The sequence below is a fragment of the Somniosus microcephalus genome, unplaced genomic scaffold, assembly GCF_052327205.1.
Source record: "Somniosus microcephalus isolate GS21.2 unplaced genomic scaffold, FLI_Smic_1.0 unresolved_chr5, whole genome shotgun sequence".
Taxonomy (NCBI): domain Eukaryota; kingdom Metazoa; phylum Chordata; class Chondrichthyes; order Squaliformes; family Somniosidae; genus Somniosus; species Somniosus microcephalus.
In genome coordinates, this window is record NW_028225183.1 from 15997310 (window position 1) to 16069398 (window position 72089).

Sequence of the window (72089 nt, forward strand, 5' to 3'; positions counted from 1 at the left end):
CTCATACCTAATAGCATCCTGGAAGCCTTCTCTGTACCCTCGCAAAGAACTTGAAATTGTTCCTAAAGTGTGGTGCTTACACTTGTACACAATACTGCAGCTGTGGCCTAAGCAGTGATTTGTAAATGTTTAGCATTACTTCCTTGCTCTTGTATTCAATGCCTCCTTTTTCAAAGCCAGTTCTGCCATACACGTTCTTTACTGCATTATCAACTTGCCCTGCCACATTCTATGATTTGTGAGCTGCTACCCCAGGTTCTGCCTTCTCTTTCCCCCTTGAAAATAGTGTCATTTACATTATACTTCCTCTCCATGGTTTATCTCCCAAAGTGCTTCACTGAACAGTTAACCGCAATAAATTGCATCTGGCTTATGTTTGCCCAATTCAGCACTCTGACTATATCCCCCTGAAGTCTGCTGCTATCCTGCTCACTATTTACAACCTTGCCAAATTTAGCTTCAAAAGGAATATTCGAAATGCTATCCCTTATACAAAGGTCCAGCTCATTTACATATAACAGGAAAATCAATGGTTTTGCCATCGATCCCTGGGGAATACCAGTGCATAATTCGACATGGTCAGAACATCGGTTCACCACTACTCGCTGGCTCTTATCCCTAAGCCAATTAGAACACAATTCATCGCCGTTCCTTTAATACCACGTGCTTCTACATTTCTACTGCGTCTGTTATGTGATACGTTATTGAATTTCCTGATACACAACATCTACTGCACTACCTTCATCAACCCTCTTTGGTACTTCATCAAAATAGTCAATCAGTTCAGTCAAACACGATGTTACTTGAACAATTACAAGTTGTCTCTCCCTTATTAAACCATGCTTCTCTAAATAAGAAATAATGTTGTTAATGACTGTGATTTTCAGTAGTTTTCCCACTACCGAAGGTGGAGTGATTTGCATGTATTTACCAGTTTTATCGCTGTCCCCTTTTTTGAACAGTCATGTGATATTTACAATCCTTCAGTCCTCTGGCAACACTCCCATTTCCAAGGAGGATGAGAAGATTGTGGTCAGAACATCTGCCGTCTTAACCATATCTTCCCTCAGCAACGTAGCATGCATCCCTTTTGATCGGGTGACTTGTTATCTGTGAGCGTTTCCAACCTATTTAGCACCTCCTTTCTATTTATTTTATCTTATGCAAATTATATGTTTACTCTGCATTTTCTACTGCAACTTCATCCTCTTCATTTGTGTAGATAGAGGCAAAATACTCATTCAGTACCTTAATCATACCATCAGCCTCTTACAAGAATGTTTCCTTTTTGACCCTAATCGGCCCCACCATTCCTTTAACTGTTCTTTCAATTTTTATATATAAAAATGTGTTGTATTCCTGTTAATGCTATCTGCTAATCTGTTTCCATAAACTCTCTTTGTCATTCGTATATAGTTTTTCAGTTTGGCACCTGCAATCTCCGGATTTTACGTGGTACTCTGCTGTATTCTGCACTTGACATTTGTCATAAGCCTTCTCTTTCTGTTTAGTTTAACCACTATTCCCTTTCTTATCCAGGCACTCTTGCTTCTGAAGCCCATCTTTCCACCTTATGGGCTCTAGTTTGGATTGTACCAATGAGAACAACTGCAGCTTCTCCAGTCTCTCCATATAACTGAAGTCCAGCATCCCTGGAACCAGCATGGAAAATCTCCCTTATACCTCTCTACAATAAGGGAACAACCACAGCTTCTCTAGTTATTCTACATAATTCCCCCATTCATGTAACCATTCTGCTAAATTTCCTCGGCACTCTTTACACATTTGTGACATCCTACCTAAACTTTCATGCCCAGAATGGGACCCAATGCTCCAGCTGAGGCTGGAACGGTTTAACAAACTCGTTCATTTTGTACTTTATGCTTCTAGGTTTAATGCCACAGATCTTAAAGTTTTTTTTAACATATTGGCCACGTACTCTTGCTTATGTGCACTCTGTTCCTGAATGCCCTGTAATATATTGTAATTTCTTTAATATTGTCGTTTCCCATCAGTCTTCCTAAAGTTAATCACTTCACAGTTCTCTGCTTTAAATCTACCTGCCACGTGTCTGCACATTTCACCAGCCTGTCTGAAGCCTATAGAAGTCGGCTACTATCCTGCTAACTGCTTACTCCGATTTCAAGTTTACTACATTTCCAACCGTGCTCTAAACAGACTTGCTTTTTCAATAAAATAAATATAAAACACATATGTTTCATTTCCTGCAAAGAGGCTTTAAAGCTTCTAGTTTCAATGACCTTTATACGTTTTATTTTTTTGTACTCTGAAGCAAACTACGTTCATTTAAAGGCACAGTTAGATTTGCAGCACAATACAGGGCTAAGAGGCTGTTTGTGTGCTCCTTTTCTCCCATTGAGTGAGTGAACACGCCCCTAATTTATAGTTTAGGAGATCAAGGTGGAATCCGATCACTCATGTATTTTAAGAGACATGAGTTCAATTATTATATTAATAAACGAATGTCTGATTATCAATCTGTTACTGCACCTCTAAATGTAAATGTTAAAAAGGAATTGGTTAAATGCTTCAACAGAAAAACCTGCAGGGCTATGTGGAAAAAGCCGATGAAAGGTGATAAAAGGATTGGCCTTGCAAAGAGCCGCTACAGGCAGGGTGGACCCAGGGGTCTCCTTCTCTGCTCGAAGGTTCTATAATTTTATGATTCTAATTGTTGTGATATTCAAATAATTAATTATTTGTATGGCTTAACACTTACCAGAGAGACTTCCACAATGTATTTCCATTCAATATGTTTATCCTCAGTCCTGGTTCTGAGGCCCTGCTCTTACTGTCAGGGGTTAAATTCCTCATTGTCTGAGGTAAAGCGATTCTGAGCTGAAACCATAGGTTTCTGTTGTCAGCATTTTCTGTCTATGGTAACTTCAGCCTGAAATATTTTCACATTCTTTGCTTATCGCTGTTTAAATTATTTTCTTTGTTCCATGCAGATTGCACCCGAACAGTGCCAGCCTCTCTCATCTCCTCTCATAACTGAAGTCCCTATCCCCGGTATATTACTGGTAAATCTCCAGTTAACTTTCTCTGCTCCAAGGAGAACAATCTCAGCTTCCCCAGTCTCACCCCTAACTGATGTCACTCATTCCCGGTATATTAAAGGTAACTCACCCCGTAACCTTTTCTGATCTAAGGAGAAAAACATTCCTGCTTCTCTAGATTCCCACATATCTGACGTTGTTCAGCCCTGGTACCATTTTGGCGATCTCTGCTTACATTTCTTTGCACTAAGGAGTACAATCCCAGCTTTTCTATTCTCTCCACATAACCGAAGTCACGTAGATTAAGATCATCTGTTCAGATGCCTCTGCTACATCCCAGAATTCCCCTGGTCACATCATTCAAACACCTCTGATGCTCCGCCCTCTCCGAGCTCTGATTTTGAGTCTTTCCCCAATATCTCTCCTATCCCCACACATGCACTTCTCATGTTTAGTTTGCCTAAGAAGCCCACTGCCTTGTCCTTGACTTTATTATTAATGTACAGCTGACCATCGAATAAATGAAAGTACGGAGATTCAGTCTGCTACTGCACCACACATGGTGCTGGTTTATCCAATAATAAATTAATTAAACGGTTAAAAGTTTAGAGGAAAGCTTGTCACAATGTATTTCTTCCAATGTGTGTAAACACATTCTTGGTTCTGATGCACTATTCTAACTATCAGGGTTAAATTACCCTCTGTCAGAGGTGATGTTTTTCTGAGCAGAATCCACAGTCTCCGGTTTACAGCATTTGCTGTTACTGTGAACTTCAGCCTGAATTTCAACATATAATTTACAGAACACAAACAGGCCATTCGCCCCAGCATGCCTATGCCGTTGTGTATACACCAGACCAGCCTTCTCCCAATCTAATTCATCTGACACTATCAGCATATCCTCCTACTCCTTTCTCCCCCATGTTACCAACTAGTTTCACCTTAAATGCTTCTATGTTATAAGCCTCAATTACTCCACGTGTTCCCATGTTCCATTTCCAGACCACTCTCTTGGTGAAGAAGTACCTCCTCAATTCCTGATTGGATAAGTTGAACGTAATGATTGTGTCTCAAATTTAAAACGCCAAGATAAATCTGTTACTGGACTGGATTTGGAGAATAATGTATTTTATCAGAAGAATAGTGGAGCATATTAGTCACCCAATAGCTCAGTTAGTGCCTGCATTGCAGAGCTAAGAAGTACATAAAAGTAAGAGCCAATGAACAACATCCGCTTATTGCTGAGTTCCCTGATCTCCATCAAGGGGAGGCACTGATGCTACCATTCAGCTCAGTGCTCCGAGGCCTCTGAAGGAAGCCTCGGTCAAATGTCGTGATATAGCTCTTTGATATCGGTTGAATGCTGGGAAGTGAGAATGCGTTATAGCAGGGCGAATTTCAGCCGGGCTCACCACCCAGTCATTTCAGTTGTACTGATTGGATGGGGTGCAATAGAAGCCTGCACAATTGCCATGGGGAAAAGAAAGGAAATAATTCGGGGCTAGACACTTGCATTAACTCGAATAGCCTGCGGCAGGGCAACAAAACTCAAGTCAAGCAACCCACTCAGTGTCTGCACTCAAACATGAACAGCTAATGTGTGGGATACTGGAGGGCGGCATTTGCAAATCAGCATCTTCAGGAGATTTGGAGAGTGAAACTGGACGAGAACAGCTTTGGAACAGTCCATGTACATTCAAGTCAACATTTTTTAGCTATTCCGTTGGTTCTCTGAAACGTCTTTCTATTAGCAGCTTCGTTCCTCTTTCTTTCAACTGAACCTCCTTTGAACTGAAACGGCTCGCTTCCTCTGTAACAGCGAACTGCTGTTACTGTTCTCTTCAATACTGACCATTTTCAGTTTATGTCCGGAATGTTCTTTCTCTGTACCAGCTTGCATTTCAATTTCAGGCGCTTTGAGTAATTTGTGAGCCTATGTGTACTGTCTGTACCACTAAGCATTTCTCCTGAATAATTCAGGCAGCTTTCAGATTTGGGAATATTTTTAAGCCCACTATCTCATTTAGTATACTAGAGCTGAGCATCTCACTGAGATATAGATCTGCACAGTGGGCGGAGACTAATGTCCTCCTACAAACAGAGTGCTGCAGCTACCTTTTGTGCTCAAAATTTATCTCTTAAGCTCCCACGTTAATGCCTCCATTAATTAAATAACTAAGCTCTGCTGCTTGCGTTGCCAATCCGTTCCGTGCTGTGTTATCATGTGGAGATCTGTAAAGATGTTCAATTTTTGCACACAACCTCTATCATGATTATTTCCTTTATCTTTCAGTGATGGGTTCAGTCAGTCACAAAATGGCCCTTTTTTGTTTCAGAGTATCATTTAACGCTGGTTTGTGTCATTAGGCCCAAGGTACATTTTATAACTTGCGATGGATTATTCGAGAAAACAACAGAACATGCTGGAAATACTCAGCAGGCATGGCAGCATCCGTGGAGAGAGAAACAGAGTTAACTTTTCAGGTCTGGGACCCTTCACCAGAACTGGAAAAAGCTGGAAATGTAACAGCTATTAAGCAGATGCAGAGACGGGGGGAGGTGTGGGGTTAGGAGGGGAGGAAGGAATTGAAAGAACATACTCTGAAAATGATGCAAATTGGAATGGCAAAATCATACTGCATGAAAAATGGGGGCAAGGTATATTATCTGAAATTGTTGTGCACAATATTGAGTCGGGAAGGCTATAAAGTGCCTAATCGAAAGATGAGGTGCTTTTCCTCGAGCTTACGTTGAGCTTCATTGGAACAATGTAATCGGTTGAGGACAGAGAGGTCAGAGTGGGAGTGAACATAAGAACATAAGAAATAGGAGCAGGAGTAGGCCAATCGGCCCCTCGAACCTGCTCCGCCATTCAATAAGATCTTGGCTGATCTGATCCTAACCGCCAATCCACTATCACAGAACCATCTCCTGAATCTAACAGAATTAGACACACGAAATAGGAGCAGGATCAGGCTACACGGCCCCTGGGCCCGCTCCGCTACCCACAGGGCCATGACCGATCCGAATCTAGACTCATGTCCAAATTCCTGCCCGCTCCCCGTAACCCTTAAATCCCTTTACTTCTAGGAAACTGTCTATTTCTGTTTTAAATTTATGTAATGATGTAGCTTCTACAGCTTTTTAAGGCAGCATACTCCATGGACCTACCACCCTCTGAGTGAAGTAGTTCCTCCTCATCTCAGTTTTGAAAGAGCAGCCCCTTATTCTAAGACTATGCCCCCTAGTTCTAGTTTCTCCCATCATCGGGAACATCTTCCCCGCATCCACCCGATCCAACCCCTTCACAATCTTATATGTTTCAATAAGACCGCCTTTCATTCTTCTGAACTCCAATGAGTAGAGTCCCAATCTACTCAACCTCTCCTCATATGTCCATCCCCTCATCCCCGGGGTTAACCGAGTGAACCTTCCTTGTGCTGACTCGAGAGCAAGTATGTCCTTGCTTAAGTATGGACACCAAAGCTGTACGCAGTATTCCAGGTGCGGTCTCAACAATACTTTGTGCAACTGAAGCAATACCTCCCTATTTTTATATTCTATCCCCCTAGCAATGAAAGCCAACATTCCATTGGCCTTCTTAATCACTTGCTGCACCTGAATACTAACCTTTTGTGTTTCGTGCAACAGGACCCCCAGATCCCTTTGTACGTCAGTACTTTCCAGTTTCTTGCCGTTAAGTTAATAACTTGCTCTACGATTTTTCCTGCCAAAGTGCAGGTGTTTGCCTCCTGATAAGGGTGGTGCTGTTGTTGTTTGGTGAACAGACCAGGAAATGGTCCACTCCTCATTCACCTCCAAAAGCCATTCTCCTTCTTCTGGCACCTTCCCGTGCAAGCACAGGAGATGCAACAGATGCACTTTTACCTCCTTCCTTCCCACTGTCCTGGGCCCCAAACACCCCTTCCAGGTGAATCAGCGGTTTACTTGTATTTCTTGCAAATTAATATACTGTATTCGCTGCTCACGATGTGGTCCCCTCTACACTGGGGAGACCAAGCACAGATTGGGCGACCATTTGGTGGAACACCTCCTTTCAGTCCATAAGGATGATTCTGAGCTTCTGGTCGCCTGTCACTTTAATTCTCTGCTTCGCTCCAACTCTGATCTCTCTGTCCTCGGCTTATTACATTGTTCCAATGAAGCTCAACGTAAGGTCGAAGAACAGCACCTCGTCTTTCGATTAGGCACTTTACAGCATTCCGGACTCAATATCGAGTTCAACAATTTCAGATAATAATGCCTGCCCCCATTTTTCATGCATTATGAAATTGCCATTCACATTTGCAACATTTTCACAATATGTTCTTTCAATTCCTTCCTCCCCTCCAAAACCACCCCCCCAGTCTCTGCACCTGCATAATATCTGTTATATTTTCAGCTTTTTCCAGTTATGATGAAGGGTCCCAGACCTGAAACGTTAACTCTGTTTCTCTCTCCACGGATGCTGCCTGGCCTGCTGAGTATTTTCAGCATTTTCTGTTGTTATTTCAGATTTCCAGCATCTGCAGTATATTGCTATTACAGATGGATTATTGGAATTGTTTATAAACGGCCAGCTCAATAGACCCTATTTAATTAGAATCATGGAATTCTGAAGTGCAGAAGGAGGCCACTCGGCCCCGCGTGGCTCTGTCGGCTCTTTGAAAGAGCGTTCCAATTTAGCCCCAGTCTCGAGCTTTTAACCCATAACCATGCAAATTGCTGCGCTTCAAGTATATGTCCAATGGCCTTATGAAAGCTCCGATGGAATCTGATTGCAACAGCCTTTCAGGTGGTGTGTTCCAGATCTTAACAACCCTCTGTTTCAAATTATTTCACCGCATCTACCCTCTGCCAATTTGAAATCTTAGTGCTTTGGTTGCCGAGCAACATGCAAGAGAAAACAGCTTATCGCCAGTTGCTGTATCACAACCCCACATTAATGGGGATACCTCGATTTGGTCTGCGATTAGCATGTTATGTTGTAAGAAGCCCAGTTGCTGCTTCTGCAATTGATGTCCCTCATCCCAATAACATCCTGGACATGTCTCTGTACCCGCCCAAAGGACTTGACAACGTTCCTAAGGTGTGGTGATTAAAATTGTACACAATACTCCAGCTGAGGTCAAATCAGCGATTTTAAAATATTTAGAATGATTTCCTTGGTCAAGTATTTAGTGCCTCTTTTTTCGATGCCAATCATGCAATGCACATTTTTACTGCAGTAACAACTTGCGCTATCACCTTCAATGATTTGACAGTAGGTACACCATGTTCCATCTGCTCTTTTGCTCCCTGAAAATCGTCTCATTTAAATTATAGTGCCTCTCCATGGTGTTTCTCCCAATTTACTGCACAGTTAACCACAGTAAATTGCATCTGGCACAGGTCTGCCCATTCCACCACACTGAATATGTCCGCCTGAAGTCGTTGCTATCCTGCTCACTATTTACAACCTTGCCATATTCAGCATCAAACGCAATATTCGAAATTTTACCCCTAATACACAAGTCGAGGTCATTTATACATAACAGGAAGATTAATGGTCTTACCACCGACTACAGGGGTACACCACTGCGTAGTTCCACATGGTCAGAACAACATCTGTTCACCGCTACTCTCTGCCTCCTATCCCTTAGGCATTCAAGAACACAATTCCACACTGTGCCTTTAATACGACGTGTTTCTGCTTTTCTAGTGAGTCTGTTAGGTGATACATTATTGAATTTCCAGGTATAGAACATCTACTGCACTACCTTCTTCTACTCTCATTGCGACTTCATGAAATAACTCAATCAGGTCAGGGAACCACGATTATACTTGAATAACATACTTCAATAAGGGACAGCTGCCTATCCCTTATTAAATCATCTTCTTCTAAATGAGAAATAATTTTGTCAATGATTGTGTTCTCCAAAAGTTTTCCCACTACCGAACGTAGATTGATTAGCCTGGAGTTACCAGGTTTATCGCTCTCCCCGTCATTGAACAGAATTTTTATATTTGCAATCATTCATTCCTCTGGCAACACTCCCATTCCCAAGGAGGATGGCAAGATTATGGTCATGCCTTCTGCTATCTTCACCATAGCTTCCCTCAGCAATGTAGGATGCTTCCCATAAGGGCCGGATGACTTGTTATCTTTGTGTGTTTGCACAATATTTAGCACCTCCTTTCTATCTATTTTTATACTATTCTATATATAAACACCCGCTCCTCAACTGCAACAATGGCCCAGTAATTCAGGTCCGGACGGGGTACTCACGCGTGGGCCCGACGGAAGTGCCGGTTTTCAGCATGCACAGCGCATGCATGGAAAACCGGCATTTTCTTTCCTCTGAACCAAGTGGTTCAGAGGTCGAACATGTGCACACAGGAGTCTGCGCGTGAGCGCTGAAATTCCTTCTTTTTTAAAGCCTTGCCTGTGCGTGAAGGCCTCCGGTTTTTAAGCGGGAAAAAAGATGTAAGGACTTAGTTTTAAAAGGTAAGTGGTCTATTAATTAAAGTTAGAAATGTTTCTCCACAGTTTTATTATTTTTAAAGAATTTCCAGTAAGTTAAGTGTATTTTTAGACCCGATTTGTTAAAAAATTAATTTTTTCAAAAATTTGAATAATTGGTTAAAATAGTTTTTTACACTTATTAATAGTTCATTTAATTAGTGGCATGTTTTTTAACTATTATTTGAAGTTTAAGTACTGTTTTGGGCGCCCGGAGTTTTCATGAGTTTGACAATTCTTACCATCAAACTCATGAATGAACTTTTGCGACCTCCGATTGGTTGCCCAGTGCTCACGTGATCCCAGCCGGCCCATCGAACTAACTACGCCACTTGATCACGCAAGCACAGCGCACCGGGAGCTGAACCGGGCCACTGACAGGAATTCCACGCAGGGCCAGGCTTCAACTGTCGGCGCACTAAGTAAGTGTAGGTCGGGGCCTTGCACCCGCGGGAAGCCCCCGGCACCAATTTCTGTGCAATTAACTTCATCCTCTTCTTCTGTGAAGACAGATGCAAAATATTCATCCAGTACCTCAGTAATGCTCTCTGTCTCCACAAAAAAGATTTTTGCATTAACTATCCTTTCAGTTTCTATTTGTAAAAGATCGTTGTATTCCCTGTCATGTGACCGACTAATCTGTTTTCAGGAACTCTCGTTGCCCTCATTATATACTTTTCAATTTGGGCCTGCAATCTGCGGATTCTTCCATGTGTTCTGCTGTGTTCTGCACTTGATATTTGTCATAAGTCTCCTGTTTCTGTTTAGTTTAACATCTATTCCCTTTCTCAGCCAGGCACTCTAGCTGCTGAAGCCCCATTTTTCATCCTTATCGGCACATGTTTTGTTTCTACCAAAGAAAACAAACCCAGCTTCTCCAGTCGCTCCACATAACTGAGGTTCACCATCTCTGGAATCAATATGGTAAATCTTACACTTCTCTGCCATAAGGGAACTATCACAGCATCTCTAGTCTTTCTACATACCTGGATTCCCTCATCACTTGTACCATTCTGGTAAATTTCCTTGGCACTCTTTACAAGGCCCTGACATCCTTCCTAAAGTGTGGTGCCCAGAATGGGACACAATGTTCCAGCTGAGGCTAGAAAGATATAGCAAAGCTCTTTCCTTTTGTACTTTCTGCTTCTACTTTAAATGCCACAGATCTTAAAGTATGTTTAAACCTAATGACCAAGGTATCTTGCTTATGTGCACTCTGTTCCTGAATGACCTGTAATATTTTATAATTTTTTAATATTTTCTCTTCTCATTCGTCTTCCCAAAGATCATCACTTTACAGTTTTCTGCTTTATATGTCACCAGACATGTGTCTGCCCATTTCACCAGCCTGGCTCAGACCTCCTGAAGTCGGCTACTATCCTCGTCACTGATTACTACAATTTCAAGTTTACTACATTTCCAACCGTGCTCTAAGCAGACTTGCTGTTCAGATAAAAGAAATTTAAAACACATGGGTTTCATTTTCCAGCAAAGGGGCATTAAAGTTATAGTTTCAATGACGTTTACACAATTTATTTTTATATCTCTGAAACAAACGGCTTTGATTTCAAGGCACAGTTACATTTGTAGCACAATCCTAGGCTAAGTGGTTTTTTGTATGCTCCTTTTCTCACATTGCGTGTGTGAGCACGCCCCTAATTTATAGCTAAGGAGATGCTAGGTGGAATCTAGTATATTAGTATCTCATGTATTTTAAGGCATTGAATCCAATTATATATTAATAAATGAATGTCTGAGAATCAATCTGATATTGCAGCTCTAATTCTAACTGTCTAAAGGAAATTGGGCAAATGCTTGAACAGAAAAAACTTGCTGGTCTATGTGGAAAAAGCCGATGAAAGGTCTTAATTGGATTAGTCTTTGAAAGTGCCACCACAGGCAGGTTGGACCCAGGGGCCTCCTTCTCTGCTCTAAGGTTCCATAATTTTATGATTCTAACTGTTGTGCTATTCAAATAATGAATTAATTGTACGGCTTAACACTTATCAGAGAGATTTCCACAATGCAGTTTAATTCAATATTTTTAGCCTCAGTCTTTCTTGGTTCTGATGCCCTGCTCTTACTGTCAGGTGTAAATTCCTCATTGTACAAGGAGAAGCGATTCTTAGCTGAAACCACAGGTTTCCATTGTAAGCATTTTCTGTCTATGGTAACTTCAGCCTGAACTTTTTTCACATTCTTTGCTTATCGCTATATAAATTATCTGCGTTGTTCCATGCAGTTTGCACCTGAACAACCACAGCTTCCCTCATCTCTCCTCATAGCTGAAGTCCCTTCCCCGGTATATTACTGGCGAATCTCCACTTAACCGTCTCTGCTCCAAGGAGAGCAATTGCATCTTCTCTAGTCTCTCCACGTGACTGGTGTCACTAATTCCCAGTATATTAAAGGAACTCAGCCCTAAAGCCAACTCAGAGGACTGGAGAACCGCTAATGTAGTTCCATTATTCAAGAAGGGGAGTAGGGAAAAACCGGGGAACTACAGGCCAGTGAGCCTAACATCAGTGGTGGGAAAATTATTGGAAAAAATTCTGAGGGACAAAATCAGTCTCCACTTGGAGAGGCAAGGATTAATCAGGGATAGTCAAAATGGCTTTGTCAAGGGAAGACCATGTCTGACTAATTTGATTGAATTTTTTGAGGGGGTGACTCGGTGTGTGGATGAGGGTAACGCAGTGGATGTGGTATATATGGATTTCAGTAAGGCCTTCGATAATGTCCCGCACAGGAGACTGGTCAAGAAGGTAAGAGCCCATGGAATCCAGGGTGCCTTGGCACGTTGGATACAAAACTGGCTTAGTGGCAGAAGGCAGAGGGTGATGGTCGAAGTTTGTTTTTGTGACTGGAAGCCTGTGGCCAGTGGGGTACCACAGGGATCGGTGCTGGGTCCCTTGCTGTTTGTGGTCTATATTAATGACTTGGATATGAATGTAAAAGGTATGATCAGTAAGTTCACGGATGATACAAAAATTGGTCGGGTGGTAAATAGCGAGGAGGGTAGTCTCAGTCTGCAGGACGATATCGATGTGTTGGTCAGATGGGCGGAACAGTGGCAAATGGAATTTAACCCGGAAAAGTGCGAGGTGATGCACTTTGGGGGGACTAACAAGGCAAGGGAATACACAATGAATGGTAAGACCCTCGGCAAGACGGAGGGTCAGAGGGATCTGGGTGTGCAAGTACACAGATCCCTGAAGGCGGCGGAATAGGTGGATAAGGTGGTAAAAAAGGCATATGGGATACTTGCCTTCATTAGCCGAGGCATAGAATATAAGAGCAAGCAGTTTATGATGGAGCTGTATAAAACACTGGTTAGGCCACAGCTGGAATACTGTGTGCAGTTCTGGTCGCCACACTACAGGAAGGATGTGATAGCTTTGGAGAGGGTGCAGAGGAGATTCACCAGGATGCTACCAGGGCTGGAACGCTTCAGCTATGAAGAGAGACTGGGCAGATTGGGTTTGCTTTCCTTGAAGCAGAGGAGGCTGAGGGGGGACATGATTGAGGTGTACAAAATTATGAGGGGCATAGATAGGATGGATACTAAGGAGCTTTTTCCCTTAGTAGAAGGGTCAATAACTAGGGAGCACAGATTCAAGGTAAAGGGCGGGAGGTTTAGAGGGGATTTGAGAAAGAACTTTTTCACCCAGAGGGTGGTTGGAGTCTGGAACTCACTGCCCGGAAGGGTTGTGGAGGCTGGAACCCTCACAACATTCAAGACGCATTTGGATGAGCACTTGAAATGCCATAGCATACAAGGCTACGGACCAAATGCTGGAATATGCGATTAGATTAGACAGGGCGTGATGGCCGGCGCGGACATGGTGGGCCGAAGGGCCTCCATCCGTGCTGTATAACTCAATGACTCTATGACTCTATGACTCTTAACCTTCTCTGCTCTAAGGAGAAAAAAATCATTGTTTCTCCAGATTCTCCACATATCTGAAGTTGTTCAGCCCTGGAACCAATCTGGCGACTCTCTGCTTAAACCTCTGGGCTCTAAAGACAACAATGCCAGCATCTCTATTCTCTCAGCATAACCGAATTCACTAAGAGTAGAACTATCCGTAAAGATGCCTCTGCTACATTCCAGAATTCTCCAGGTCACAATGTTCAAACTCCTCTGAGGCTCCTCCCTCTCCGAGATCTGATACTGTGTCTTTCCCCAATATCTCTCCTATCCCCACATATGCTTTTCCGCTGTTTAGTGTCCTGTGAAACGCACCACCTTGGCCTTGAACTTATTCTGAGTAAACAGCTGACCATCTAATAAATGAAAGTACGGAGTTTCAGTCTGCTACTGCACCCCACATGATGCTGGTTTATCCACGAAATAATTAATTGTTTGGTTGAAAGTGTATAGGAAAAATTGCCACAATGTATTTCCTTCAATGTGTATAAACACATTCTTGGTTTTGATGCACTATTCTTACTAACAGATTTAAATTACCCTCTGTCCGAGTTGAAGTGATTCTGAGCTGAATCCATACGCTCCAGTTTAAAGTATTTGCTGTCACTGTGAACTTCAGCCTGAACTTCAATAGAATGAAATGGAATTTACAAAACAGAAGCAGGCCATTAACCCCAACAGGTCTATGCCGTTGTTTACACTCTGGATCAGCCTCCTCACACGCAAATGCATCTGACTCTATAGCATATCCTCCAACTCCTTTCTCCATCATGTTACCAGTTAATTTCAACTTAAATGCTTCTATGTTATCAGCCTCAACTGCTCCACGTGATAGCGTGTTCCATTTTCTGACCACTCTCTTGGTAAAGAAGTGTCTCCTCAATTTCTGATTGGATAAGTTGAACTAAATGATCGTCTCTCCGATTAGAAACGCTCTGTTAATTATGTTACTAGACTGGATTTGGAGAATAGTGCATTTTATCAGGAGAATAGTGGAGTATATTGGTCTCCTGATCGCTCAGTTAGTGCCTGCAGTGCACAGCTAAGCAGTACATCAAAGGAAGACCGAATGATCAACATCCGCTCCTTGCTGAGGTACTGGCGCTACCGTTCAGCTCAGTGCTCCAAGGCCACTGAAGGAACCCTCGGTCAATGATCGTGAAATAGCTCTTTGATATCTGTTGCATGCTAGTAAGTGAGGATGCGCAATATGAGGGCGCCGTTCAGTCGGACTCAGAACCAAGCCATTTCGGCTGTACTGTTTGGATTGAATGCAATTGAAACCTGCACAATACCCAAAAGGAAAAGAGGGGAAATAAATCGGGGTTAAACACTTGCATTATCTCGCATAGCCTGCAGCAGGGCAACGAACCTCATGCCAAGCAAACCACTCAGTATCTGCACTCAAACATGAACAGATAATGCGTTGGGCTATTGGAAAGCGGCATTCGAAAATCAGCATCTTCAGGAGATTTGGAGAGAGAAACTGGATGAGAACATTTGTAACACAGTCAGTGTACATTTTATTAAATATATTTTTAGCTAGTCCGTTGATTCTGAGAAACTTTTCTTTCTGTTAGCAGCTAAGTTCCTCTTTGTTTAAGTGAAGCTCCTTCAAATTTAAACCGCTCGCATCCTTTATGAAACTGCTGTTACTGTTCTCTTCAATACTGACCATTTTCAGTGTTTTGCGTACTTTTCTGTCAGTTTCCAAGTTTGAATTTCAATTTCAGTCGCTTTGTGATATTTCTGAGCCTGTGTGTACTGTCATCCCACTAAACCACTCTGGTAAGGAATTCAGGCAGCGTTCAGATCTAGGACATTACTTTAACTCCACTTCCTCATTCAGTCAGCTGGGTTTGGCAATGTCAGAGAAACCCGCCTTTTAAATAGGCGGGGACTAATGACCATCAACGAACACGTCATGTTCAATCTCAAATCCCACCATTAATGCCTCCAGCCATTCCAAAATGGAGCTCCGCTGCTTGCATTGCCTTTCTGTTTCGTGGTATGGCAGCAGGTGGTTACCAGCAAAGATGTTCAGTGCTTGCACACACACTCCACTCAGCTGCTTTACTTTTGTTACAGGAATGGATTTAATTTGTCAAAAATTGACCTTTTCTGAATTTACCATATTTTCACGAGTTTTTTTGTCACTCCGCGCAAGGGCACATCTTGAAATTTGCCGTGGATTATTGCATTTATTTGCAAATGGACATGCCGAAAGAACTCATTTAACTGATTACTAGACTCTTACACCACTGAAGGAGGCCATTTGGCCCATCGTGCCTGTACAGGCGTTTCTAAAGAGCTGCTCAACTTAGTCCCACACCCGAGCATTTTAGTCACAACCCTGTTAATGATTACTTTTCAATACATGTACAGTTGCCTTTTGAACCTCCTGTGGAATCTGAATCCAGCTCACAGTCAATTGTGCTTTCCAGATCTTAACAACCCTTTGTGTAAAATAAGTCTCCTCGTTTCGCTTCTCGTGTTTTTGTCAATTATTTTAAATTGTTCACGTCCGGTTACCCACTGACTTGAGCTGAGGTGCCTTCAAAAGGAAATTGGACGGTTACATTAGAGAAAAAGCAATAGAAAATAGGCTGACAAGCTGAAATGAAGTAGACGGAATGGGACCATACTCATGTGGCGTGTAAACACCAGACCAAATCGATGGACCGAATGTCATATTTCAGTGCTGTATATCCTATGTAATACTCTGTAGCGAATTACTTTATCAAAACTCCTCATGATTTAAAATATCACGATTACAGATCGCCTTAACATTCTCTTCTCTCCCCAGAAAGGAAGTCCGTGACCCATAGTATCATCCTGGTATCTTTACCATTCCCAAGGCCTTGGCATCCTTCCTAAAGTGTAATGTCTGAATTGGAACACAAGACTCCAGCTGAGGCCCAACCAGAGATTTGCAAATGGTTACCATGACTTTCTGAGATGAAACCACAGGCATCCATTATAGCATTTGCTTTCAATGTTAACTGCAGCCTGAGATATTTTTAGATACTTTTTAATCAGTTTTCATTTCTCTTCCTTCTTCCACCCAGATGACAGCTGCATCATGATATTTGAGACTGTGCTAAAAAAAATTGAAACAGCCCCTGTGCCTAGTGAATTCAAACACCATTCGGTACTAATAAGTTAGATTGCATTTGCTCCTTCAGTGTGTTCGAGTTTTCCATATCACTGATATATAGATCTCAACAGTGGTTGGAGAGTAATGTCCTTCAATAATGATAGTGCTGCAGATGCTCGTTGTTCTCAGCATTTACACCTTAATCTCCAACTAAGACCTTTGGACAATTGTGTATGTGAACCGCCAGGGCTCTGCTCATGCATCCCCTGTGCAATTTGATATTGAAGCTCATATTGCCTATCCTCCTTATTCTTTTCAAAATGCACCACTTCATACTTTTCTGCATTAAATATCAAACATTTGACAATCCCCTTTTCCACAAATATCTACCCACCTTTATTTAATGGTTCGTTTCTATTTCCCTTAAATCATGGATTCCATGAAGGAAAGCCAGGTCCTATTTTATTGCTGCATTACACACTCTCACAACTTCTGCCTTTGTTATTTTGGTTAATATTTCAGTCCTCCATTTACCGCCTCACCAACCAGTAGAACAATATACCTGAATAAAACCCAGCATAATTTTGATCTCCTCCATCAGATCTTCTCTTAACATTCTTCACTGAATGTAAATTCCTTTTCCTCTCCTTATATTTGTAGTGAATTGTATGCAATTTTATTAATAACTAAACGCCTCAGAATCAGTCTGTTGCTGCATCTCTAATTGTAACATTCTAAAGGGAAACGGACAAATACTTGAAAATGAAAAAATACAGGGCTATGAAGAAAAAGCAGATGGGAGAGACTAATTGGATAGCACCTTCTAAGAGCCAGCAAAGGCACGATGGTTGAATAACCTCCTCCTGTACTGACCAAATCAGTAGCTTTATGAATTTAATTGTGGTGGGATTTGAGAATTGAATTAATTATGCCATTTCAATGTATCAGAAAGACTGCCGCAATGTATTTTCATTCAATATGTTTGAAGAGATTCTTGGTTCTGATGCACTGTTGTTACTGTCAAGGGTTAACTTCCTGTTTACCCGCGGTGAAATGTTGTTGCGCTGAAACCACGTGTTTCCTTTATAAACATATTCTGTCACTATCTACAAGAACAACAACAGCAACTTATATTTATATAGCGCCTATAACGTTGTAAAATGTCCCAAGGCACGTCACAGCAGTGTTATTAAAAATCAAAATTTTCACGGAGCCATACAAAGTGGTATTAGGGCAGGTAAGCAAAAGCTTGTCTGGGAGAGGTAGGTTTTAAGGAGAGTCTTAAAGGAGAATTTATTCAGTTATGGAGGGTGAATTCATAACAAGGGAGCAGGATATGAAAACTGGTGCCAGTTAATTTTGAAAGAAATTATGAAGTACTTAAACACAAAATGTACAGTAATTCTCTAACTCTCTGTATTTAGTGTCTGCCTACATTATTTGTTCATCTTTTGGATTAGGAGATGAGTAAAACGGGCCAGAATTTCACCAACTCAATCACACTGTGACAGGTCAATGGAACAATGCACGGCAGTGAGTCTGTATATTTAACATTAAAATGTGTTGGCGTTTCAATAACTAATACATATCTTCTCTTTTTAGTGATTACTGGGGTTCGGCGGATCGTTTCTCAAGGTGAGTGTCTACCTTTTTCTCTAAAATAACGAAATTGAGCAACTAATGTTCAAACTGCTGAATAAATGTGTATGTAAATTGAATTGACTGCTCTACCCAATCGTGTTGTGAAAGAGATAGCGGTAATACAGGTCTGCATCACAGCAGCTGTCAATTCGAAGCTACGGTAACAGATACTGCTGTTTTCTGAAATTTCTGTCAGAGATACAAGGAAAACTAAAATAAACGTAGGAGAAAGATCCAGATTCAATGTAAGTAAAGGAAATTGTGACGGAGAAGCTAATGATATAAAAATAGACAAATTTCCAGGAATCGATGGATGCCACATGAGGTGTTTGAAATAAGTAGGAGAGGACATTGCTGATGTTATTCAGGATCTTCCAAAACACTTTCTATTGCGGAATTGGCCCATTCGATTGAAATCTTGCCAGGGTCACTACATTATTTAAAGGGGAAGGAACGTTAAACTAGGAAATATTAAACTCCTTGGTCTGCCTCAGTTGTGGCAATGCACTACAATCTATTATTAGGGACAGAGTGACTGGACATTTGAAAAGACATGAACTGAGCAGAGAGATCCAGCATGGATTTGTAAATGGTAAGTCACGTCTAACGAAATTAGTTGCTCTTCTTGAGGAGGAACCTGACGTGGTCGATAAATGATTGTCTATGCATGTTAATTTTCTGGACTTTCAGAAGGCATTGGAATGGCTTGTGCATGCAATAGAAGGAAACTTATTGACTTGCATGGGAAATGGTTATTTTGTTGGAGACATTTGTAGGGATAATGGCATTGCACTCAAATTGGCAGCATATGACTATTGGTGTCCCCCGGGGCTCTGTACTGAGGTCTTAGCTTTTCATTATAATTATAACTGACTTGGATGCAGGAATGCAGAGCCGTATATCTAAGCTTGCTGGCGAAACGAAGTTACTTGGCGCAGTGAATAATGCACACGTGAGCACAAAGTTGTAAAGGAACATTAATAGATTGTGGGGAGAGGGAAAATTCCAGCAGATTGAATTTAAAGTGAACAAGTGTGAGCTCTTCCACTTTGGACACAAAAAAGTAGATCCGTTTATTTTCTCATTGGTGACAAGTTAGGAAAAGTGAATGAGTGGAGTGATTTACAGGTTAAAGTACAGAAATGTCTAAAATCTCGTGTGCATTTCGGAATATGATTAAAAGTTTTAATTGATTGTTCGCCTTGATTAAAAAGTGCTGGAATACAAAGCGATGGAAGTTAAGTTGCAGCCGTACAGGGCTTTGGTTAGACCTTGTCTGGAGAAACTGTATTGCGTTCTGTGCATCGCACCTCAGGAAGGTTATATTGGCCTTGGAGGGGGAGCAGCGCAGATTCAGCAGAATGATACAGGAGCTAAAAGGGTTAAATTATGATGACAGGCTCCATAGACGAGGCAGAAATTCTATTGAGCATAGAAGATTCAGAGGTGATATAATTGAGTTGTTTAAGCTGATTCAAGTATTTTATCTGGCAGGCAGAAAGGATGTTTGCTCTGACAGGAGAATCCAGGGCAATAAAGCATAACCTTAACATTAGAGCAAGCCCCTTCAAGGTTTATATCCAGAAGCACTTCCTTACACAAAGGCTAGTGGAAAGCTTGAACTCCTCCCCAAAAATCAGTTGGGACTCGGTCAATTAAAAATTGCAAAACTGAGATTGATCTATTTTTGTTAAGCATGGGTGTTAAGATTTAAGGAACCAAGATGGCTAGATGGAGTTAGGACACTGGTCATGCAGGATCGAATTGAATGCAGGAACATGCTCGTGGGGCTGAGTGGCCTATTGCTATTCATGTCATTCTATGTCTTTATGATGCTTTGTGATACAAAAGTGCACATGTCATTCCAGGTGGAAAATATATCCTGTTTAGGTGCGTATTGGATGACACTGAACTCAATCAACCAGCGATTTCCACCCAGTCACTTAACATCACAGTTAACATTCGCAACATTCTGCTGCTATCTCCAGAATTTATAGTGCCTCCGAACTCAGTGGCGTCACTAAACTTGGAATCCTGGGTCTTTATCCATTCCTGTAACGTATTGATCAATGCAGTTTAAACATGAGGCCGCACTGCAGAATTCTGGGGACACCACTTGTCTTATCCTGCCATTTGGATTTCATGCCCATTATCCCTCCTCTCTATGTCCTGAATTGCAATCAATTCTCTCCCAAAGTCAATAGCTTGCCTTTCGTTCCAACTGCTTTACTGGACAAATGCTCTACTTAATATCAGGATAACTTATTTGGATGTAACCAATGGCTCCTTCTGTTGACAACCCAATTCCCAACATCTGGCATGAGACAGATATAGGCTGGATGAGGTCAATAATCAATATTCCACCAGTCCCATATCTCTTTTACTGATTCTCTCTTTTCTGTATTTCCCTCTTTGGTACTTAGCCCCGCACCTTCAACTGCCATTAACCCAACACTTCACTAATTCTCTGACCTCCCACTCTCCTGCATTTCCAAGCTTGAATTATTCGTGAATAAGTGCACAGTGACCCTCTGTGCCTCTCTTAGCAGTCTCCTAAAAGCCCATCGCGAGCTCTGTCAATCGTTTCATACGAGCAGTAACAACAACTCCCGCTTCTACTCTGTTACTGATCCACACACGCATCGTTCCTGCTGAGGCCTAATCTAACAATCGATGTATCCATTCCAGTCAAATAATCCCCCAATATACCCTTGGACTCTGCAATGAATCAACCAGCTGCTCTGCCAATTTCCTTCCCGAATGAAGGCTCACATTACAGATATGTATATGTATAAAGTGTGAATTCTCTGTCAACGTCAATCGATCAGCGCAGCCCACAATCAATCACGTGGATGTCCCGCTCTTTATTAGTGCCTGAGACTTGGCTCACAATGGCAACATCTTGAACCACGCTGAATCCTCCCGACATGCCTACACATTGCACCAGCTGTCCCACCAAAACCACTGTGGTAGCTCTGTGATACTCATTAAATCAAATCGTAGTATTTCTTTGCACTTCCAAAAGGACCAAGGATTCTTTACATTGTTCGGTGAGGGCAGAAAGGACCCCGGTTGAACATCTCATCCAAGGATGGTATCTCCCACAGTGCTGAACTCCCTCAGCATTGCACTGGGACGTCGGCCTAGATTATGAAATCAACTGTTACGAATGGGTCTCGAAGGCACAATCGCCTGACTCAGAGACGAGAGACTGAATCCCAGTGGGCCAAGGTTAACACATCTCTTTTCTTTACTGCACTGATGATCGCATGACACAAAGAGTAAAAATACAGAGTTACCTTTCCAATCATGTTGACGAGATATCCCAGCATTTGGTTGCAACTTTAGATGCCTAACATGTGCATTAGCGTCATCTGTTGGCGGGAAAATGCAGAGCATCCATATCAATCCTTTTTTTATTTCGCTTGATGACAGAATCATACAAACAGAAAATCGTACAGCACAGAAGGGGCCATTCGGCCGGTTGTGCCTGTGCCAGCTCTTTGAGACAGCTTCCAATGTAATCCCAACCCCCATCTTTTTCCCTCAATCGTGCAAATTATTCATCTTCAGTTTCGCGTTGTGAAAGTTTGGATGTAATCTACTCCCACCATCCTCTCAGGTTCTGTGTTACAGATGTTAAAGTTACTCTTACAATATTGCTCCACGTTTCCTCTCTACTTCGTTGGCAAAGTAACTTAAATCAGAGACCTCTGTTTACTCACCCACTTGGCAGTGGGTCCCAAATTGTTCTATCAAAACCCTTCATAATGTTGAATGTCTCTCTTAAGTCAATGCTTAGCGTTTTCACTCCAGGAACATAAGAACAGCAGGAGGCCATTTAGCGCCTTGAGCCTATTCCGCCGTTCATTGAGATCATTGCTGCTCTGTGACCTCACTCCATATATCTGCCTTTACCCCATATTCCTTAATATCTATGGTTAACAGGAAACGATCAATTCCAGATTTAAGATTAACTATTGACCTAGCATCAACTGCCGATTGTATATGAGAGTTCCACACTGCTACCAACCTTTATGTGTAGAAGTGTTTCTTAACTTCATTCCTGAAAGGTCTGGCTCTATTTTTAGTCTATGTACCCTCGTCCCAGACTCCCTAACCAGTGGAAATATTTTATCTATTGGAAATAAAGTATCCCTTGGAGTTGAGGTGTCATTCTAGTAAAGCTACACTGCACTCTGCCCAAAGCCTATATATCCTTCCTAAGTTGTGCTGCCCAGAACTGAGCACAGTATTTCATGTGTGGTCTAACCTGGGCTTTGTATAGCTGTAGCATGACTTACGACCCCTTGTATTCTCGTCCACTTGAACTAAAGTCCAGCATTCCATTAGTACTTTTAAATACTTTTTGAACCTGTCCCTGACGTTTTAATGGCCTATGTATATGGACACTTAAGTCATAGAGTCATAGTGTTATACAGCACAGAAAGAGGCCCTGTGGCCCATCGCGTCTGCACTAGCCATCAAGCCCTGTCTAATCTAATCCCGTTATGCAGCATTTGGTCCGTAGCCGTGTAAGCTATGGCATTTCAAGGGCTCATCCAAATGCTTCTTGAATGTTGTGAGGGTTCCTGCCTCTACCACACTTTCAGGTAGTGAGTTCCAGATTCCAACCACCCTCTGGGTGAAAAAGTTCTTCCTTAAATCCCCTCTAAACCTCCTGCCCCTTACCTTGAATCTATGCCCCCGTGTTATTGACCCCTCTACTAAGGAAAAGTTCCTTTCTATATACACTATCTATGCCCCTCATAATTTTGTACACCTCAATCAGGTCCCCACTCAGCCTTCTCTGCTCCAAGGAAAACAACCCCAGCCTGTCCAGTCTTTCTTCATAGCTGAAGCGCTCCAGCCCAGGTATCATCCTGGTGAATGTCCTCTGCACCCTATCAAACGCAATCACATCCTTCCTGTAGTGTGGCGACCAGAACTGCACACAGTATTCCAGCAGTGGTCTAACTAGCGTTTTGTACAGCTCCATCATAACCTCCCTGCTCTTATATTCTATGCCTCGGCTAATGAAGGCAAGTATCCCATATGCCTTTTTAACCACCTTATCCACCTGTTTTGCTGCCTTCAGGGATCTATGTACGTGCACACCAAGGTCCATCTGATGCTCTGTTCTTCCTAGGGTCCTACCATTCATTGTATATTCCTTTGCCTTGTTAGTCGCTCGAAAATGCATGACCTCACACTTTTCAGGGTTAAATTCCATTTGCCACTCTTCCGCACATCTGACCAACCCATCTATATCATCCTGCAGACTGAGGCTACCCTCCTCGCTGTTTACCACCCCACCAATTTTCGTGTCATCTGCGAACTTACTGATCATACCTTTTACAGTCACATCCAAATCATTAATGTAGACCACAAACAGCAAGGGCCCCAGCAGCGCTCCCTGCGTTACCCCACTGGACAAAGGCTTCCAGTCAAAAAACAAACTTCGACCATCACCCTCTACCTTGTGCCACTAAGCCAGTTTTGGATCCAATGTGCCAAGGCACCCTGGAACCCATGGGCTCTTACCTTCTTGACCAGTCACCTATGCGGGACTTTATCGAAAGCCTTGCTGAAATCCATGTATACCACATCCACTGCACTACCCTCATCCACACACCTAGTCACCCCCTAGAAAAATTCAATCAAATTGGTCAGACATGATATTCCATTGACAAAGCCATGCTGACTAACCCTGATTAACCCTTGCCTCTCCAAATGGAGACTAATTCTGTCCCTCAGAATTTTTTCCAATAATTTCGCTACCACTGATGTTAGGCTCATGGCCTGCAATTCCCTTGTTTATCCCTACTACCCTTCTTGAGTAATGGTACTACGTTAGCTGTTCTCCAGTACTCTGGCAGAGCCCCTGTGGCCAGAGAGGTTCTGAAAATTTGTGTCAGAGCCCCTGCAATCTCCTCCTTTGCCTCACACAGCAGCCTGCGATACATCTCGTCTGGGCCTGGGGATATATCCACTTTCAAGCCTACTAAAACCGCTAGTACCTCCTCCCTCTCGATGCTAATATGTTCAAATATATCACAGTCCCCCTGCCCGATTTCTATGTCTACATCGTCCATCTCCATAGTGAACACATATGCAAAAAATTCATTTAAACCCCACCTACATCTTCTGGCTGCACACACAGATTGCCACTTTGGTCCCTAATGGGCCCTACATTTCCCTAGTTATCCTCTTGCTCTTAATATACTTATAAAACACCTGAGGATTTTCCTTTATTTTGCTCGCCAGTGTTATTTCATGGCCCCTCCTCGCTCTCCTAATTTCTTTTTCAATAATCCCCCTGCACTTTTTATACTCCTCTAGGGCTTGCTCTGTCTTTAGTCCTTTGTATCTGCCAAAAGCCCCCCTTTTTTTCCTAATCCATTCTCGTATATTCCTTGACATCCAAGGTTCCCTGGGTTTTTTAGAACCTTTATTTCCGGTCCATCTCTGTCCTTTTCCATGACTACCTTAAATCTCACCGAATTATGGTCTCTGTCACCAAAGTGCTCACCTACTAACACTTCTACCACTAGCTCGGCCACATTCCCTAGAATTAGGTCCAGTACCGCCCCCTCTCTTCTCGGACTTTCTACATGCTGGCTCAAAAAGCTCTCCTGCATGCACTTTTACAATTCTGCAACCATCTAAGCATTTCACACTCTGACTATCCCAGTTAATATTGGGGAAGTTGAAATCCCCCACTAATATGACCCTATTATTTGCAGACTTCTCTGAGATTTGCCTACATATCTGTTCCTCTATCTCACCCTGACTGTTTGGGGGCCTATAGTTCACTCCCAGCAAAGTGCTTGCCCCCTTTTTGTTTTTATGTTCTACCCATATGTCCTCAATAGAGGAACCTGTTAATATAGCATCCCTCCTGACAGCAGTAATTGACTCCTTAATTAATATTGTGACACCCACTCCTCTTTTATCCCCCCTCTGTCTCACCTGAAGATTCTATACCACGGAATATATAGCTGCCAGTCTTGCGCCTCCCTCAACCATGTTTCCTTCGTAGCAACTATATCATACTCCCATGTGCTCATCAACACCTTCAGTTCATCCACTTTATTCGCAAGACTCCTTGCATTACAATAAATGCCATCCAGCCTTGCCCTACTCCCTTGTGCCGTTACATATTTGCTCTATATTTGGCCGTACCGCACCCCCTTTTATAGCTCCACTCTGTATCCCTTCGCCCTGCCAAATTAGTTTAAACACCGCCTCCCCCGCCGCCCCAACAGTGCTTGCAAACGTCCCCGCAAGGATATATGTCCCTTTCTGGTTCAGGTGCAACCCGTCCGAATTGTACTTGTCCCACCTTCCCCAAGTCCCACCTTCCCCAGAAGCAGACCCAGTGATCCAGGAAACTAAAGCCCTCCCTCCTGCACCAACTCTTGAGCCATGCATTCATCTCCTATTATCCTCTTATTCCTATACTCACTAGCACGTGGCACCGGGAGTAATGCAGAGATTACAACCTTTGAGGTCCTGCTCCTTAATCTGCTACCTAGCTCCCTAAATTCTTGCTGCAGGACCTCATCCCACTTCCTACCGATGTCGTTGATCCCAATGTGAACCACGACCTCTGACTGTCCACCCTCCCCCGTTAGAATGCCCAGCAGCTGTTCAGTGACATCCTTGACCCTGGCACCAGGGAGGCAACAAACCATCCTGGAGTCACGTCTACGGCCACAGAAACGCCTATCTGTTCCCCTTACGATAGAATCCCCTACCACTATTGCTCTCCCACTCTTTTTCCTCCCTTCCTGAGCAGCAGAAGCACCCCTGGTGCCAGGGAGTTGGCTGCTGCTGCCTTCCCCTGGTAAGTCATCCCCCTCAACGGTATCCAAAGCGGTATACCTGTTTGAGAGGGGGATGGGCACAGGGGTCCCCTGCACTACCTGCCTGCTTCTACTGCTCCGCCTGATGGTCACCCATTTACCTTCTGCCTGTGCAGCCCTTACCTGCGGTGTGACCAACTCACTAAACGTGTTATCCACGACCTTCTCAGCATCGCGAATGCTCCAAAACTCATCCATCCGCAGCTCCAGTGCCTCAATGCGGTCTGCTAGCAGCTGCAGCTGGATACATTTCCACCACACATGGTCGCCAGGGACACCAGCAGCATCCTTGAATTCCCAGATAGCGCACGTGGTGTATAACACGGGGCTGGGCTGTCCTGACATAACTTACCCTTTAATTAATTTAAATTAATTCAATACCACCAATTAAAGATATACACTGGGGCGCTTTAATGGTTGAAGCCCCCGCTACACCACAGAGAATCTAGAAAATATAAACCGCAGAATTGAAGTTACCTTACAGCTAAATGATATATTTAAGGGCTCTGGTTTACAAACAAACTATAAACCACCGAGTTTAATTTTAAAAAGAGAGAACTACTTTCCACCCATTCACTTACCTGCTTTCTGGTGACGTCACACTGTAAGAAAGCCCGCGAATGTGAGGTTTTATGCTCACCCCGGGCCTCGGCTCACTGGTCCCTCTGCTCCAGTCTCTAAGCACTGAAAGAAAGCCCACGAATGTGAGGTTTTATACTCACCCGGGGCCTCGGCTCACTGGTCCCTCCGCTCCCGACTACAAGCACTGAAAGAAAGCCCGCGATAGTGAGGTTTTATACTCACCCGGGCCTCGGGTCTTTGTCCCTCCACTGTTTTTAGCTTTTCTCAATTTAGAAATTAATCTGATCAATCCTTTTAAAGCCCAAAATGAACGAGGGCACACTTGCCTGTATTGAAATCCATTTGTCAGTTTTGTCAATTCATTAATGCTATTATGATAGCTTAGTAATTTAATGCTGCCACCTACAGTGCATACAATGCCGCCTTTTCTTGTTCTAAGTAGAACAATCACAGTGTCTCCAAAACCTCCCCGTAACTAACGTCCCTCATCTATGGCATCATCTCTATAATTCTCATTTGTACCCACTTCAGGGCCTTGAAATCCTTCTTAAAATGTGATGCACAGAATTGTATACAATACTCAAGAGGAGGCCTAAACAGAGATTGATAAATGTTTTGCTTTTTTGTATTCAATGCTCCTACTTAGGAATCCAATATCCCATATGCTTTCTTAACCGCCTCAGCCACTTGCCCTGCAACACTCAACGATTGATGACTAAGCACTTCGAGATCACTCTGCTCTTGCACCCCCTCTAAATAGATCTTTTTGTATTTTACGGCCTATGTCCGTTGTTGCTCACAAATTGCATCGCTTCACGTTGATCCACATTAAACAGCATCTGCTATGTATCTGTCAATTTCACAAGTCTGTCTATGTGCTCCGGAATACCACTGTTATCCTCCTCACTATATAAGAAGTTGCCAAGTTTTGTGTCATCCGCAAACTTCGAAATTTTACTCTTTATAGCCAAGTCCATATCTTGAATATCGAACAGCAGAAACAATGATAATTATACCAACCCATAGGAGGCCCTACTGCATATGTTGATGCAGTCTGAAAAAAATCCATTCACATTACTCTCCGCCTCCTATCGTGGAGTCAATTCCGTATCTAATTACCACCTACCTTTTAATTTCCTAGGCTTCTAGTGGCTTAATAAGGCTATCATGTGGTAGTTTATCATATTTTTCTCGTGAAAGTCGCTACACACAACATCTACCTCAGGATTTTCAACAATACTCTCTGTTACTTCATCAAATAACTCAATCAGGTTGTCTTTAACAAATCCGTGTTGGCTGTCCCATATTAAGCCATGTTTCTTCAGTTGAGATTTATTTGTTCCTTGATAATGGTCTCCAGTAGTTTTCCCACTACTGACGTAAAACTGTTTGTTCTGTAGTTACCAATTTTATCCCTCTCCCCTAGCGGTGTAATATTTGCAATGCTCCATTTCACTGCACCTCTCCCATCTCCAAGGAGCAATGATATAATGTGTTCACTGCTTCTGCAATCTCCAAACTTGCACCCATCAACAACCTAGGATGTTCCCCCTTTGTGCTGTGGACCAAAACACATTAAATCGACAAAGATTAGAACTAATGCACCACAAACTAAATAGTTCATACATCAAAATATTGCATCAATGGTTTTGCTGCTTTATATCAGTGCGAAGGGAATATTATGGAAAAATCCTGTCATTACCTATTGTTCAGAAAAACTTAAAAAGCAGACAGACCCAAAATATCTGAGATGATGTTCAGGGGAAATTAGCTGGAGTGCTAGTAATCTTAGAAATATGCATTGTAACATATCACATTAAATTCAGCCAGTAGGAGTTGGCCCAACATTTTCAACAGACAATGGGAGAAGAGGAGAATTTTGATACCGAACGAAATGTTATGATGTGGACTGCACTGCCTGAAAGGGCGGTGGAAGCAGATTCAATTGTAATTTTGAAAGGAATTGGATACATATTTGAAAAAGAAAGATTTGCAGGTTTATAAGGAAGGAACAGGGATGTGGGGATTGGAATCATTTGGATAGCTCTGTGCAGAAGCTGGCACAGGCAAGATGGGTAGAATGGACTCCTTCTGTGCTGTGAGAGCCTATGATATTATGAACATATATTTACAGATTTAATATTGCACCGTGATTCACTGAGCACCGCTCAGTATGGGTTGATTAATGGGAATTACACTAAAAGTGTATCACAGAAACTATCCATTCTACCCCAGTCCCTGATGATTTCACACTCCACATTTTGATCACCTCTTCCCGCCCTGCCCCCACATCTCCCTCGGGTGTGCATCTAGCCTCCACTTAGAGGCAGCAATCACTCCACGGGGCAGCGAGTTTACATTCTCACCACTCCCTGTGTGAAGAAATTCCTCACAAATTCTCAGCTAAGCCGACAGCCTGCTGAATGTAGAGCCCGAACCAACTGATGAGATGCTTCTCGCGCTGGGTAGATTGATAGCTCGGTGAGACAATCATCGTCACAGAGTGATGAGTGAGGGGCCATAGTTATATATTCTATCTCTCTCTTTCTCTCTCTCAGACCCCCTTTATACTTACTTTTCATTTTGGTCGCCCCTCCCATTTCTCTACACTTTCTCTCTCTCATTGCCCATTACGTCTCAGTTTTATACAGACTCTTTGAGCCATTTGAGAGGAAACCCGGCACCGCAGAAGACGGACCTGCGTGGGACCGACACAGGGACCTGAGATAGTTAATTTATCTAATAACTAGAGGCATGGCAGGGCAGCTCGCTCCTGTGGGCTGCACAGCCTGTGACATGTGGGATTGGACACATTGTGTATCCTGGACAACCACATGAGTAGGAGGTGTCACCAGCTGCAGAATCTCGAGCTTGAGCAGTGGCTGGAGTCAGTGTGGTGCAATCGCAAGGCTGAGATTTCCATGGATAGCACATTTTGGGAGGTGGTCACCCCACAGCTTAAGAGTGTGCAGGCAGAGAGGAAATGGGTGATGGCTGGTCAGAAGAGGAGGAACAGGCAGATAGTGCAGGAGTCCCCAATGTGCTTCTCGCTCTCCAACCAGTAGTCCGTTCTGAGCACTGGTGAGGACGGTGGTTCCACCACGGAGAGCAGCCAGAGACAAGTCCACGGCACCACGGTTCGGGCAGCTGCACAGGTGGGGAGGAAGAAGAGTTGAAGAGCAATAATGGTGGGGGATTCGATAGCTAGGGGAGCAGATAGACGTTGCTGCGGCAGCAGCTTTGACTCCAGGATGGCATGCTGACTCCCTGGTTCCAGGATCAAGGATGACACTGAGGGCGGCAGCACAATCTGTGGGGGGCAGGTGAATAGCCAGAGGTCCTTCTCCATTTTGGTACCAATGACATTGGCAGGAAGAATAATGATGTCCTGCAGGCAGAGTTTAGAAAGCTAGGAGAGAGATTAGAAAGCAAAGGTGGCCATCTCCAGATTACTCCTGGTGCCCCGTGCTAGTGAGTACAGGAATAGGAGGATGGAACAGATGAATGCATGTCGGGAGAGATAGTGCAGGGGGGGAGAGCTTTAGCTTCCAGAAGCATTGGGAACGTTTCTGGGGAATGTGGAACCTGCACAAGCCAAATGGGTTAAACATCAACAGTGCCGGGAACAATATGTCCCCGGGGAGGTTTGCTAGTGCTTATTGGGGAGGGTTTAAACTAGCTTGGCTGGGGAAAGGCAGCAGCATATATGAGCAGAAAAGAGGAAGAAGGTGCTTAAAAGAGTAAGTGTTTTGGTTATTACTAAAGACGATAGTACTAAAGGAGGTATTAGAACCACATTAGATAGGAGCAGAATAAGAAAGACTATTAAAATATAAAAATGGGTTTAGAATGCATGTGCTTAAATGCACAAACTTTGCTGAATAATGTTGGTGAGCTACAAGCAACATTAGCCTTGTGGCAATATGATGCTGTGTTAAGAACGGAAAAGTGGCTTAAAACGGTGAGGACTCTGCAATTAGTATTCAAGGGTACAAGGTGTTCAGAAAAGATAGGGAATGAAAAAAGGCTGCGGGTGGTAGAGCTATTTAAGGAAGACATTGTAGTTTTGGAAAGTGAGGGAACAAGGACAGAATCCATTTGGTTAGAGTTGAGGAGCAGAAATGGTATTAACAAGCCTTTGCGGGTATTGTATAGGCCTCTAAATAGTGAGGCTAAGGTAGAGAGCAAATCTACAGGGCACTCGCAAAGTTGTGCAAGAGCTATAGTGTGGTGGTATTGGGGGACCTTAATTACCCCAATATCGTTTGGGATAATGCTACAAGAAGCACTGCAGCAACTCGCCAAGGCTTCTTCAGCAGCACCTTCCAGACCACCGACCTCTTCCTCCTAGCAGGACAGGGGCAGCAGGCGCATGGGTACATCACTCCACCAAGTTCCCCTCCAAGTCACACACTATACTGAATTATAAATATATAGCCGATTCTTCACTGTCGCTGGGTCAAAATCCTGGAACACCCACCCTAACAGCACTGTGGGAACACCTTCACCACGCGGACTGCAGCGGGTCCAGAAGGTGGCTCACCACCACCTTCTCAAGGGCAATAAATGCTGGCCTTGCCACCGACACCCGGATCCCATAAGTGAACAAGAAAACAGCATTACTGAGAAATTGTGAGTGTAATTTTTCTCGGGCGGTAGAGCAGAACAGGAGAAAGAAAGAGAATCGGACGCCCTTTTATCCGAATGTCCTTTCCATTTGTTTATATCCGATTCCACTGGGGGTGATTTTAACCCTACTCCTTCAGCAGAGACCTGGCCGCTGGGCTCTTAAATTGTCTTGGATCTTTCCAGCTCACAGCACATGGTGAGACTTGATGGGCAATTGTGACCTAATCAACCAAACAGGAAAGAGCTGGTTTGAAGCCGGCCTCCCGTTTTACACTCCGCCCGATTACACCCTCCATTGAATTTTGTGCAGCATAAATTCGGTTCGGATGATCGTTTCACAACCTTTTTGAATTTACTTTCGTTTGACTTCGAGCAGAGTAAAATAGTACATGGAGAAAAGCAAACAGCGGACCCCCTCCTGCCCGGCGGGATATTGGTTTATCATTAATGTGTTTCCTTGTTCTCCTCACAAACCATCAATATCTCTTAGCCGTCTGGATAAAGTTTTTGTGACAGGGGAGATGCTCAGAGTTACCTGTGAAGCAGGGTCTTCATATTCAGGGAGCAGTTTCTTTTTGTACAGTGGAGTCCAAAATATTCCAATCAAAATGGTCACAGCCAAAACATGGGAATCCGCGGTCACCATTGACATCACGAACAGTGTGGGGACCGGATCAGAAGATTACTCCTGTGACCTAATCCACCAGCTCTTTCCTGTTTGGTGGATTCGGTCACAATTACCCATTAAGTCTGACCATGAGCTGTGAGCTGGAAAGAGCCAAGACAATGTAACTGCCCAGCGGCCAGGTTTCTGCTGAATGAGTAGGGTTAAAATCGCCACCAGTGGGTTCAGATATAAACAACTGATAAGGAAAATCGGAAAAAAGGGCGTCCGAACCTCTTTCTTTCACCTGTTCTGTTCTACCGCCTGGGAAAATCAAACCCCCGATGTCTCAGTAATGCTGTATTTTTGTTCACTTATGGGATCTGGGTGTCGGTGGCAAAGCCAGCATTTATGCCAGTGTCAGAGCGGCAGATAACCGCAGGGCGAAGTGATGCAGTGTAGGTAACGGTAGTGGGTAAGATTAATTTTCTTTCACTCTAAGAAAATCGGATATCATTGCTTGTCCCTCAGCTAATGACAATATACGAGAATGAACTGTGTCTCCTGCAGTATAACAAAACGGGCGATAGCGATTCCGCTGACCGTTTTGTGCCCCACTTGATTTTGTTATCCATTTAATTATGTGTGGAAAATTGAATCGTGACCACCTGTTTCAAGGATTCACCGAAGAATATATTTAACTGCCACATGTTCGAACTATCAAAGTTTATCACAACAATGACAGCACGGCGCCAGGGATTTAACTCCACTGAGTGCAGTGTCACCTCAAGAAGCTCTCCAGACTGACTGGCCTTGAAACATTGCAGGACTTTCTGTCAGACAACAGAATCTGCATGCCGAAATGTTAAAATGATCCTGCTATGCGTGATATTTTAATCTAATTACATTGTGTGTTTGCATATCTCACTCTGCATTGCATTTAGGCAGCACTTCACAAACTCGAGTCCTGGGCGATATTACGAGAACCTGGGATTTGAAAGCAACCAGTTCCTTGTTCCCCTCGTATCCCAGAATAAAATCTCCGGCCTAAAACCGGACATTGGACAGAGAACTCGAGCTGATTTAGGTTCTTCGGCTCCGCCATTTGATTTCCTACTTTACAACAGTGACTACACTTCTAAAGCACTAATTTGGCAGTAAAGTGCTTTAGGACGTCCCGAGGTCATGAAAGGCACTATAGAAATAAAAGTCATTCTTTGTTTCTTTGTAATCAAATCCCAAACTCCCCTTTTGTGGAATATGTGTATCTGGTGTGAAACTGTGCTTCAACAACACACAATCATCATTGAGTTCCCAAACTTGCACTGCACATGAAAATCTGCGGGACCATTTCTCATTGTACTTTCCATTTATTTTACCACAGATTCACTAACAACACCAGTGATATCGCTTGATCAACCGACTGGGGTGTATGTAGCAGGAGAGACGGTCACCATTACCTGCACCATGACAGGAGATTATCGCAGTAAAATGTTCTACTTTTACAAAGTTAATCAATCGCTGTATACAGCTCAAACCGTCATAAAGGACAACTTTGGAACACTCGCGGTGACCAATGAAGACCAAGGAGGGCGGTACCAGTGCCAATATGCAACCTTCGTCAATGGAAGGTGGTTAGAATCTCATCGCAGCGAGCCTGTGACGGTGAATATAGCAGGTGAGTGACAGGGAGCAGAGATTTTTTCATGTATTTTTCATCACTCTTGGTATTTTTATAAAATCATGCTTTAATCACTGCAACAAAATGAATGGTTTAATATTAGTGGAGAGGAAGATAACTGAATGGGTTTTGATCTTATTGCTCAACTCTAGATAGGATGCCTGTAACACTGAGCCCTGCATTTACCCGCTGTGAATCTATTACCGGCAAAGCTCGTTACTGGAGATAAGGGGGTGAAAACCGTCACAGGCGCTAACGATTGGGCCGCCCGTTTTATGCCCCTCATGAGTTTGTTTTCAATGTGTGTAAATTAAATCGTGACAACCTGCTTCAAGGAGCCACCAAAGAAAAAATGCCTCCCTTGATTGGCACCTCATGCACCACATTAAACATTCACTTCCTCCACCACCGGTGTACCGTGGCTGCAGTGTGTACCATCTGCAAGATGCTTTGCAGCAACTCGCCAAATCTTCTTCAGCAGCAGCCTCTAAACACGCGACCTCTTCCATGTGTAAGGGCAGCAGGCGAATGGGAAGACCACCAGCACCATGTTCCCCTCCAAGTCACATACCACCCTGACTTGGACATATATCGCTGTTCCTTCATCGTTAAATCTTAGAACTCACTGCATTGCTGTGCACTTTGACTGCACCGGCCTCACTTTGGTTCAATTAGAAGGCCACCCACCACCTGCTGAAAGGGAAACTAGTGATGACAGCAGCTGCCGGCCATGCCAGCGACTACCACAACAGTAATGATAACAATAATTGTGGTCCCACCAAAACAGCTCGATTATGTGAAATGTGTGACAGTTACAGCCTCGCTGGGATTGGGCTCTAACTGCCTTCGCTTGTTGGAGGTTTCATACTTGCACTGGCGCCGGTGCCTTTCACTCTTTCTGATCGAATCTTCACCTGGGCTAAATTATCTGCACTGGGTTTATCAAAGCAACCATTGCCTTGTTCCCGTCGTGTCCCAGAGTAAAATCTCCGATCTAAACCAGACTTTGGGCAGCGAACTCGAGCTACTTTAGGTTCTTTGGCTCTGCCATCTGATTTCGTACATTACAACAGCGACTACACGTCAAAAGTTGGAAGTTGGTGGTAAAGCGCATTGGGATGGCCCGTGGTCATGAAAGGCGTTATAGAAATGCAAGTCTTTCTTTGTTTCTTTGTAATGAAATCCAAACTCCCCTTTTGTGGAATCCGATGTGAAACTGCGTTTCAACACAGCGGAATCATCATTGAGTTCCCAACCATGCATTGTTTAAATCCGCAGATCCATTTCTCATTGTAATTTCTATTAATTTAACCATAGATCCGCTAACAACACCAGTGACAGCTCTTGATCAACCGAGTGGGGTGTATGTAGTAGGAGAAATGGTCACCATTACCTGCAGTACGACCAGAGATTATCAAGATAAATCCTTCTATTTTAACAAAGATAATCAACGGCTGTACTCCGAGCAAATCGTCACAAAGGACAACATTGGATCATTTCCGCTCACCAGGAAAGACCAAGGAGGGTGGTACCAGTGCCGATATAGAACCTGCGTCAATGGAAGGTGGTTAGAATCTCATTGCAGCGAGCCTGTGACGGTCATTGTAGCAGGTGAGCGACAGGAAGCAGAGGATTTTCATATTTTTTCAAGCTTTTGGTAAGTTACAAAATCATGTTTTAATCATTGTATCAACATTAATGGTTTAATATTAAGAGAGAGGAAGATAACCGGATGTGTTTTGACATTATTGCTCAACTCTAGACAAGATTCATGCAAAGCAAGGCCCTGCATTTACCCGCTGTGCATCTGTTACCGGCGAAGAGCATTATTGGAGATAAGGCAGTGAAATTGGTCACGGGCGGTAGCGCAAAACGGGCGATAGCGTTTCGACCGTCCATTGTATGCCCCGCCTGATAAAGTTCTCCATTTATTTATTTGAGTAAAATCGAATATTGACGACTTGTTTCAAGGATCCGCCTAAGAAAAAATAATCCCCTTTATGTTTGAACTATCAAAGTTTAGTGCCACAAGTACAGCACGGCGCCAGGGATTTAACTCCACTGCGTGTAGCGTCACCTCAAGAAGCTCCCCAGACTGACTGGCCTTGACACATTACAGGTTTCTCTGTCAGAGAAAAGAATCTGCGTACCGAGACTTTCAAAATGATCCTGTTATGCGTGGTATTTTAATCTAATTTCCGTGTGGGAGTCCATATTTCTATATGCATTACTTTTCGGCAGCACTTCGCAAACTTGGGACCTTCAGCACCCAGAAGGACAAGGGCAGCAGGTGCATGGGAACAACAGCAACTCCAAGTTCCCCTCTTACATGTACATTGACTTTGTGCTGAAACGAGTCCACCTGAAGATATTTCTTGCATTTATGCTTCCAGGCAGTCCATATCTTGCAAATTTTGTACATATACTAGCCTTGTCTGCCCTACTACAGTGCATTGACATTTGGCGAGCGCTACCTGATCTTACAGAATAAATCTTCATTTAGAATGACACGGATTAATCAGTGCCAGTCAGCATGGGTTTGTTAAGGGAAGGTCCTGTCTGACTAACTTGATTACATTTTTGAGGGGGTAACAAGGAGGGTCGATGAGGCTAAAGCATTTCATGTAGTCAATATGGATTTTAGCAATGCTTTTGATAAGGTCCCGCATGGCAGTCTGGTCAAGAAAGTAAAATCCCATGGGATCCAAGGCAAAGTAACAATTTGAATCCAAAATTAATCAGAGGCAGGAAACAAAGGATAATGGCCCAAGGGTGTTTTTGGGATTGCAAGGCTGTTCCCACTGGGGTTCTACAGGGCTCAGTACTGGTTCCTTTGCTTTTTGTGGTATATATCAATGATTTGGCCTTGAATGTAGGAAGTATGTTTAAGAAGTTTGCAGCTGATACAAAAATTGGCCGTGTGGATGGTACTGAAGTAGGAAGCTGTAGACTGCAGGAAGATATCAATGGACTGGTCAGGTGGGCAGAACAGTGGCAAATGGAAATCAATCTGCAGAAGTGTGACATAGTGCATTTGTGAAGGGCTAACAAAGCAAGGGAATTCACTATAAACGTTAGGACACAGAAGTGCAGAAGATCAGAGGGACCATGGAGTGCATGTCCACAGACCGCTGAAGGTAGCAGGACAGGCAGATACGGTGGTTAAGAAGGCAAATGGCATACTTTCCTTTATTAGCCAAGGCATAGAATATAAGAGGAGGGAGGTTATGCTTGACCTGTATAAAACACTAGTTAGGCCGCAGCTAGAATATTGCATGCAGTTCTGTTCACCACATTACGTGAAGGATGTGATTGCACTAGAGGTGGTGCAGAGGAGAGTTACGAGGGTGTTGCCCTAGCTGGGGAAAGAGTGAATAGTCTGGGGTGGTTTTCTTTGCAACAGAGGAGGCTGAAGGGAGACCCAATTGAGGTGTATAAAATTGTATGGGGCCGAGATAGAATGGATAGGAAAAATATATTATCCCTTAGAAGAAGGGTCAATAACCAGCGGACATTAAGGTAAAGTAATTGATCGGAGTTTTAGAGAGGATTTGAGAAGAATGTATTTCACCCAGAGGGTGCTGGGGATCTGGAACTCACTGCCTGAAAAAATGGTCGAGGCAGAAACCCTCATCACTTTTGAAAAGTACTTGGATATGCACTTGAAGTGCCATATCCTACAAGGCAATGGACCAAGTGATGGAAAGTGAGATTAGGGTGGATAGTTCTTTGTTGGCCGGCACGGGGAAGGTGGGCCTCTCTGTGCTATAAATTTCTATGCTTCTATGATCAACTCCAAGTTAGAGTCACAGAGTCATAGAGTTATACAGCACCGAAAGAGGCCCTTCGGCACATCGCTTCCGCACCGGCCATCAAGCCCTGTCTAATGTAATCCCATTTTCCAGCATTTGGTCCTAGCCTTGTATGCTATGGCATTTCAAGTGCTCATCCAAATGCTTCTTGAATGTAGTGAGGGTCCCTGCCTCTACCACTCTTTCAGGCAGTGAGTTCCAGATTCCAACCACCTTCTGGGTGAAATAGTTCTTCCTCAAATCCCCTCTAAACCTCCTGCCCCTTTCCTTGAATCTATGCCCCCTTGTTATTGACCCCTCTATCAAGGGAAAAAGTTCCTTTCTATCTAGCCTATCTATGCCCCTCATAATTTTGTACACCTCAATCAGGTTCCCCCTAAGCCTTCTCTGCTCCAAGGAAAACCACACCAGCCTGTCCAGTCTTTCCTCATAGCTGAAGTGCTCCAGCCCAGGTAACATCCTTGTGAATCTCCTCTGCTCCCTCTCCAATGCAATCACATCCTTCCTACAGTGTGGCGACCAGAACTGCGGACAGTATTCCAGCTGTGGCCTAACCAGCGTTTTGTACAGCTCCATCATAACCTCCCGGCTCTTATATTCTATGCCTCGGCTAATGAAGGCAAGTACCGATATGCCTTTTCAACTAACTTATCCACATGTTGTGCTGCCTTCAGGGATCTACGTACATGCACACCAAGGTCCCTCTGATCCTCTGTCTTTCCTAGGGACTTACCATTCATTGTTTATTCCCTTGCCTTGTTAGTCCCTCCAAAATGCATCACCTCACTGTTCCGCCCATCTAACAAACCCATCTATATCGTCCTGCAGACTGAGGCTACCCTCTTTGCTATTTACCACCCCACCAATTTTCGTTTCATCTGCGAACTTACTGATCATACCTTTTACATTGACATCCAAATCATTAATGTAGACCACAAACAACAAGGGACCCAGCACCGATCCCTGTGGTACCCCACTGGACACAGGCTTCCAGTCACAAAAACAACCTTCGACGATCACACTATGCCTTCTGCCACTAAGCCAGTTTTGGATCCAATTTGCCAAGGCACCCTGGATCCCATGGGCTCTTACCTTCGTGACCAGTCTGCTATGCGGGACTTTATCGAAAGCCTTACTGAAATCCATGTATACCACATCCACTGCACTACCCTCATCCACACACCTAGTCACCCCCTCGAAAAATTCAATCAAATTGGTCCGACATGATCTTCCGTTGACAAAGCCATGGTTAGTATCGCTGATCAATCCTTGCCTCTTCAAGTGGAGACTAATTCTGTCCCTCAGAATTTTTTCCAATAATTTCCCTACCACTGATGTTAGGCTCACTGGCCTCCAATTCCCTGGTTTATCCCTACTGCCCTTCTTGAATAATGGTACTACGTTGGCTGTTCTCCAGTCTTCTGGCACATCTCCTGTGGCCAGAGAGGTTCTGAAGATTTCTGTCAGAGCCACTGCATTCTCCTCCTTTGCCTCACACACCAGCCTGGGTTACATCTCGTCTGGGCCTGGGGATATATCTACTTTTAAGCCTACTAAAACCGCTAGTACATCCTCCCTCTTGATGCTAATATGTTGAAGTATATCATAGTCCCCCTGCCCGATTTCTACATCTTAATCGTTCTCCTCCATATTGAACACAGATGCAAAAAATTCATTTGAAACCCCATCCACATCTTCTGGCTCCACACACAGATTACCACTTTGGTCCCTAATGGGCCCTCCTCTTTCCCTAGTTATCCTCTTGCCCTTAATATACTTATTAAACACCTTAGGATTTTCCTTTATTTTGCTCACCAGTGTTATTTCATGATACCTCCTCGCTCTCCTAATTTCTTTTTAATATCCCCCTGCACTTTATATACTCCTCTAGGGCTTCCTCTGTCTTTAGTCCTTTGTATCTTCCAAAGACATCCTTTTTCCCCTAATCCATTCTCGTATTTCCCTTGACATCCAATGTTCCCTGGGCTTGTTGGTCCCACCCTTGACCTTTACGGGAACATGTTGCCATTGTACTCTCTCAATTTCCTTTCTGAAAGACTCCCATTGCTCCGATGTGGATTTTCCTACAAGTAGCTGATCCTGCCTTATCTTATTAAAATCGGCCTTCCCCAATTTAGAACATTTATTTCCGGTCCATCTCTGTCCTTTTCCATGACTACCTTTTATCTCACCGAATTATCGTCACTGTCACCAAAGTGCTCACCCACTAACACTTCTACCACTTCCCCGGGCACATTCCCTAGAATTAGGTACAGTACCGCCCCCTCTCTTGTAGGACTTTCTACATGCTGGCTGAAAAAGCTCTCCTGGATGCACTTTAAGAATTCTGCACCCTCTAAGTCTTTCACACTCTGACTATCCCAGTTAATATTGGGGAAGTTGAAACCCCCAATATTATTACCCTATTATTTGCACATTTCTCTGAGATTTGCCTACATATCTGTTCCTCTATCTCCCCCTGACTGTTTGGGGGCCTATAGTACTCTCCCAGCAAAGTGCTTGCCCCCTTTTTGTTTTTAAGTTCAACCCATATGGCCTCATTAGAGGAACCTGTTAATATAGCATCCCTCCTTACAGCAGTAATTGACACCATAATAAATATTGCAGCACCCCCTCCTCTTTTACCCCCCCCTCTGTCTCGCCTGAAGATTCTATAACTCGGAATATTGAGCTGCCAGTCTTGCCCCTCCCGCAACCATGTCTCTGTGAGCAACAATATCATACTCCCATGTGTTCATCAACAACTTCAGTTCATCCACCTTATTCGCAAGACTCCTTGCATTAAAATAAATGCCATCCAGTTTTGCACTACTCCCTTGTGCCATTACATATTTGCTCTTTCCTCCTATTCCTATAATCACTAGCACGTGGCACCGGGAGTAATCCAGAGATTACAACCTTTAAGGTCCTGCTCTTTAATCTGCTACCTAGCTCCCTAAATTCTTGCTGCAGGACCTCATCCCTCTTCCTACCCATGTCGTTGGTCCCAATGTGAACCACGACCACTGGCTGTTCACCCTCCCACTTCAGAATGCCCTGCAGCCGTTCAGTGACACCCTTGACCCTGGCACCAGGGAGGCAACAAACCATCCTGGAGTCATGTCTATGGCCACAGAAACGCCTATCTGTTCCGCTTACGATAGAATCCCCTACCACTATTGCGCTCCCACACTTTTTCCTCCCTTCCTGTGCAGCAGATGCACCCCAGTGCCAGGAAGTTGGCTGCTGCTGCCTTCCCCTGGTAAGTCATCCCCCTTAACAGTATCGAAATCGGTATACCTGTTTGAGATGGGAATGGCCACAGGGGTCCGCTGCACTACCTGCCTGCTTCTACTGCTCCGCCTGATGGTCACCCATTTCCCTTCTGCCTGTGCAGCCCTTACCTGCGGTGTGACCAACTCACCAAACGTGTTATCCACGACCCTCTCAGCATCGCGAATGCTCCAAAACTCATCCATCTGCAGCTCCAGCGCCTCAATGCGGTCTGCTAGAAGCTGCAGCTGGATACATTTCCGGCACACATGTTCGTCAGGGACACCGGCAGTGTCCCTGTATTCCCACATAGCACAGGTGGAGCATAACGCGGGGCTGGGCTGTCCTGGCATGACTAACCCTTTAATTAATTTAAATTAATTCAATACAACCAATTAAATATATACTCTAGGGCGCTTGTATGGCAGCAGTCCATCCTACACCACAGAGACCCTAGAAAATATAAGCCGCAGAATTGAAGTTACCTTACAGCTAACTGATATATTTAAGGGCCCTTGTTTATAAACAGTCCCCGCAACACCACAGGGACTTTAGAGACTGTAACCCACAGAATTACGGTTTAAAAAGAGAGTATTACTCACCAACCAATCACTTATCTGCTTTCTGGTGACGTCATACATCGATTTCTTTTTACTTCTCTCCTTACCCCTGAGTTCCGAGATTGGAGACTGGTATGCCTTATCTGCTCTCTGGAGGCTTTTATACTCACCACTCTCCACTCAGCCCATGATCCCGCCGACTTGCGCTCTGCACTGATGTCTTACCTGGTCTCTGGAGCCTTTTATAATCACCACTCACCGCTCAGCCCACGAGCCCGCCGACTCGCACTCTGCACTGAGGCCTTACCTGGTCTCTGGAGCCTTTTATAATCACCGCTCAGCACTCAGCCTGCGATCCCGCCGACTCGCACTCTGCACTGGGGCCTTACCTGGTCTCTGGAGCCTTTTATAACCACCGCTCACCGCTCAGCCCGCGATCCCGCTGACTCTCGCTCCGCACTGAAGCCTTACCTGGCTCTGCAGTCTTTTTAACTCACCGCTCACCGCTCAGCCCGCGATTCCCGCCGACTATCGCTCTGCACTGAGGCCTTACCTGGTCTCTGGAGCCTTTTATACTCACCGCTCACCGCTCAGCCTGCGATTCCCGCCGACTCTCGCTCCGCACTGAGGCCTTACTGGTCTCTGGATCCTTTTATACCCACCCCTCACTGCCCATGCCCGCGATTCCCGCCGACTGTCGCTCCACATAAACACCATGGCTACTAGAACAGGTCGGAGGCTATGAATTCTACAACGAAAAAATCACCGGCTGACTCCGCAATGCCTTCCCACCATCTACATGCACAAGTCAGGAGGTTGATGGAATACTTTCCACATGCAGGGATGAGAGCAGCTGCAACTAAGTAAGGTTGACACCATCCTGGACAAAGCAGCCCTATTCATTGGCATCCATCTACAACCTTAAAAATGTATTCACTCCACGACCGGCACTCAGTGGCTGCAGTGTGCACCACTTACAAGATGCACTGCAGCAACTCACCAAGGATTGTTCAGCAGCACCTCCCACACCCGCGAGCCCTCCCACCGAGAAGGGGAAGGGCAGCAGGCGCATGGGAGCACCATCACCTCCAAGTTGCCCTCCAAGTTACATACAATCCTGAAGGGGAAAGTGCGGATGGACAGTCGTTGCCGACCATGCCAGTGACTACCACAACGGTAATGATAACAATAATTGCAGGCCCACCAAAACAGCTCGAATATGTGAAATGTGTGACCGTCACAGCCTCGCTGAGGTTGGTTTCTAACAGCCTTCCCTTGGCGGAGGTTTCATACTTGCACAGGTACTGGCCGCAGTGCAGGTATAATGGAGAATTTCACTCTTTCTGATCGCATCTTCACCTGGAATAACCAGCAGCACTGGGCATTTCAAAGCAACCATTTCATTGTTCCGCTCGTATCCCAGATTAAAATCTCCGGCTTAAAACTGGACTTTGGACAGAGAACTCGAGCTGATTTAGGTACCTTGGCTCTGCCATTTAATTTCCTACATCACAACAGCGACTTCACTTCAAAAGTGAAGAATTGGCGGTAAAGCGCTTTGGGATGCTCCGAGGTCAAAAAGGAGCTAGAGAAATGCAAGTTTTTCCTTCTTTGTAATCAAATCCCGATCTCCACTTTTGTGAAATCTCTGTATCCAAAGTGAAACTACATTTCAACACCGCACAATCATCATTGAGTTCCCAACCTTGCACTGTACATGAAAATCCGCAGAACCATTTCTCATTGTACTTTCCATTTATTTTAACACAGATTCGCTAACAACACCAGAGATTGCTCTTGATCAACCGACTGGGGTGTATGTAGAAGGAGAGACGGTCACCATTACCTGTACCATGACCAGAGACAATCAGGATAAAACCTTCTACTTTAACAAAGATAATCACAGGCTGTACTCCAATCAAATCGTCACAAAGAACAACATTAGTACATTCCCGGTTACCAGTAAAGGACAAGGAGGGCGGTACCAGTGCCAATATGGAACTTCCATCAATGGAAGGTGATCGGAATCTCTTCGCAGTGAGTCTGTGATGGTCACTGTAGCAGGTAGGTGACAGGGATCAGATGATTCTTCATATGTTTTTTTCATAGCTCTCGGTATTTTGAATAAAATCATGCTCTAATCACTGTAACAAAATGAGTGTTTTAATGTTAGGAGAGAGGGAGGAAATCGAATGCGCTTTCTCAACTATAGATAATATTCATGTAATATTGGACCCTGCATTCACCCGCTGTGAATCCATTAATGGCAAAGGGCGTTACTGGAGATAAGGGGCAGAAAAGCGACACGGACGGTACTGCAGATTGGGCGAAATCGAATCGGCGGCCCTTTTCACACCTGCCTTAATTCTGATTCCATTGAAGGCAATGGAAACTAAAATCTTGCGATGTGTAAAGCGGGTTGGCGTCTGTTTTAGGCTACTGTACAAGACGAATTTATTCTCAACTGCATCTGAATTTTGTGAAATCAACACCGATATAACATGAGTTCGCAGCCTGCGGTGACACTTGGAGGGTAACTTTAACCACATCCTCCAGGAGGGAAAGAAGTGGATAGGGAGCTGCTTCCCGTTTTACTCTCCGCCAATGATACCCTCCATTGTCTTGAATGGAGTGTAATGTGGTGCCAGATTACAATTGCCAGTGTAACTCAGTACTGAGGGAATGCTGTGTTATGGAGCTGAGAGAGCTGAAACTTTGCAAAGTTAATTCCTGACCTTCTGACAGGGGGACTGAAGGCTGTGTCTTGTCATCAGACAATCTATGACCTGATTTCCAGCTTTACTCCCTAAATCTCTGCATCTACCACAGGGAAATGTTTAATGTCAAATGGCATCATTCTTACATAATTTTAACTCCACTGTGTGTATATTCACCTCAAAAGGCACCGCCAGACTGGTTGGCCTTGTCAGATTAAAGATTCTCAGTCAGATAACCAAAACAGCGGAACGAGATTTTCAATATCATCCTGATATGTGAAATATTTTCATTATCTACATTTCTATATCTGTCATTGGATTGCATTTCGACTACACCTCACAAACCCGTGACCTCCACCATCATAAAAGATTTTGACAGTCGTTGCATCGGAACAGCATCAACTCCCAGTTCCACTCAAAGCCACACACCTTCCTGACTTGGAAATATATTTCGTGCTCCTTCATCGTCGCTCGCTCAAATTCCTGGAAGTCTGTAGCGAACAGCATTGTGGGAGCAAAAGTGGGTTCAAAAAGACGGCCGACCGCCATCCTCTTAATGGCAACTGGGGTTGGGCACTAAATTCCGGCCTTGCCAGCGACGCCCACATCCTAGAGCCCAAGTTATGGCTGGACTAAATTAGCAGAAATGTTAATTTCAAACCAACGCCATCCCCTTCTCCAGATATCACGGAAGGAAATTTTAGTGATAAGCCAAGGTTTTGGGACTAGACCCCCAGCTGGTTTATTTTCTGTCCAATTCTGTTTGAAACCATCAATTCCACTTTTGTAGAATCTCAGTCGCCGATGCAAACATTCCCCATTAATATGTTACAATCGTTACTGAGTTACCACTCTTTCGTGGCACAAGATAATGCAGAAATCCATTTCTGTTGTTCTTTCCATGTATTTTACCACAGAACCGTTAACACCGCCAGTGATATCACTTGATCAACCGGCTGGGGTGTACTCAGAGGGAGAGATGGTCACCATTACCTGCATGGTAGACAGAGATAATCATGGTCAAATCTACTTTTACAAAGAAAACCAACGGCTGAACCCTTCTCAAATCGTCACAAAGGACAATATTGGAACATTCTTGGTTAACGGGACAAACCAAGCAGGGCGATACTGATGCCTATATAGAATCTCTGTCAATAGCAGGTGGTTATGGTCCCAGATCAGTGACGCAGTGACGGTCACTATAGCAGGTCAGTGAAGAGGAATAACGATTGTTAATACTTCTAATCAACGATATTGGTATTTCACTAAAAATTCGAAGCAGTTTAAATGATAATTGTTTATATATTTCACATAGAGGCTCCCTGCGCTCCGTTATTAATAGTGTCTTTGAAAAATGGGGTAAACATTCGGCATTTACTGTTCTGGAAATGGAGCATTGTTGCATTACATATTATGACATAGAATTTACCACACAGGAACAGACCATTTGGCCCAGCTAGTGTAAGCCGGTACTTAAGCTCCACACGAGCCTGCTACCACACTAATTCATCTCATCCTATCTATATATTATTCCAGCCCTTCACCCTCATGTGTGTATCGAGTGACTCCTCGATGTATCCAAATTATTCACCTCAACCACTCCAAGTGGAAGCGATATCCATATTCTCGCCACCATCTGGGATTTACTCTTGACTATCTGATATTCAAGGCCCCCAGATTGGGACTCCCACACAAGTGGAAACACTTTCAGTAAGTCTAGCCTATCAAATCCTTTCATAATCTTAAAGATCTCCATCAGATCACCTCTCAGCCTTCTGTTTTCCAGTGAAAAGTTCCACTGTCTGTTCAGCATTTACTGATAGTTTTAAACTCTGATTTTTTGGTCATCCTTGAAAATCATTTTTTGCACTTTCTCCTTTGCCTCTCTAACATTTTAATAATATGGAGACCAGAACTGTGCAGAATACTCCACATGCCTAACCATTTTCTGCAGGCTGTGGGGTATTATTGCACTATCTATGTTCCAGATTTCCAATTTCACCCCAACATGTCTGACCTGTCTGGGCGATTTGGTTAACACCACAAACTACGGAGAGTGGTAGCAATGCCAATATAGATCCTCCGTCAATAGCAAGTGGTTAGAATTGACGGTCACAATAGCTGCTGAGTGAAAGGGAGCAGAGATTTTGAATATGTATATTCAACTCTCTTAGTACATACAGAAACCATCCATTTTTAAACATACCATTGCTTAATATTCACAGAGAGGGTGTCTGCGCTCAGCTCAGGTCTTTTACCATTGAACCTGAACACACAGGCTGACGCTTTACTGTCAGCGACACCGTTAATCACAGAATCGCAGGGCACAGTAGGAGGCCATTCGGACCATCGTGCCTGTGTCTGCTCTGAAAGAGCTGTCTAATCAGTCCCTTTGCCTTAGCTTTGGAATCCTTCCCAATATGTGATGCCCCGAATTAGACACAATACTCCAGCTGGGATTTAACCATTGAGGTAGAAAGGTTTATCACAACGTCCTTACTTTTGTATTCTGTTCCTCTATTGATCGAGCATTTCAACAGACTTCTCAATCATTATCGCTACCTTCAAAGATTGTTTACATAGACAATAGGTTTCTCGCTTCCTCCATCCAAATTAATATTATACCTTGTAGGTTATATTGTCTCTCCTCATGCTTCCTACCAAAAATCTTCACTTCATATTTCTCTCTGTTAAATTTAATCTGCAATGATTCTCCCCATTTCAAAACCGTGACTATGCCCAGCTCATGTGTTTTTTATCATTCTCACATCTATCTACCTTTACGAGTTTGTGTGACCTGCAAACATTGAAATTATACACTGTACACACAAGTCCAGACCATTAATATTTTGGATCCAGAAAGTAAGTCTGTATTACATTGTGAATCGATTGCTAATGCTTGTTCCTTTTGAAATACAGGTCTACCCAAACCAAATATATCAGTGGACTCCAGTGTTGCTGTGAATGGTGGAAATGTTATCTTTATCTGTACAATCTCCTGGGACATTCCTGGCTTTACATTTTACTTATACAGGCACGGAAAAAATAATTACTCAGGTGTCCAGCCTGCGGCTATAGGGAGCAATTCTGTCACCTTCACTATCAATAATATAGATCATGCCGAAGGAGGAAATTTCAGCTGCCTGTATGAGGGGAGTGTGGAGGGGAGACAGCTAACATCGGCTCTGAGTGACCCGGTACTTATAACTGTAAGAGGTCAGTGAGATTCACATATTCACTCTGTTTATTTCTTTTCCATTTAGGCTGAATCAGTTGTTTTATTTGTTGATTGCAGAAGAAATAAATGAATTTATCACTGAATGAATGACTAATGTATGATTAAAATAGTTAGGAATGCAATGGATCAATGAAGCAATTAGTGAATCAATCAGTCATACTTGACTATGTTGCCATTAACTTTAGAAGTATCCAATGATATGATGAGTTGCAGGATTGAAAGAATTTTTCTCATCCTGTCATTGCGATTTTCCCAGTAACACACCAGGCTGATGCTTGTCCTATAGATTTGAAGCTTCTTCCTAATGTGCTGGAGAGGGGCGCATATTTAATTGCCGTTAAATGTATGTGGAAGTGAACCACCCTTGCCCAGAACCACTGTGCAAAAATCAGACATACGAGACTTTAAGGAAATTGTTTCTGCATTTAATTTGGTAGTTGATGTTACAATTTCTCTTGTAATATTTCGCTGAAAAACAGCATAACAGTTATCCAGTTAACACAGGAAACATTGATGGAGATGTTGCAGCTATTTTACAAGTTTAATATTACCGCCAGGTAAACGCTCAATTTGAGATGATCCTCACTCTCGCTATTTACACAAAATTATCCCAAACTCAGAACCCTCTAACGAAAATGCAATTAATTTAGTAGGTACCATTAGATTCCTCCTATGCATGTTTCAATCATATCCACAAACTACCCCATAGTATCCACAATGTAATGGTAAATAATGCACGGCTCTGCCTTCCCTTGTAATGATCAGTTTATTCGCATTACAGACAGAGAGGGACGGGCAAACTCACACGTAACACACTCTCACACACACATTCCCACTCAAACACACTCACACACAACATACACACACCCTCACTCATACACACACACTTACACACACACTCAAACCCACACGCAACCATACACTCACACACACACACACTCACACACACACACACACACACACACAAAATACACACACATTCACTCACACACATTCAGATTCACACAAACCCACACACATTCTAAAACAGACACTCAGAAACACTCAGATACTCACACACACTCAGGCAAACTCTCACTCACATACTCACACACACAAGCACACACAATACAATCATAAACAGACATCACGCATACACACAAATATACATGCACACACATACACACACACACAAACATACACAAAAACACTCACACACACACACACTCATACACACATACACACACTCACACACAATAACACTCACTCACAAACACACACTCACAAAAAGACACACACGCAAAAATATATACACACACACACACACAAACTCACTCACACACACATAAACTCACATACAAACACTGAGACATAAACGCACAAAACATTCCGCTCTTTCCATATTGTATTCCGCCTGAGATTCCTGTTCATTAGATGTAGGAATCAACTTAAATAAACTAGCATTTTTGGGAATATAACTTTCCTCATCCCATGATTACTCTTCTGCCTAATGCATACCAGTGATGTTGTTCTGCTGGAAATATCCTCCAAACTGATTCAAAAGTCTTTCACCCTGGACATGGTCATATACTTGATTTTAACAATTGATTAAATCAACCAAGTAATTAAGTAATCAATCTTAATCGGCAGCAGCTATTGCCGGTACAAATAGGCAGAATCCAGTAATTTAGATACCTACAGGGACTTCAACAACAACAACTTGTATTGATATGGTGCCTTTAACTAGTAACACGTACCAAGGCGCTTCAGAAGAACATTTAGCCACATAAGGAGAACGTCGGCAGATGGCCAACAGCCTGGTCAAATAGATAGGTTTTAACCAGCGTCTGAAAATGAGGAAAGAGCGGTAGAGAGTCAGAGAGGATTACTGAGGGAATTCCAAAGCTTAGGGCACAGGCTGCTGAAGGCACGGCCCCCAATGGTGCAGCGAATAAAATCAAAGATGCAAATGACGTCAGAATTGGAGGCGGGCCCAGATTTCGGATGGTTGGAGGGAAGAAGGAGCAGGTTACAGAGATAGGGTGATGCGAGGTCCATGGAGGGATTTGAAGACGAGAATGAGAATTGTAGGTCTGGAGGAGTTTACATGGATAAGGAGGGGGCGAGGGCCTTGGAGCGATTTAAACTGGAGAGTGAGAATATTACGGCTGGAGGGGGTTACAGAGATGGGGAGGGGGCAATGTCCATGCAGAGATTTCAAGATGAGAATGTGAATTTTAGGGCTGGAGGAGGTTACAGAGAGAGAGAGAGGGGCGAGGTCCATGGAGGGATTTCAAGACGAGAATGAGAATTGTAGGGCTGGAGGAGGAAACAGAGATATGGAGGGTGAGAGGTCCATGGAGTGATTTGAAGAGTACGATGAGAATTGTAGGGCTGGTGGAGGTTGCAGAGATAGGAAGGGGGTGAGAGCCATGGAATGATTTGAAACCAGGAATGTGCGTTTGCAAATTAGGGCTTTGTCGGAACGGGAGCAAATGGGAATCAGCGAGCACAGGGGTGAGTTAGGATATGGGTAGCGGAGTTTTGGATGAGCTCAAGTTTAGGTAGGGTGAATAACACAGAGAAACGTAGGGCGATTACATTCATCCCAGTGTGATTCTGTCCCTGATCATTAATGCTGAATGAGAATATCATGATAGTTCCGTACTTGCCAATCAAAGGTTAGAAAGGATTACAGAGTGACCCTGTAGTTGTGTTTGCAGTGGAAACGGGAGAATTTCCCATTATCATTCTCTCGTTCTATAATCTTCTAGGATCTTCCTTAACATCTTATTCAATCCCAATTCGTTTGTGCCTCGCCGCATTTATCCTGTGTTGGACTCTGATTATACTGAGAATAGAGTGCAAACCGATAAATGCAAAGAAACATCGTGACGGTACGTGAAAAGAATTGCTGATTCCCCGCAATATTTTGTTCCAGAATAAAGTCAGAATGGAAGAGATTTTGCTTTTCACACCGTGCTGTAAATAAGTATTAACTTTAACGTTATTAAATGTCCACACTACTACTAAAGTTTGTTGCAATGTGGAAACTGAAGGGCCTTATAATATTCCTCTTCGACAAAAATGTGCAGTTTATTTACTCACTCTTTGACAGTGCAAGAAAAGTGGTGATAAAGACAACAAAGTGGTGACGGTTGGCGGGAACTTAACAAAAAGTGGTGGAGTTGTAAATAACTAGCGAAATAAATGCTTTCAGATTGGTCATTTGCATTTTCCTTTAAATTGTCTACACCGATTATATCTATATCAAAATATCCTTCAGTTTATTGATATTTACCAGTTTTAATAGCAAGCTATGAGAGAACTTTGAGAGCTTACACTTCAGCCCCATTGCCACCAATCAGAATGTTCTATGCTTCCTGTTACATCTATTTGCAAAATTATGCTAAACTCATTTCAACCCTGTTCAATATTTGGAACACCAGTTATTCACAATGCACTGTTTAAAAGGTAATAACATCTTCGTCGCGCAAACAGACTCAACACAGACACATTCATTGTTACGGTGATGATCATCCCTTTCTCCTAATACAGAGATTTGACAACATTTTACAATGAACTATTATCGATGGAGTCAATCCATTATTATCCAATCAAATACTAACTGACTCGGGTAAGGGAAGCAAGGAGAAGAAAGTGTATCTGAGAGTGGAACCAGTAGATGTAGTGTAATTATATTCCAAGAAGGCATTCGATAAGGTGCCTCTTAAAAGGTTACTGTACAAGATAAGACCTCATGAGGTTGGGGTAATATATTAGCATGCATCAAGGATTGGCTAAACAGTAGGAAACAGCGAGTCGGGATAAATGGGTCATTATCAGTTTGTCAAACTCTACCATGTTGAGTGCCACAGGGATCAGTGCTGGGGCATCAGCTGTAAACAATCTATAATAATGACTTGGAAGAAGGGACGAGTGTAATTTAGCCAAATTTGCCGATGATCCAGTGATAGGTGGGAAAGCAAGCTGTGAAGAGGACACAAATAACCTGCAAAGGGCTATAGATAGGTTAAGTGATTGGGCCAATATTTGGCAGATGAAGTATAATGTGGGAAAATGTGAGGTTATACACTTTTTCAAGAAAAATTAAAAAAAACATTATTATTCAAATGGAGAGAGTCTACAAAATGCTATGTTACAGAGGGATCTGGTGTTCTTGTACATGAAACACAAAAATTTACCGTGCAGGTACAGCAATAATTAGGAAGGCTAATGGAATGTTGGCCTTTATTGCAAGGGGGTGGAGTATAAAAGGAGGGATGTCTAGCTACAACTGTACAGGGCGTTGCTGAGAGCACACCTGGAGTACTGCGTACAATTTTGGTCTCCTTATTTAAGGAGGGATAAAATTGCACTGGAGGCAGTTCAGAGAAGGATCACTAGGTTAATTCCTGAGATGAAGGGGTTGTCTTGTGAAGAAAGGTTGAGCAGGTTGTGCCTGTCCTCATTGGAGTTTAGAAGAATGAGAGGTGATCTTATTGAAAGGTAGATGATTCTGAGGGGGTTTGAAAGGGTAGATGCAGAGAGGATGTTTTCCATCGTGGGGCAATCTAGAACTAGGGGGCATAGTTTCAGAATAAGATGTCACCCAATTAAAATGGAGATGAGGAGCAATTTCTTCTCTCAGAGGGTCGTGAATCTTTGGAATTCTCTACCCCAGAGAGCTGTGGAGGCTGGGCCATTGAATATGTTTAAGCTGGAGATAGACATATTTTTCAATGAGAAGGGAGTCAAGGGTTATGGGGAGCGGGCTAGGAATTGGAGTTGAAGCCAAGACCAGATCAGCCATGATCTTAATGAATTGTGGAGCAGGCTCAAGGGGACAAATGGCCGACTCGTGCTCCTATTTCTTATGTTATTATGTTCTAAGCGGATGCCCAGAAATCATTATTGCCGTAAGTTGTACAGGAACTGCACGCACAGACAAAAGTGTTTTAATAATGGTAGTAAATGTTTATTGGCGTTGCCCTTAATCACTTGTTGAACATAAGTTGTTTAGCAAATTTATGAAAAACGTCGGGAGAGGGAATTTAGAATTTATGACAGAGCGCCAACTCATGGCTAGCAACTCTAATTTTCTCATGACAGCTGATTTCGCGAAATTGAATTGGAAATGTTGACATGTTAATTTGCCGCAGCAAATGTTTACACAAATGACCAAGCGAAAATCATGTGAACTGCAAATACGTTCTGTGAACCGGAGGTTTGCGCCTGAATAACATGTAATTATAAGATCGATTCGTCTCATGATGATATCAATGACAGTCCATCACTTGGTTGAGCAGCCTTGATGATACCCATTTACTTTATCTTCTGGTAGATGATGTTACTGCAGTAATACATTCTGTCAAAAGAGACGGCAAAGAGACTGCTGTGCAAACAGATGATATTTAAAATGCCATATACAAGTGACATTATTTCCGGAGCAGAGTTTGACAGTACACCGAATCGGAAACGCTTGATTTTGATTTCAATCGTGTGTATAAGAAATGTCCATATCTCTTTCTATCAATGGTTTTTGTGGTGTGTGTGTGTGATAGATAGACAAAGCGAATCATTCTCTCTTATGATGCACATCCATAATGATAACATAAGCTTTTAAACCATTAACTTTTGGAATTAATCAAATGCAGTTTAATTGTTGTCGTCTACCTGTCTTATGGATGTGATATTGCTTCTCGAGTTTGGAGACGTTTGCCCTGTCCCTAGAGTTCGTGGAACCGAGCCTGTATTTAAGATTTATTTGAGTATCACTTCTTTCAAATTGTAACTCATCTTCACTTGTAAATTTTATAAGAGAAATTTGAGTTGGCCAAAGCTAATCGGTGAATTATATGATAGTTGTTCTTGCATACACAGAGTGACTGTTACATAGAGAGATAAATAAATAGAGAGAGACAGCTCGTTGTGTGCTTTAGCTATAAAAGTTTGTGAAATGAATCTGCGCTAAATTAACGAAGGATGTAATATGTATTATTTATTAGTGATATGAATATAAGCTCCCTTCATCTGCAGTGAACGCATAACAGTTCTGACATTTGTTCAACTATTTCAGCAATAAAATAGCAACTGGAGGTGTCGCTAAGTCAAACTACACAGACACGCTAAACCTTAAACTAACTGACCAATGGCAATGCAATAACCAGTTCAAACAATTGTCTGCACCAGTTTGTGCAGACCCATATTTAAAGAGATTACAGCAGATGTAGAGGTGTTGAGGTGCGGCGATTAGCAAAATATATTCATAACATAAGTTAAAAGCAATTGGAGCAGGAGTAGGCTACTCGGCCCTTCGAGCCTGCTCGACCATTTAATAAGATCATGGCTGATCAAAGTACATTTGTTCCCCAACAGTAACTTCTGATCTCGAGAAATTATATTGGTACCACAATCAAACAACTCTTATGACAATCAACTAAAGCCCAGTTGTGAACGCTAGCACCCACACAATCAGAAGCAGATCCTGAATTAGGTGATTATCTCACGCCATTAGCAGCCAATGAAAGATGCTCTATCTGCAACGGTAAAGCGTCACCTTTAGTTCAGAAGCTCAGTGACCTCCTTCCTGGGAAGGAATTCTGCCAGATAACGTATAAGGGATTCACTCGTTCTGTGAATTTTAACATTCCTTTACACTCCAGACATAGTCCTGGCAGATCTTTTACCGAAACAAATGGAGGAAGAAATATCAAACTCAGCCTCTTTGATAAAAGGCTTTCTTAAAAATCAGTTTCTCACGCGGTGAAATTGATGAACCCACAAAGGAATGCTCGGGTTTGGTGCAACTGCGCTTGATTCTGCGTGAAGGTTATAACTGCATTTCTTTAACTATACGCTTCTAACCACACAACTTTCCTTTCGGGAAATGTGAGCCCCCAGATACAGTTTCACATTGATCCGCATGGCTGCGGAGAGGGAAAGAGGTTTAAGGAGCAGAGCTGTACAGCTTCTCTTCCACATCTTCATTCACATATTCCAAATGAACATCATTTCGGAAACATTTCTAACTGTGTGGAAGCATTTCATCAGAGGCCGGAAGGTTTCATTTAAGTTATATCGCATTGAGGAGAGTTGGAAGGCAGCAATTCGAATTTTTTAGTTTATTATTTTGCTGCTTCCCACGTTCAGTCCATATATTTTTGCAGTTGGTCCTGTCTTTGAGATGCTCCAATGTTATTGATGCAAACAGTGAGCAGACAATCTGCTCAATGGTCAGCATCAGCACTGCTCCCAGTAACTGCTTGGAGACTTTGATATTCCCAGACTACATGAGGGCAATGGTGAGGGGGTGCAGCTCTGTCGGAGAGCACTTCTTTCAGATCAGCATTAAACCCAGGCCCGCTCTGCCCTCCTAAATTATACTCCATCAGCCAATTTTTTGCCCACCCAATTAACCTATCTGTATACTTTTGCTCATTCTGTGTCCTCCTCACAACTTGCTTTCCCAACTCTCTTTGTGGTGTCTGCAAATTTGGCTACAGTACACTCGGTCCCCTCAGCCAAGTCATTAATACTGATTGTAAATAGTTGACGCCCCTGCACTGATTCTTGTGGCACTCCACTCATTACAGTTTGCCAACCTGAAAAAGATCAGTTTATCCTGAATCTCCATTTTGTGTTAGTTAGCTAATCCTCTATTCTTGCTATTATTACCCACAACCACGTGAGATATAATCTTGTGCATTAACCTTTTATGTGGCACCTTATCGAATGTCTTCTAGGAATCCAATTACACTACATCCAATGGCACCCTTGATCCACTTTGCTTGTTACAACCTCAAACAACTCTACTAATTTTGTCAAACACGAATTCCCTTCCTTTAAACCATGTTGACTCTGCTTGATTGCATTATGATTTTCTAAATGTCATTCTACTGCTCCCTTAATAATGGATTCCTGAAAGTTCCCAATGACAGATGTCTGGCTAACTGGCTTATAATTTCCTGATTTTACTCTCCCTTCTTTGTTGAATAGGCGATTTACATTTGCAGTTTTCCAATCCTCTGGAACCTTTCCATAATCTAGGGAATGTTGGAACATTATACCCATGGCATCCACTATCTCTGCAGCCACATCTTTTACGACCTTAGGATGCAGGCCATCAGGTCCAGTGGACTTGTCAGCCTTTAGTCCCATTAATTTGCCTAATACTTTTTCTCTAGTGATACTGAATGTTTTGACTTCCTACCTCAGTTTTGCCCCTTGATGATCTACTATTATTAGGATGCTTTTAGGGTTGTCTACCGTGAAGACAGATACAAAATATGTGTTCAAAGTCTCTAGCATTACGCTGTTTCCCATTGTTAATTCTCAGTCTATTCCTCTAAGCGACCAACGTCCAATTACGCTACTCTCTTCATTTTTTATACTTGGAGAAGCTACTACTCTCTGTTTTTATATTTCTTGCTAGTTTACTCTCATAAACTATTTTCTCGCTCTTTATTTTTTGTCACCCTTTGCTGGTTTCTAAAATTCCCAATCTTCTGGCCTACCACTGTTCTTCACAACATTGTGTGCCTTTTATTTAAATTCGATGCCATCTTTAACTGCCTTAGTTAGCCACGGATAGTTCATCGTTATCGTAGAGAATGTCTTTCTCACTGGAATATGTCTTTGTTGAGTGTTATGAAATATCTCCTTAAATGTCTACCACTGTTTATCTACCATCTTCCATGTTAATCTCTTTTCCCAGTCTACTTCATGCCTTTGTAATTGCCTTTAATTAAGTTTAAGACACTAGTTTCAGACGACAGTTCCTCACCCTCAAAATTTATATGAAATTCTTTCAATTTATGATCACTATTACCTAGAGGATCCGTTACGATTAGGTCATTAATTAAATAGTCTCATTACACATTACGAGATCTGTGATAGCCTGTTCCCTGGTTGGGTCCACAACGTAATGTTTTAAAAAAGCGTCCCTAATACATTCTATGAACTTGCCCTCAAGGCTACCTTTGCCAGTTTGATTTGTCCAATCTATATGCAACTTAAAATCGCCCATGCTTATTGTAGTACATTTCTTACAGGCCACCAATATGTATTGATTTATAATCTGTCCTAGAATGTAGCCACTGTTAGGAGGCCTGCAGCCTACACCCACTGGTGAATTATTTCCCTTATTATTACTTATCTCCACCCAAACTGATTCTACATCTTGCTCTTCTGAGCCAACATCATTTCTGACAACTGTACTGTTCTCATCATTTATCGACAGAGCTACCACACATTTTTTTCCTTTCTTCCTATCCTTCCATCTAGTGGCCCCGTTGTAAGGTGTTGATTAGTGGATGTCCACTGAGGAGGCAATCAGCGTCCATGTTTATACCCTCTGCAATTGGACACATATCGCCTGAGCTCAGACATGGGATGTGCCCATTCCACCGAAGGACAAAAGAAGTAGGTGTTGCCCTTAGACAAGTGTTCCGAGGTAGGTCGCCTCCTTATTAAAGGAAAGGAAAAATAATTGAAAAATTAAAGTAAAAAATTTAAGCATGTGTAGGATAATCCAGAATTAAAGCTGGTGAAGTTTGAGTATTCCAAGAGGCGTTGAATTCATCAAAATATTGATCTGTTGTTTCTATAACGTGCTGGTATATGTGCAGCACAGGACAGATGGTATCCTGTGTGGAAAGGACAATCGAACGCTGTTTAAAACCGGTTGGCATTCGCTATGAGCCTGATTCCTTAGACAGGATAATACAATGTACGTTTAGCATAACTTATTTAATTTTCTTCTCTCTTCCTCTATTGAGAAATCCAAGCATCCATATGCTTTCTTTAACAGCATTCTGATCGTGTCCTACCACCTTCAAAGATTTGTGCACATACACATCCAGGCCTCTCTGTTCAGGCACCCATTTAAAATTGTACTATTACGCAGATATTGCCTCTCCTCATTCGTCCTACTAAAATATATCACGCCATACTGCTCTGCATTAAACTTCATCTGCCATGTGTTTGCCCATCAGCTGATCAGGGAGTCAGCACCCACAACACCTGCTGGCAACGCATTTCAGAGGCCCACTGCTCTATGGGAAAATTACCACCGCCTAAAATCCAATCCATTCCTCCCTCTGTTTCAGGTTGAGAATATATTCTTGTTATATTAATTGGATTGGAGCGCAGGAGCAGATGGGAGGCGCTGTTCCACCGGTAAGTTTGGCAGGGCGAACGGGGAAGTGGCTGAGAGATGCTGGTTGTGAACGTGGCCACAAGGAGGGCGCAATCGATAGATTGTAACAAATGGAAGGAACAAATAAATAAAAATGGTGGTATCTCTTAGTAGGTGAGACACAACTGGTATGGCGATGTGTGAGTGAATGGCCTCAGGTCAGTTGGTTGACGGAGTTCGTACTGACCAGGTGCTGTGTTCAGGACAGTTATTGACAAGACGCAATGGTACAACTCGTTTCTGTCTGTCAATATCAACTGAAAAGAAATGTTTGCATAGAATGTTTAAGAAGTGACATAGATATTCAGCAAAACTGACCAGCTTGCATACTTTAAATCTTGTTGTTTCGAGATGAAATTTATAAACGCCACAATATCTGTAAAGTTAACCCACTGCCTTAAACCGTTCGCCCCGCTAATGCATAGACACATCTTGGGTCTGGAACTACTGACTGGTGATTGAAATTGGAAAAGAAGGGTAACCAAGGAAATTAAAGTAGGTGATGGCAAACCCTCTTCTGATAATGCAACACACTAGATCAGAAGAACATAAGTGTTCACAGGGCAACACCAATAAATAGATGTATATTACAACACACCAATTGTAAATTTAATTCAATATTTATCCCTAAAGCAAGTACAAGAAAAAACAGATTATCTGGTCATTATCACTTTGCTGCTTTAGGGAGCTTGCTGTGTGCAAAATGCTGCGGCGTTTCCTACAATACAACCACAACTACATTTCAACATAGTTCATTGTAAAGCATTTGGGCCGTGTTGAGGTCGTCGAAGGCGCTCAGGAAATATATGTTTGAGCAGAGCAGGCGAGCATGAGGGGAAACATTGCAAGCGGATAACAAATAAAAGCGGGAGAACCGGTGGAAGAGAGTCAGTGAGATTGGAGCGAACCAGCTTGAGGGAAGAAATAAACAACAGTAGAAAGAAAGAAATATAATCATTTCCATAGGGAAATATTTGAGAATTTTGCCAATTGTGGTAATAAACTTCTGTCGAATGACTTCATTATTTGATTTTCCATCAAACGCTCTCACTGAACTGAATTATTCCAGCCGCTTTGAGCATGAAATTTACCATAATATAAGAGGAGAGAATAATAGCGGATAATTGCCCTCCTCATAACACTTTCCTCAGACTAATGGAATTAAAACAACATCTGTTCCTCATCCTGAACAGAGAGAGCAGCTCACCACCTGTTTAGAGAGAATGAATCTTCTCTTAACCTTGTCTTAATGTAACGTTTACTCTCTGGATAGGTTAGCTTGAGAATATATTCTCGTTATATTGATCGGATTGGAGGACAGGTGCAGGTGGGATGCACTGTGCAACTGTGAATTTCGGGAGCGCTACCGGGGAAGCGGCTGGGTGATGGTGGGTGGGACAGAAGGACTGCCAGCTTTATCCTTCTAATCACCCTTTGTGTTTCAAGTCTTTGCTGAAGTTAGAGCACCTGATGCAACTGCGGGTGAAGAGAAGAATTCTGGCCTCGTCACTCCGAGAACAGAGAAATGGGGAATGGAGAAGGAAGACTTGGAGAACTATTTGGCATTTTCCCTCTAGGAAAAAGTAAACTGAGAGGAGAGCTCAGGAAGGCGTTTAACTTAATGGAGCGGTTAAAATCATAGAATATTGCAGCACAACATGGGTCATTTGGCTTATCGTGCCTGTGCCGGCTCTTTGAAAGAGCTGTCCAATTCCATCCCCCACGCCAGCGTTTTTCAAAACACTGCAAATGAGTTCTCTTCTAAAACATGTCCCTTTGCCTTTTGATGTTGCAGTCGAACCTGACTCCACTACCTTTTTTAGGACAAAAGGCATATGAAGCAACACTTTGATTCAGACACTACACTTCATTTCAGACTGAGGGATGCTTAGAAAATGGTTTACAGAATGGATTATCTACTATGGGCGATTTTCCGTGTGGATTTTCATGGCAAGAACGATGCACTTGGAATATTGGTAAATGGGAAATGGTATATCTAGGTTGCCTGGCAGGAGACTGATCGTTGAAGCGATTGTTCTGATTGGAAGCAGGAAGGCAGCAGCAGTGGATGCTCACCACTGTTCATTTCACGGAATCATAGAATCAATTTTTATACAATAGATCAGTTGGCAAAAATAAAAATCGCTCATATCTCTGGGCAAGCTTGAAACACCAACCTTTCGAATGACAGTTAAAAGCGCTGGCCCATTGTACCACATATATAGTCGAGCAAAAATCTTGCCAGCTGAATTATTCCACAGGAACCCAAGTGATTATGTACCAGAGCGTTCAGACCGAAGGCACCAACTTTGCAGCAAATGAGAAGCTGCGTGGGGCCAGTTGACTGTTTCGGTCGTCGTGGCCGAGTGGTTAAGGCTGTAGACAAGTAAATGCATTGGCGTGTTTGCCCCGCGGAAGTTCGAATCTTGCTAATTCCAGAAATGACAACGTCGTCCCAAGTGACCCGTTTTTACTTAATTTTAACTGCTGCCTTTCGGTTCCTGTGCCGTGACACACTCAAAGCTACAATCAAACAACGATTCAAGCAGAAAGTAAAAGAAGAACTTCACCCCGTTATTATATCACTGCATCACGAGAGGCCTAGGCTACAAGAGAAATACTACATTGTTTAATGCTCTTCAAACCGTGAAAGCAATTTTAACCGTCGAAAATATTTATTTTGCAACCCATTGAAGAGAGTGCACGACGTCCGCACAGCCATTTTCCAGTTGATGCTGCTTCGTACTGCGATGCTTATTTAATGAACCAAGCCATACAAGCCACAATTCTCAACCCCACTGGCAAAAATCCGTACAGTAGAACAAAAGAAATAGGAGTAGGATCTGGCCACACGGCCCTCGAGCCTTCTCCGCCTTTCAATAAGATCATGGCTGATCCTTTAACTCAACTGAAACTTACCGATCTAGCCACATATAACTTGATTCCAGTAATGTCCAAATACATCTCGGATAGGAAGGCTGAGCACCCATAGCCCTCTGCGGTAGAGAATTCCAAAGATTCACAGCCCTACTTTGAAGAAATGCCTCCTCATCTCAAATGGGCGACACCTGTTCCTGAAACTTTGCCATCAGCCCCTCGAGCCTGCCCCGCCATTCAATAAGGTCATGGCTGATCAGATATTCGACTCACCACCTCTTTCCTGCCTGCTTCCCAAACACCTTGACTCCCCTGCAGCTCAAATATATGACTCCCTCTGCCTTGAATATATTCAATGACTCCGCCTCCACAGCTCTCTGGGGTACAGGATTCCTAAGATTCACGACCCTCTGAGAGAAGAAATTCCTCCTGATCTCCGTTTTAAATGAGCGAACCTTGTACCTGAAACTTTGCCCGCTTGTTCTTGATTCCCCCAGGAGAGGAAACATCCTCCCTGCATCTACCCTGCCAAGGCCCCTCAGAATCATATACAGAAACAAAGACAGACATAGAGAGCGTGCCTCAGTTTCACGTCTTACAGAGTGGTCCGAGGGATAAGGGACTTCGGTTATGTTGAGAGTGTGCAGAACCTGGGATTGTTTTCCTCAGAAGGTTAAGAGGAAATTTAATAGAGGCTTTCAAAATTACAAGGGGTTTTGTTAGAGGAAATAAGGAGAAAAGTTTTCCAGTGGCAGGAGGGAAAGTAACCAGAGGGCAACGATTTAAGATAACCGGCTAAAGAACCAATGTGGGGAGAATTGTATTACGCAGCAAGGGCTCAGGCCTAATGAATATCTTACTGCTCAGGATAAGTTATCACGGTCCAGGCACCCTCTCATTCCAGTCTTCCACACGTTGCTAATGTGGCATTTTTCACACTGGCAATGAGTTGATTGATAGCCATGCTGTGATAAGGTAAGTTTGTTAGGGAGATGCAGTCGGCAAGAAAATACATGGAAGACGGATAATAACCATGACTGTTCTGACACTGTGAACTACAGTTAACTGTGGGCATGTAAGCATTTAAAGTGTCTAGTTCCAAATGGCATTTTCTGCTGAGTTTGAAACAGCAGGCATTTTACAGAAAGCAATGAATTACATTTTATACCACTGTGCCAAGGCAGCAGCAGCGGTGTGGAAAGTTTAAAGGTTGATCAGAAGCAAGCATTGCTTCACGGGGGTGCTTTGATTGGTGGCATTTCAAACAGCCCCAAAACACACTATTTTCTGACCGGGAATCGAACCCAGACCACAATGGTAGAAAACGCCGAATCCTAACCACTAGACCATCAGGGAAGTTGCAAAAAGCATCCTGCCAGCAAACAGAGCAATGCAGACTTTCCTCCTTGCTGCTTTGAAATTCAGATCACTTTCACGCCAGGCAAACTTTGCTTACAAGATGGCATTTTTTAGGTGAGATCACATAGTACATGTTCGCGAAAGCACAGCACCAAGGGCAGGTAGGCATCTACTTGAAATCTAATTCCATCTGTGCTTTTCTCATTGACAGAGACACTCAGTCAGAGAGAAGCCGTCAGGGTATTGAATATTCACCACTACAATATCAAGGACAATGTAGAGGAAGTGGTTATGCAGTGCTTGAGACAAAGACTCAAACACACACACAAACAAAGGTGTGTGCCCTCTTTATGTGGATATGTACGAGATATCCATCTGAGTGTCATGGATTCATGGAGGCTTGCAGCACAGTGGGAGGCCATTCGGCCAATCGTGTCAGTGCTGTCTCTTTGGAAGAGCAGTCGTGCTTACCCCCGCTGTTATCTCATTTTCTCTGTGCTCTCAACCATATTCAGTGCCCCACACCAAAGGCAAACAGACGGAGAACACTATATTAACGAGGAATTGGTGCATGAAGTTGTTATGGAGTTCTTCATGTGCCAGTACATCTATTAAATTATGTTAGTTCATTTTTTTCTGTTTAACTTTTCCGAGGAGCATTTTAAGGAGCTACCCATAGGTTTAAAAAGGAGGATGTTAAAAATGCTCCCCGTCGGAGATTTGAACACTGGTCTCCCGCGTGACAGGTGGGGATACTCACCAATAAACTAACGAGAAACTGAATAATACCGTGCCTGTCAGAGAGCAAGAATCGACGTGTGATCAGAGGGACAAAGAGGCAGAAGGGACAGAAATATGAATAAGAACAGAAGAAATAGGAGCAGGCCATCAGCCCCTCGAGCCTGCCCCGCCATTCAATAAGGTCATGGCTGATCAGATCTTCGACACAAAGCCTCTTTCCCGCCCGCTCTCCATACCCCTTGACTCCCCTGCAGCTGAAATATATGACAACTTCCACCTTGAATATACTCAATGACTCTGCCTCCAGAGCTCTCTGGGGTACAGGATTACTAAGATTCAATATCCTCTGAGGGAAGAAACATCCTCATCTCCGTTTTAAAAAGGCGGACCGTGTTCCTGAATCTTTGCCCCGTAATTCTAGATTCCCTCAGGAGGGGAAACATCCTCCCTGCATCTACCCTGTCAAGCCCCCTCAGAATCATATGCAGGGACAAAGATAGACATAGAGAGCGAGCCTCAGTATCAAGACTTACAGAGTGGTCCGAGGGATAAGGGACTTCGGTTACGTTGAGAGTGTGCAGAACCTGGGATGGTTTTCCTCAGAAGGTTAAGAGGAAATTTAATAGAGCCTTTCAAAATTACAAGGGGTTTTGTTAGAGGAAATAAGGAGAAACGTTTTCCAGTGACAGGAAGGAAAGTTACCAGAGGGCAACGATTTAAGATAACCGGCTAAAGAACCAATATGGGGAGAGTTGTCTTACGCAGCAAGGGCTCAGGCCTAATGAATATCTTACTGTTCAGGATAAGTTATCACGGCCCAGGCGCTCTCTCATTCCAGTCTTGCTCACTTTGCTAATGTGGCATTTTTCACACTGGCAATGAGTTGGTGGATAGCCTTGCTGTGATAAGCTAAGTTTGTTAGGGAGATGCAGTCGGCAAGAAAATACATGGAAACAGATAATAACCATGACTGTTCTGTCACTGTGAGCTACAGTTAAATGTGGGCATGTAAACATTTAAAGTATCTAGTTCCAAATGGCATTTTCTGCTGACTTTGAAACAGCAGGCATTTTACAGAAAGCAATGAAATTAATTTTGTACATCGGCAGCAGCAGCGGTGTGGAAAGTTCAAAGGTTGATCAGGAGTAAGCATTGCTTCGCACGGGTGTTTTGATTGGTGGCATTTCAAAACTGCCACAAAACGCAGTAGTTCTAGATTCCCCCAGGATGGTAAACATCCTCCCTGCATCTACCCTGTCAAGGCCCCTCAGAATGATATACACAGACAAAGATAGACATAGAGAGTGAGCCTCAGTTTCACGTCTTACAGGGTGGTCCGAGGAGCTATCCATAGGTTTAAAACTGGGGATGTTAAAAATCCTCCCCATCGGGGATTGGACCCCGGTCTCCCACGTGACAGGCGGGGAAACTCACCACTGTACTAATGAGGAACTGAGTTATGCCGCGCCTGTCAGAGCAAGAATCGACCTGTGAACAGAGGGACAAAGAGGCAGAAGGGACAGAAATAATAATGAGAACAGAAGAAATAGGAGCAGGAGTGGGCCGTCAGCCCCTCGAGCCTGTGATATTATCATTGATATTAGTTACAGTCACTTGAACAAACACATTACATCAGGACCTTTGATTCCGAAGTGAATAATGTGGTGGATAAAATATTAACATCTCAATGACCGCATCTTAATCAGCCGTCTCTCGGGAATAAGGCTGAAAGATCTCATCATACAGGACAGACACAACAATAATGATCGGCTTCCTTTACAGCTTTCATGTAATTACATTGAACAACTTCCCTGCTATCAAATGATTAATACATTTTAACTAAATCTCCGCAGTGTTCGCTGAATCCAGGGACTAAAGCAGACACGTTTCACTTTGTCTCTGCAGTTTCCCAATGCAATTATGATGTTTCAGTTCCTGACACAGGGAAAGTTAAAGGCCAAGTTCAAGATTGGAGCCTGGAAATTACTGTGGGTGATTTTAGGGGACGGACACTGAACGTGCCCCATTGACAGTCTTCTCTCCAATATTCTACTGCAGATATTTACCTGTTTATTCTACATAGTTTATAAAGTACAGCAAAATTAGGACTGTTCCTCCTGCTGACCCTTTTCCTCCTGTTCTTTCCTGGCCAGTCCACCAACCTCCACCTTCAATCAATGTCAACCGCTCCAAATGTATGCTCTCCATTTCCGCCTACCAAAGTCCCACTCGCCAACCACTCTCGCCCTCAATGGCCCGAATTTGCTCTCAATACGCCCAAAGCATTAAATTTAATATACTGATTCTTGGGTATAATTCCATCCATGGCATCATCCTCTTGCCATCTCCACTCTCTCCTCCAAACCCGCAGCAAATCTACCCGTGATATCCCCGCACATCTGACACTAGCTTCTTTCGTTGGGACTGTCCTCTCTTGGCCGCAATGTTACCGATCTGTAGGTAACCAGATCATCTCCAGCAATGGCTTCTCTTCCCATACCAGCACCGTTCACTCTCGAGTCTCTGAACTTTCCAATCTTGCCCCTTTCCTCGCCCTCATTTACGTACTGCCCTTCATGAAATCATATATACACATGGGGCCAGCTTCCACATATCTGCTGACAACACCCAGCACCAGCTCTCCACCATCTCCCCACCCTCCACTATCTCTGTGTTATCAGACTGCCACAGTTCTGCATGAGCTGCGATTTGCCCCAATTAAACATGAGGAAGACGGAAGCCATCATATCTGCCCCACCACAACCTCCAAGCCCATGTCGCCGATTCCATCCCCCTCGCTGGCTGTTGTCACAGGCTCAGTAAGCTCCTTTGTAACCTCTGACGACTACTTGTCCCTGATCTGGCACTGAACACCTCAATCATGCATTGATCAGCTCCAGTCTCTCAGTTCTCTCCTCCACTCCGTCTCCTCTTCAATCCTCTGTCACTGGCCTCTCTTTTGGTGGGACTTCCCTTGCTTGTTTTAACGTTTAACTATTTGATTGGAGCAGGAGGATCTCCAGCAATTGCTTCTCGCCCTCCCCGCCGCCCCATTACCTTTGATGCCTCCCAAGGATCTATCCTAGCTCTCTCCACTTCCTCATTAACATGCTTCCCATTGGTGTCCAAATCAGATATGTGAGCAGCTTTTACACGTACGCTGATGACACCAGTTTTAACTCGCCATCTCCATCAATCATGGAATTATAGAATAGTACATTGCAGATGGAGGCCATTCACCCAAATGAATCTGTGCCCGCTCTTTTGAAGAGCAATCCACTTAGTCCCACACTCCCACTCTTTCCCCATAGCAAATCATTTTATCCACTTCAACTATTGTCCAATGACGATTCAAAGGCTAGTATTGAATCTCTAACCAACACCCTATCAGGCAGTGAATTTCAAATTAGACACTCGTTCCATTTTTCCTCAACTCGCATCTGTTTCTTTTGCCAAACAAATTAAATCTGTTCTTTCTCGTTATAGGCACGTCAGCCATTGGAAACTGTTCAGCTTTATTTAATATATCTTAAAGCCTTCACGATTTAAAACACCTCTACCATATCTGCACTTAGCCTTCTCTGCTGTCAGAAGAGTAGCCCCAGTTTCTCCATACGTCCACCTATATCCAATCCCTCATCCCTGGGACCATTCTGGTAAATCTCATCTGCACTAAAATAGATGAACTAAGAGCGCAGATAGAACGTAAGAGGTGTGATTTAATAGCCATTAGGGAGACATGGTTGCAATGTGGCCGCGGTTGTGAAATAAATATTCCAGGACACTTAAAGTTAGAAGAGATGGGCAAAATGGCAAAGGAGGAGTGGTAGACCTAATAATAAAGGATGTGATAAAGACAGTAGAGAGAAAGGATCTTATCTCAGAAAATCAAGAAGTTGCTTCAGTTTGGGTGGAGCTAAGAAAGAGCAAGGGCAGAAAATATTTTTGGGAATTGTTTATCGGCCTCCAAACATTAGTTGTAATGTAGGGCAGAGTATAAATCAGGAAATTAGAGCCGCATGTAACAAGGGTAATAGAGTAATCATGAGGGAATTTATTCTATGTAGAGACTGTACAAACCAAATATGCTGCAATAGTGTGGAGGGCGAATTCGTGGATTGTATACACGATACTGTTTGACTCATCTACTTGGACGTTTTGATGAATTAACAAGGATGATTGATGAAGGGATTGCAATGGACGTTGTCTACATGGATTTTCGGAAGGCGATTGACAATGTGCCACATAGAAGGCTGCTTAACAAAATTGAGGCTCGCGGAATAGGTGGGTCAGTGACAGCTTGGATAATGAATTGGCTTCAGAACAGAAAACAGCGAGTTGTAGAAAATGGCTGGTATTCAGACGAGAGGATGGTAGACAGTGCTGCTCCCCAAGGGTATGTGTTGGGGCCACTGCTTCTGTCATATATATATAAAAGTCCTAGATATTGGAGTGCAGAGTAGAATTTCGAAATTTGCCGATGACTCCAAAAGTTGTGGGCGTGGCAAACAGTGAAGATGATACCGATCGACTGCAACAGGACATAGATAGGCTAGCAGACTGGACAGAAAAGTGACAGATGGAATTTAATATGGAAAAGTGTGAGGTGTTGCCTTTTGCCAGTAGGAACAGTGTAGTGGCAATATACACTTAATGGAACAGTTTTAAAGAGTGTGCAGGGACAGAGAGGCCCGGGAGTCAATGTGGATAGGTTCCTGAAGGTGGCAGGCCATATTGAGAGAGTGGTTAGCAAAGCATATGGTATCTTGGTCGTCCTAAATAGAGCTATTGAGTACAACATTAGAGAAATTATGCTAAACATTTATATAGCGCTGGTTAGGGCACAACTGGAGTATTGCGCCAGTTCTAGTCAACAAATGTTTGGAAGGATGTGAAGGTGCTTGAGATGTTGCAGAGGAGATTCACCAAGATGTTTCTGGGGTTCGGGGCATCGTATCTGCAAGGACCGGTTGGAGAAGCTCCATTTATTAAATGTTATTCATATTTAGGATTTGTTTTCATTAGAGCAAAGGAGCTTGAGGGGTGATTTGATAAAGGTGTAAAACATAATAACGGGGTTGGATAGGCTAGAAAGAAAAAGGCTGTCCCCACTAGATGATGGTACGAGAAAAAGGGGCCACAGATTTAATGTTTTGGGCAAGAGTTATAGGGGGGATGTGAGGAAAAAATTTTAAGCAGCGAGTGGTGAGAACCTAGAACTGGCTGCGAGCGGAAGTGGTGGAAGAGATGACACTTAATATTTTCAAGGGGGGACTGGATAGGCACTTGAGGGAAATAAACTTGCAGCGCTACGGGGATAGAGCAGAGGAGTGGAGCTGACTGGATTGCTCTGCAGTTATCCGGCACGGATTCGATGAGCCAAATGGCCTTCTTATGCGCCGTTATGACTCTATGGTATTCTAGATCACGATGTTGAGAAACCAACTAGGAAACAGGATATTTTAGTTCTAGTATTGTTCAATGAGAAAGGGTTAATTAATAACTTTGTTGTAAAGGGGCCTTTAGGGAAGAATGACCATAACATGATAAAATTTTATATTGAGATTTAATGTGATTTTGCTAAATCCGAAACTAGGTTCTTATATCTAAACACCGCCAACTATATATATATGAGAGGCTAGTTGGCTACGGTAGTTTGGGAAACTACATTAAAAGGTGTGAAGGAAGATAAGCAATGGCTCGCATTTAAAGACTTAATACCAGTTTACAGCAAATATGCATTTTATTACGGCACAAAAACCACGCAGGAAATGTGGTCCCACCGTGGTTAACAAGAGAAGATAAAGATAGTATGAGATCAAAGGAAGAGGCTTATAATGTTAGCAAAAAGAGTCGTACACCTACGGATTGGGTGGATTTTAGAAATCAGCAAAGGATGACCAAGACATTGTTAAAAAAAAGGGAAAACAGAGTATGAGTGTAAATTAGCAAGATACATAAAAAACGGCTCTAAATGCTTATATTGGTATGTAAAAAGGAACAGATTGGTGAAAGTAAACGTGGGTCCTGTACAGGCTGAAATAGGAGAAATGATCATGAGGAACAAGGAAATGGCAGAGAAATTAAAGAAATGCTTTGTATTGAAGGAAGAAGACGCAAAAAACTTCCCGGAAATAGTGGAGAACCAAGGCTCTGGCGAGATGAGAAACTAAAAGAAAGTCGTATTTGTAAAAAAATAGTACTGGAGAAATTAATGGGACTGAATACCGCTAAATTACCTGCACCTGATGGCCTACATCCTAGGGTTGTGAAAGAGGTGATGATAGAGAGGCTGGATGCAGTGGTTGCCTTTATCAAGAATTCCATAGATTTTGGAAGGGTTCCTTCAGGTTGGAAGTTAATAAATATGACCCCACTATTTAAGAAAGGAGGGAGAGAGAAAACGGGAAATTAAAGAACAGTTAGATTGACATCACTAGTAGGGAAAATACGAGAATCTATTATTAAGGACGTGGTAAAATATCACTTACAAAATAATGATAGGATTGGGAAGAGTCAACAGTGGTTTATGAAAGGGAAATCGCGTTTTATCAATCTGTTACAGATTTTTCAGGTTGTAACTACCAGTGGATGTGGTATTTGGATTTTCAGAAGGCATTGGCATAGTGGTTAGCACTGTTGCCTCACAGCGCCAGGGACCCGGGTTCGAATCCGGCCTCGGGTGACTGTCTGTGTGGAGTTTGCACATTCTCCCCGTGTTTGCATGGGTTTCCTCCGGGTGCTCCGGTTTCCTCCCACAGTCCAAAGATGTGCGGGTTAGGTTGATTGGCTATGATAAATTGACCCTTAGTGTTAGGTGGATTAAATACATGGGGTTACGGGGATAGGGTGGGATATGTGTTGGTGTAGGGGTTACGGGGATCGGGAGGGATATGTGTCGGTGCAGGCTCGATGGGCCGAAATGGCCTCTATCTGCATTGTGGGGATTCTGTGATTTGATAAGGTGCCACACGAGAGGTTATGGAACAAAATTAGGGCTTATTGGATTGGGGATAATATACGAGCATGGATTGTGGATTGAGGATTGGATAACGGGGAGAAAACAGAAAGTAGGAATAAACGGGTCATGTTTGTGTTGGCAGGCTATAAATGGTGCGGTACTGCAAGAATCAGTGCTTGAGCCTCTGCTATTCACAATCTATATCAATGATTTGGAGACGGAGAGCAAATGTAATATATGTAAGGTTACTGAGGACACAAAGCTCGGTGGCAATGTAAGGTGTGAAGAGGATGTAAGGAGGCTTCAGGGCATATAGACAGGCTATGTGAGTGAGAATCAACATGGCATGTGGAATATAACGTGGAGAAATGTGAAGTTATCAACATTGGTAGAAAAAATAGAAAAGCAGAGTATTTTTTAAATTGTGAGAGATGGGAAAATGTTGGTGTTCAGCCGAGCCTTGGTGTCCTTGTACACGAATCACTGAAAGTTATCATGCAGGTAGAGCAAGCAATTAGGAGAACAAATGGTATGTTGGCCTTTATTACAAGGGAATTTGAGTGCAACTGTAAAGACGTCTTTCTGCAATTATATAGGACCCTGTTGAGCACACACCTGGAGTATTGGGTACAGTTTTGGTCAGCTTACCTAAGGAAGGATATACTTGCCATAGAGATAGTGCAACGAAGGTTCACCAGACTGGTACCTTTGATTAGGGGATTGCCCTAAGAAGAGGGATTGAGCAGACTAGGCTTATATTCTCTAGAGTTCAGAAGAATGAGAGGTGATCTCATTGAAACAAACCAAATTCTTACAGGGCTTGACAGGGTAGAATAAGGGAGGCTGTTTCCCTGACTGGTAAGGCTAGAACCAGGGTTCACAGTCTCAGAATACGGGGTTGACAATTTAGGACTGAGATGAGGAGAAAACTCTTCACTCAAAGGGAGGGGAATCATTGAAATTCTCTACCCCAGAAGGCTGTGGAGGCTCAGTCGTTGAAGTTATTCAAGACAGAAATCGATAGATTTTTTAATATTAAGGGAATCAAGGGATATGGGGACAATGGATTAAAGTGGAGATGAGGTAGAATTTAGCCATGAACATATTGAATGGCGGAGCAGGTACAAAGGGCTAAATTGTCTACTCCTGCTCCTATTTCTTGTTTTATTATGGGTCTGAGCCGGATCGTCAAACTCGTGCTGGAGGCTCCGGTAAACTCTTTCACCTCCACGCACCAGCACACCACCCCCAACACAACCACGACCCTATCCCACCGCAACTGGTGCTCCAATGTTGGCTGGGTCGCTGATGTGGGAGGGGGGAGACGGGTGGTACAATACTTGGGGTGGGGGAAGAAACATAGAAACATAGAAGATAGGAGCAGGAGTAGGCCATTCGGCCCCTCGAGCCTGCTCCACCATTTAATGAGATCATGGCGAATCATGAAAATTCAGTAGCCTGCCCCTGCATTCTCCTCATCTCCCTTGGTCCCTTTAGCCTTAAGAAATATATTTAACTCCTTCTTGAATATGTTTAATGAATTGGCCTCAACTGCCTTCTGTGGTAGAGAATTCCACAGGTTCACCACTATCTGGGTGAAAAAATTCCTCCTCATCTCTGTCCAAAATGGATTACCCCTTATCTTTAGACTCTGAGCCCTGTTGCTGGACTCCCCCGCCATCGGGACCATCCTTCCTGTATCTATTCTGTATGATCATGTTAGAATTTTAGAAGTTTCAATGAGATCCCCTCTCATTCTTCTAAACTCCAGCGAATATATGCCTAATCGACCCAATCTCTCTTCATACGTCATTACTGCCATCCCAGGTATCAGTCTGGTGAATCTTCGCTGCACTCCCTCCATGGCAAGAACATCCTTCCTCAGATAAGGCGACCAAAACTGCACACAATACTAAAGGTGTGCTCTCACCAAGGCCCTGTAGAACTGTAGCAAGACATCGTTGCTCCTGTACTCAAACTCTGTCGCTACGAAGGCCAACATACCATTTGCCTTCTCAAACGAATGCTGCACCTGCATGCATACCTTCAGCGACTGGTGCACAAGGACACCCAGGTCTCGTGGCACTTTCCCTTCTACCAATCTATTGCCATTCAGATAATAAACTGCCTTCCTGTTTTTGCCACGAAATTGGATAACCTCGCATTTATTAACATTAATATGCATCTGCCATGCATCTGCCAATCACCCAACCTGTCCAAATCATACTGGAGTTTATCTGCATCCAACTCACAGCACACGCGCCCGCCCTGCTTTGTGCCGTCTGCACACGTGTACATATTGCATCAAGTTCCCTCGTCTAGATCATTAATATATATCGTGAATAGCTGGGGTCCTAGCACCGATCCCTGCGGTACCCCACTAGTCACTTGCTGCCACTTGGAAAAAGACCCGTTTATTCCAACTCTTTGCTTCCTGTCTGCCTTACCCCCAATCCCATGTTCTTTAACTTACATGCTAATCTCTTAGGCGGGACCTTATCGATATCCTTCTGAAAGTCCAAATACACCACATCCACTGGTTCTCCCTTATCTATTCTACCAGTTACACCCTCCATAAATTTCAGTAGACTATTCAAGCACGATTTACCTTTTGTAAATCCATGTTGACTTTGTCCGATCCTGTCACTGTTTTCCAAGTGCACTTTGATTACATCCTTTATAATGGACTGTAGCATTTTCCTCATTACCGATGTCAGGCTTACCGGTCTATAATTCCACGTTTTCTCTCTACCACCTTTTATGAATAGGGAAGTGACATTAGCTACCCTCTAATCCATGGGAGCTGTTCCAGAATCTAT

At 43.3% G+C, this 72089-nt stretch overlaps 1 pseudogene; it reads left to right on the forward strand.

The window, feature by feature from the left end:
- The first annotated feature begins 7914 nt into the window (after positions 1 to 7914).
- On the forward strand, positions 7915 to 50342 carry LOC147087629 (Fc receptor-like protein 5; annotated as a pseudogene).
- The last annotated feature ends 21747 nt before the right edge of the window (positions 50343 to 72089 follow it).